The sequence below is a fragment of the Musa acuminata genome, chromosome BXJ3-8, assembly GCF_036884655.1.
Source record: "Musa acuminata AAA Group cultivar baxijiao chromosome BXJ3-8, Cavendish_Baxijiao_AAA, whole genome shotgun sequence".
NCBI classification, from domain to species: Eukaryota; Viridiplantae; Streptophyta; class Magnoliopsida; order Zingiberales; family Musaceae; genus Musa; species Musa acuminata.
In genome coordinates, this window is record NC_088356.1 from 6,040,303 (window position 1) to 6,101,250 (window position 60,948).

A 60,948-nucleotide genomic window follows, 5' to 3' on the forward strand; every position below is an offset into this window, starting at 1 on the left:
GTGAAATGAAAGAAGCTATTAGCTACTCAGAAGTGTGTTTTCTGAGGGAAATACATGGCATTGTTCATTGGAATCATCTGACTTATTTAATTTATTAATTTATTTGATGTAAAATTTCTTTGATCTCTGAAGGACACTTTCCTTAGTTTTTCTGAAATCAATCAGTAGAAATTAATAATATGTTGCTGAACTAACACTGCTTGAATTGTTAATGATCAAAGAGTTTGATGCCCAAAAATATTGTCAAATTTCCAATTCGGTTTATGTTAGAACAGTAGTTTGTTTTCTGTCTTCAATTTGATACATCTGGTAGTGACTGTTCATTGTTTTCAGAAGAATGTAATGCATCAACATGATGATTTTGTGTCTCAGTTGGACAACACTATGATGAACACCAGTAGAATTAGAAAGAGAGGCTAATGATATGATGCACACAAATAGATCACTTTACAAAAAAACATGTTCAGAATTTTCATCATTAATAATCCTCTTGATCTGTGCTGGGTAATGCATTGCTGATTCTCACATGGCAACTGGTAATGCATCAAAATAATAATAATGTTGGCATTAAAGTGGCTTGCTCAAGAAACAAAATCTGAAATCAAAGTCTTCTTTTTCTTGGTGTCTCAGAGTATCTTTTTAACCTGTTTTATGCAACATACTCTCCAGCCAGACACTGTTGATCGTACTTTTGATGTCTACCTTTTATCTATCACTTTGCATCAAAAGCAAACATTGTTACAGAGTGATCACTGAACTGAGTTGCAATCTTCAGTGGAAGATGATAAGCACCTTCCAATTAAAGGTTGAGTGAGTTGATAGAAGTCTTACAGAAGAGACTTAAAGGTCTCTGATAGAGTGCTTGTGGGGCTTGAGGGAACTGGTCTCTCGAACTAATCCACAGATGCAAAAAGAAAAAGGTGGACACTAGTAAAGATTGCAGAGAATGCTAGTGAAAGGAGATGAATTAGGATATTTTCCAATTCATATTCTCGGGTTTCGACTGTCCTGCAGTATGCATTTTTCTTTTTCATTCTCACCAATTTTTGATAAAAATGTAGTTTGGAACTTAAACCAATCTATGTCCATGGTTCAATAATATCAGATTTCTTCATTCAAGCAAGTGCATGCATTTTTTTCAAAGCAATGAATTCTCTGAGCCAGCACAATAGAAGCAAGTCTATGTTTTTGCTGATTACTTGACTATGAACACTGCATTGTCTCATTCAAGCAAATTCTGAAAACACAAGAAACAGAAGCAAAAAAATGCATCTCAGCTTCATTGAGTTGGAGGCATTAGCTGATTCCAAATACCCCCAGTTTCAGTACTCCCAGACCAATCCAATTGACACAGCAGAAGTGGAGATCTGTCTCATGATCATGTTGCTATCTAAGAATTCTTAGAAGCAAAGAATAGACTCTAGATTTTTGTGTTGGCCTAATAGATCAACTTTAAGTCCTCTTTACCTGTTCTTGAGATGGCTTCTTTTTCATCTATTTATGCTTTAGCAAGTCCTTGCAGCTGAGTGAACAGAATCTTATGATCCACTGCTAGAGAAGTGCTGGACAAAAACCCATTTCTTCATCAGCATTTGAACCACTGTCTTACTGTATAGCAGTGGCTTATATAAATGTATCAGAAGGCTTACTAAATGGCAGACACTCAAACTCTTGCAGAAACAGCAGTAGGATAAGTTCATTTATGGAGTTCAAATGGAAACTATATATTGTTCTGAAAAGATGCAGTATAATTCCAGAATCAGTTCCAATGGAGAATGATCAATGATCAATATATACAGTCTTAGTATTTCTAGAAACAGAGAGATATTTTTCAAGAAGCACTAAGCTAAGCAATGTCAGTTAGGTTAATATTCAGCATTATTAGCACAGAATGAACCAAATGCTGTAAGCATATGATAGGCTCTCTTAATGATTCCACTTCTTTGTCTCCCAGTGTCTTTACACTGCCAGTTCTGTGGCATTCCATCAACAAGTTGATGCATGGAAATATAAATCCATGCTAAGCTTGAAAACAATATGTTTTTTATAATTTTGTTTATTTGTGTTAAAAAATATGTACAAATATAAAATGCTTAAAATGACAAAATTAACAAATATTTTTAAAGAAATAATTGTTGTTGTCATCATGGTTTATACTCTCAATAGTATCGAACGATTTCGGTATGATGCACCTGCATAATCAATTCAATCAAAGATGATTTGTTATCCTTATCATCGTAAAATAATGAAAAATCTAACTCGATCAGACTTGATCTTTCTTGATTAATTCTAGCCAATTTAATGATCTTAATTGAAGAAAAAGAAAAAGGAAGGAATACAAGAAGGAAAAAAAAGAATAAGTAAGCTAAATTGAAAGAAAGAAGAAAGAAATTTTGTGTCTGTGATGAGCAAACAGAAAAAAAAAAGAAGATAGGTTTTATTTTTTTAAATTTTATTTCTCTTATAACCATCATATTAATCTTTTACATTAATCATCACTACAATATCTATTGATATATATCCTCATGAACTCATAAAAACTTTATAATCTCCAAAAGTATTTGATAAAACCAAAACAATTAATGGCATCCTTGTAATGATTCTTCAGTTTAAACTTCAATATCATAGGAAAATATGGACCTTTTTTTAGATTGCTAAACTCACCAATTTAAGCCATAAGTATTCAACCCCATGAGATGAGCTTGATTTCCAAGCTCTGCATGGCACAACAAGAGCTAAATTGTATGCAAGTGGACTGCCTTGTAATCCAAACTTAGACGTGAAGGAAATGCAAGTACGTGATGAGAATATTAAAGAGGGAAAAAATAATGTAGAGACAGCAAAGAAGCTGGTCCACGTAAGTGCAAGTTGCACCAGAAACTTTGTGGTTTGAGCTTAGATTATGATCTTAATTTAGTGCTTTGGTTCGAGGCAGAAGATGATGGAGAAGAGATTGCTGCATTCTGCAGGTGTTAAGGGGAACAAAGACCCTGAGGTGAGATAATGGTGCACGAAGCTCGAGAGGTGGGCTGTGCTCGGTGGAAATGTTGATGTGGACTGAATGAAATAATGTTCAGAAGTCATATGCTTCAGAAAAGGTTCCACCAATGGCTTGGATTAGCCATCTGAGAATTTTCTTGGGAGCTGACAAATGCCAATGGCGATGGAGCAGTCGGCAGTGTCCTTTTGTTGTGATTGGGAGGAGGAAAGATCTTTGGAGTTGTCCAATCACAGTGGGCTTCACATGCACTAACACTCTCAAAAGCTTCTGATCCTTGGCCTCACCTGGGGCATGAGACTACAGCAGCCACACACACCTCTCTCTCTCTCTCTTACACACACAGGCAACAATCTCAAAAGCTTCTCATCTTTTGGCTTAGCTGGGATGATGCTAGAACAGATACACCTGTGTGGGAGAGAGATATATATATATATAGGACAAGAAGCTCAAAATCTTCTTATCTTTGAGCTTAGTTGGGACAGAGACTAGACCAGATATTCTCTCTCTCTCTCTCTCTCTCTCTCTCTCTCTATCTATCTATCTATCTATGTGTGAAAGCAACATTAACGTCAATATCTTCTCATCTTAGGGCTTAGCTGGCACAAGACACTAATGTAGATAAATATCTCCCTCTCTCTTTTTCTCACTGTATGTGTATGTGAGTATGAAAGCAACAATCTCAATAGCTTCTTATCTTTGGGCTTATCCAAGACAAGAGGTTAAAGCACACATACACCTCTCTCTCTCTCTCTCTCTCTCTGTATGTGTGTAGAAGCAACAATCTCAAGGGCTTCTTATCTTTGACCAAAGCAGACATCTCTCTCTATGTGATCACATTGGATCATCCAAACTCTTGTCAATTGAGAAGGCTGTCCTGTGCAAGTTTTGGAGCAAATGCTCACTCATCATGGCCAGCTAGTGCATGTTTTTAGGTGGGTCTCATACAATACACTACAGCAAGGACATGGCCATAATTTAGCTAACCACCCCCCTTGTCTCTCTCTCTCTCTCTCTCTCTCTCTCTCTCTCTCTCTTAGTCATGCATTTGAAGTATATACTTGTCTGCATTCATTTTGTCGTTCCACTGATTAACTGAGTTCATATGTGAGCGCTCTACTGACCTAATTCACTGCAGCCATGGACATCACCGACCCCTTCAAATCAAGTACAGGTGTCGCTGCCATGATAACGCTGTGGCAGTATCTATCCATCTAGACGATAAGGAAGACGAATGCACAGGCATTCAGAGATCGCCACATAGCCGTCGTAGCTCTATTCTCAGAATGGCCAAGTTTAGGTCAATTACACAGCATTAATTACCAGCTCCAGGTGTCATATATACAAAGGTTAGAGATGAGCGAGGTTGCGTACCCTCTTGGGCTCATCCTATTTCCATGCAAGGTTGGGAATCCCATGCAACATGGATTCTCGTGATCGTGACGTGAAATGTCATGCAGCATGGAGTTGATTAATGATCATGGAAGGAATCACAATCTCTCAGTTAAAGTTCCATGGCAGAAAGTGTAGTGCAGATTTCATGCTCTTTTACTCTGCGTTGAGCAAAATCTACTCTCTCAGGAATTATTCCATTCATTGCGTCCAATTTTATAGCATGCATGCAAGGAAAATAAATCCTTATGCAACTATTTGAGATTATGGTGTCTCAATCAATTGGTAAAGAAAATATAATTTATCTTACGATAAATAATCAAAATCTTTATCAATCAAACTAGCTCACACCTTCGAATGTGATATTAAATTTATATTGGATTAGCGGGACACTAAATTTTCTAATATGTAATTATTTTAGAGTCAAAATAAATCATTATTAGAATTATTTTTTAAAACTAAAGATATTTATTTAATTATTTTGATAGTTATAAAAAATATCCTAAGGAAGCGATACGATAATATTTTTTCAATATGATTTTTTTTTTGTAAATAAGGTCCTAAATAACCTTGATTTATGCATATGCTTAAAACAATAATTTCTCTTCTTTTATCTTTATTTCTCAATTATATTTTTAAATTATTTTCTATTACTCGATTCTTCGTTGAAAAAGACTATCTAAGATTGATTAACCCCATACATAAAAATAAGATTTTGCTTTCCACTAATTAAGTGTCTATGATTTCTTTTTCAATTTTATATTTTAAAATTATTAATTTAACATATTTATTAGTTAGTTAATCGAAATCCTTCTTTTAAAAAGATAGGGTGATGAACAAAAAGAGAGAAGCACAATTTTTTGTTTTGATCAATCAAGTCATGCTATGATGAGTTTGGAGTAGAAGTATAGTAAATCAAATTGTACTTTTGCAGATTAAACTAATAAAAAGTACTCATCATATGTATAACATATGTTTAAAGGTAGCTAAGGACTGAGCAAGTCATGATAATACATACTATCTTTTACATGAACTTCCACTAACTATGCTTTCTCACACATCCTTACTGAGTTACACATATCAACAACATCTCTCTAGACTTACAAATCTTCTACCCATATCCTTAATTCCACATCACTGTAGCAATGTTAAAGGCTATAATGTGGATGCTGAAATAGACAAGAAAAAGATCTAAGTTCATGCAGCTTATGCCACAAATCAGACATTTTGTGTGTGTCAATTCCATTCCTGTCTTAATCAAACCCCATAAAGAGCTAACAGCTTCCTCTACATGATAAGGGAGGAACTTTTGACTATGCCACACGAGGCATGTACTGCGAGGAGCGTGAACCCACGCATGCCATTTGCCGATCAGGTGGGGCCCGGCTGATGGCCAATCGTTTCGGGACGGGTAGAAAGATCGTGTAGGCGAATGTTTACATCTCTTTCCCGTTTGTTCTCCCTCATATAATTCTTCTATTCACCAATGATGATGGTGGCGAATAAAGAAGAAAATAGATAGTTTATGTACATTTTTAAATATTTAGATTCACATATTACATATTTATTTTCTTACATTTATTTGTATAATTTTTTACTGTTGATGACAAAATTATATATTCATGTGTTTGAATGTAAATAATATTACTAAAGCAAACATTAATATTTGATTATTTACAATTTTTTTATAAGTTTATTATTTTCGGGTTGATTTTAGTCCATACTGAATTTGTTTGACTAATATCGAACCCTATAAAATTGTATCAAGATGTTTTGTTTCATTATATCCCGTTGATATCTAAATAAGATAAGAGAGCTAAACTTTTACAATCGATCTCGGTTATCGGGAGGGTGACATGTCTCTCTCCGACCTAATCATGATCGTACTATACTAAATCTGAAATACAATAATATTCGACCAATTCAATCTTGTGATGAGATGTCACTCAAGCATTAGCCACATAAAAAATTTTAACCACGTGACATTGAGGTGTCGATGAGGTTGTGTTATCGGTTACGCGATGTTAAGGAATCGAGTAATAAAATAAAATAAATTTATATTAAGTCCTAAATTTATCATGCACGGCCAAAGCAAAATGAAAATAACAAATCAAAGATGAGAGGCTGATCGATGAGAGGTCATCAATGCCTCAACATCAATGAGGGCGCTGCAGTCGTTGAACTCGGACATCTTAACTGCTACTCGCATCACCTGCGACTTCTCGAATCACGTCGTCAACTTCTATAGTCCCTTAAAGTGGAGCTGTCTGTTTACTGCCGGATTGCCCACCAACAATTCATCAGCTTCACTCTTGAGATGTGTCCTTCAGTGGGTGAGTGTGGTTTATTAGCTCAATTGATCAGAGCGTAACGTTAATAAAAAGCTGTTAATCAGTAAAAATTCTGATAGAATATCTTAAAATTCTGACTTCGAATTCCCTTTCATTATTATTATTATTATTATTATTATTATTATTATTATTATTTTATATATATACATGCGAATGGCATGATGAATCGTACATGTAGGGCTGGATTCGTAGCTTGGCGCATGTTCCTTGCGGTGGGAGCACATCCGCACCGTTAAGTAGTTTGCTTTGAGATTCACGTGAGGGCCGGATGTGGCGGGACACGGCAATGGCCACCCCCGCATGTTGGTGTGTGCCATGTTTAGGCTGGCCATACATTATTAATGTATGCGCGTCGTCCTCCAACAGCCCACGTGGACGGTCGTCCTCTTCGCTCCCCAAACAAGGAAAACACCGCGAACGATCACCTCCTCTCCGCCCATCTCGTCCATCCGTTCCTTCGCCCGCAACAGTCACAATAAGAAGGCGGCCAACAACGAGACGCACCGGAGACTGCTCCTCCTCCTTACCCAGTGCAGTCCTTCTACGGTGGGCGTAGGAGAGAGGTGATCGACGGTGGGCCCCCGTCGACCCCACCACCTCTCCTCGTCCCCCACCCTTCAATTATTGCTCCCTTCCCCCCCTCCCCCTCCCCTTCTCTGATCCTCCTCCTGCTGCTGCTGCTGCTCTTCCTCCTCCTCCTCCTCTTCCTCCTCAGATCTCCCCACCCCCTCTCTCTTCTCTTCTCCTCTCCCCCCCACCCCCTTTCCTTCCTTTTGCTGCCACCAACTGTGTGTCTGTGTCTCTGTCTCTGCCAAGCCTCCACATCCCCTGTTCCCTTTTTTTTTCTGTTCCCCCTTTACTCCTCTCTTCCTCTCCCAAATCTGAGAAGCGAAAGGTAACCTAAACAAGTGACTCGTGGATCGGAATCCCAAATTTAGACTGCTGGTACAATTAGCACCCCCTTTCGCGTCGGACTCGTCTGCAATATGAGCTGCGGCCACCACACCCGCCGCTTCCTCGTCCTCTTCATCTTGTTCGTCGTCGTTGCGGTGGCGGCGAGCGGGGACGGGAGCGCGTACGAGGTGCTGCGGTCGCACGGGCTGCCCATCGGGTTGCTGCCCAAGGGGGTGCGGGAGTTTTACGTGGACGGGGAGGGGCGGTTCGAGGCGCGGCTGGACGCGCCGTGCACGGCCAAGTTCGAGAGCGAGGTGCGCTACAACGCCAGCGTGGCGGGCACCATCTCGCCCGGCCAGATCGACGGCCTCTCCGGCATCGCTGCCCAGGACCTCTTCCTCTGGTTCCCCGTCCGCGCCATCCGCCTCGACGACCAGGCCTCCGGCATCATCCACTTCGATGTTGGCGTCGTCGACAAGCGCTTCCCCCTCTCCCTCTTCGAGTATCCGCCCGACTGCACCCCCGTCGCGTCGTCCTCTCGCCCTCTCCGCGAGGGCTCTCGCCTAGCTTCCCTCGTCGCCGAGGTCCCTTTCCACCTCCCCTTCCATCTTCTCCCCTCGTAAACATCTTTTTTATTCGATCCATCTTGGCATTTCGTCTAACAACACCCATGCACGCTTCCTTTTGATCGGCAGAGCCAATCCGGCGAGCTCCGCTACCAACTCGATGCTCGAGACGCCGCCATCTGAAACGAGCTCCGCCGTCCTTGTTATTAAAGGTCCTATATAGCTTGGCTTTGGCTTGCTTTGCTTATGTGTGTGCTTCTTGTGTGTCCCGTCATGCTCTACTTTCATTCAAGCTGAAAGACCGCTTTTTTTGATTGAATGATGATGGAGTCACCACCCCAGAATGTGCAAGCAATTCGGTGTAGATCGGATGAGAGAGCATCCGAAGTTGGTAAAAGGATCGAGGGCGATTCTTTTTCCAACTACTGAATCATAATCCTAATGTTCATATCATCAATTACTAGTGATCATATCATCCGTTTGCCGGTAGAAGGCCACATGTATGCAGTGGAGAGTCTGGGACTTGATCCACTGCAAATGTCTTTCTTTGTTGTATTTGTGAGCGAGTAATGCATCGAGTCTTTCTGTATATGCGGGAACCATTTGTCTGTATGTAATCTCTAGGCAATTTGTTGGATCTGAGTAATACATACATACATACATATATATATATATATATATTATATAATCTTGATTGCAAAGATGGACAACTCTATTTAGTTTTCTTCCCTTAAATCAGATGTATTTTCAGACTTAGTGTCAACCTGATGGAAATGTTCATGGTGTGAATCGAGGATGATGAATGATAGTTATGCTTGTTCCGAGTCTAAAATGGTATCCTAGAGATGGAGGTCCTGTGGATTTGCTCGTCGACATGAAGTTTTCTAAGATTTAAAGCGATCTTAGACAATTATGAACAGGCAATATTGTTGAGGTATGTCACCAGTCTTCAGCTTCTTTAACATCTTTTGCAATGCTCAACTGACTGGAAATTGTTCAGGTGTGTCACCATAGTTCAGCTGATCCAAGTTTACTGTTTGTATAGGCAACAAAAAATTACAGACTTGTTAGGTTTCGGGGATAAGGAGAGATGAACAAGTTGTCTGTGTAGCAGGGAAAGCAGAAATAGTCATACTTTCTGGTGGATGGATGGAGCTTTGTTTGAATGGTCTTGTCTAATTGTTGGCATGTGAATCTTGGGGTCTAAGTGCTTATGGCATGTAGCTTTTTTGATGGTATATTTCAGGAGGTCTGCAAAAGAATCTGAAGAGCAGCCCAAGCAGTACGAGCAAAAGCATTCAGAGGTGGGCTCCAGACTTTGGTTTAGTAGCTTGTTGTCGTCCATTTCATCCAACAGGCAATCCAGACTAACCTGTGGTGGTCTTGTAGATTTGCTGGCAGATATCAAGTTCTCCAAGAATTAGGACCATGTTTGGCAATGCTGAACTGACAGGATTTGTTGAGGTATGTTTCCAGGTTTCCACTTCTCAAAAACTTTCGGCTATGCTGAACCGTCTTAAAATCGTGCAGGTTCATAACCAGATTTGCAGCTAATATTATTCTCAGGACCGCGCCATGAATGCTTATATGGACAACAAAAGGACATACTTTCTTCTGAGCTTTCAGGAATAATGTGAGGTGACAAAAATATTTATGTATCAGGACAAGCAGAATTGCCATACTTTATGGTGAATTGGACAGAGGTAGGTCAATCTTGGAACCCAAGTGCATATGGCATGTAGCTCTGATGGCAGGAGTCCTGAAAGGGAAATTGGAAGATCAAATGTGGGCTCCAAACTTGGTTTAGTTACCTTGCCCCTGTTGATATATCTCCAGTGAAAACAACAGTAATTAGTTGTCTGCACCTAAATGCTTCAAATTTTGTTGGAAAAGAACTTTGCCAGGTGACCACTAATTGAAGTGTTGAACTTTGGGTTTGAGCTACAAGCTTGCCCCAAAACAAGCAGCTCAAATGTCACATCTGCTTTAACTTTTGTTGATTGGATGCTGGAATTCACGTGTGCACAGAAATAATGCATCCCTTTTGGAGCTCTAGGATCTGTCCTTGGGCAATGGAATTGTATCTTGAGATGTTCTGAAAGCTCCGAGCTGGGCATATCAGACGAGTAATCCTACAACTGGGTTAAAAGCTTGAGCAGCTGGTGATATTAAGATGGATTAACACTGAAGTGGTGGTGTTGTGATACTTGTGCTGCTCGAGATGTTTCTTATGGGTTGATTGGCATTACCTAACATTAATTTATGACTACCTGCTGTTGCCATGGCTGTGCAGACAAGGCTAAAACATTCTTGAACACAGTTACCTTGGTTCATACTCTTGGGTAACCAGGCATTCTTGGACTGACATGGTGGTTTCAGAACTGGGAAAAATGATGCTACTGTAGAGAGGACTTGAAGAACAGCTGTTCCATGTGCAAGGATTGGGCAGTGAGAGTGATTTCTCTGGAAGATGCACTCAATTCCAAACTATCATCCAAAAAGCAACTTGTTGCCAGCCAATCAATGTCTTGCATTAGTTAGATCTTGTACTCTAATTTGACTGGGGACCAATCCTAAAGTGCCTCATGTTCTGTAGTAGAGATGTGGGACCAACTCATCATATAGGTTTAGCATCTCCAGAACAAGTGAATAAACTGTCCTTACAAGTGCAGGGAAAACTGGATTAAGGTATACACCAAAATCACATCACAGTATGTATGGGGAAACCATGTTGAGGAATTCAAAGGTGAGCCTTGGGATGTCATGACATGACATGATTGTTCCTTTGCCACTTCAATGATCATTATTTACAAGCATAACTCTGATTACATGATTAATCCTCTTTAATATGGTGTTGGTGAGGATTTCCAACAACTCTTTTTTCCTTTTTGTTATTTGGACAAAGGACAGTAAATTTGTACTTAATGATTAAAAGAATGGATGTGGACATCAAGTAAAGGAGACTCCAACATCCATGACAGCTTCTTCAGTCTTCTTATGCTTTGGACCGAGGGAACGTAACTATTAATGGCAAATGATTAAACGCAACATGTGTGGCAGCATCCAAGTCATTTAATGCCTGTTTATAGTCTTCTGCCCAATGAATAACACACGTGGGAAGTCTTCACCTTTGCCAAATATCTCAGCCTTCCTTACACATCTAATTATAGATTATTTTCTGTAATTAATTATTTTTAATATTTTGATTCTTATATTTTTTAATTATTATATTGAGATTCATATATTTAGAAAAATAAAATATTAAGATCAAGAAAGAGAGGGGTTATTTTTATAAATATAAAAATTTTAATATAATTTTTAAAAATATAAAGATTGAAATATTAAAGATAATTAATTACAGGAGATAATTTATAATTAAATATCTTTTTAGTGAGCATAGTAATGTTAATCCAAAGCAGCTTTGGCAAGCATGAGCTGCCAAAAAATGGCGAATTAGCGGCTAAGTCAATCGATCAAAAGAATCTGATTATAATTTGGAACAACGACAGAAATAATGATTCGAGTTATGTGATGAATGCGAAATCCAGAAACAGCAGCTGCAACAGCAAGAAAGAACCAAAGGCTTCAGGAACAATATACAGATGCTGCTGCTTTCTTTCTGTGCTGGTCAACCTCTTGTTTTGTGTTTCTCCATGGCTTCTGTTAATTTTCTCCCTCTTCATCTCTGTTCGGTGATTCGTTCACAAGAACATGACACTGTGGTCTCTTGGAAATCATCTCATACATTTCGAATTACTTTATCCCTCGCTCCATCTCATCTCTCATGCTTTTTTTCTTCTTCGGGAAACCAGCGTTGAAATTATATTGTATTAACTTTATAATTATCATTGACTATAGAGTTTCGATTGACAAAAGGAATAGTCGTACCATTTGACTTACTATTGTGTTTCGAGATTGATCATCTTGGGACCTCGATCACTATTATCTATATCATGGGTAGCCAATCATGCACATGAGATTTTTGGTTTAAATAAAACATATCCAATGTTTTAGATATTTTTTATTGTAAGTGAATAAATCATGTACAAGAGAGACTTTGGAAAGTGTCGACCACATCAATCGAAGGTTTCATTTTTTTTTTTATCTCGGGTCGATGCATCATCATTATATCAAATGCATCATCATTATGCAAAAGAATACTTTATGTTACATTATATACTTTGGGGATTTTTTTTTTTCTTCTTACGCCTCGGTATCCTATGCAAGAGAGACACTTTAGCTTTTGGATGCATCATACGTATAAGAGACTATGGCTTAATCGGCCACATCAATCTATGGGGATTCATATGAATAATTAGGTTTTGGCGATAATCATGTTAGGCTTAAGCACAAATTTAGCTTATGTGGATAATTCAATCGGCTCACCTTAATATCGTCACAAGTCTCATATGTCTAACACCTTTGTGAGGGTGGTTCAAATCGATACTCCTTGACATCCTTATATGCCTCGTCTATTCAATATTCATACGTAGATGGTTTAAATCAGTACACCCTATCACTCTTTGTTAGGATCGTAAACACACTAAGAGGGTAGGGGTGTGTGAATTAGTGCTATCGAAATAAAATTTTGATTTAAAATTTTCGATTGATAAAACTCTTATCGGAAATGTGTTTAACTAATGAGACCAAGAGTGGATGATCCTCTATCGACATAATAGTCTTTGTAAGGTTGACTACTATTTCCGATGACCGGATGTGCTAGATCTGGAACCTTCAGACCTATAAGTCTGGTATCAAAGAGTAGAGTACTCGTATAGGATATCCTTGGTGTCTCAAGTCTAAGGACTAGATACACCACTGAGACTACAGAATCATTGTCTAACAATAAGACATCATTAACCATCCAGCATTATGTGAGCCGATCAATCAGTGAACTCATTCTCCAATAAGCATTTGCACTATATCTCTAGTGTCATAACATGAGCAGCTATGAGACCAGTCACCTCCATCATATGTACGAATATATAATATACTAGTCTATCCGGTTATTTCGATGTCCCTCCTGAGCAAACTGAGATTATTTAAGATTTGTGTTTAAAGACGAATTAGTCTCATTATCGTGATCTCATCATGATTCAATTTTCATTGTACAAATCTATGAATATCATAATATATTCATGAAATAGGTAATATAAAGTGATAAAATGTCAAATAATATAATAAGCAGGAAGAATATATATCATGTCATACTTGTCATCATTCAAGTGATTGGTTTGCATGACACCTATAACCAACATGGCATGTGTACTTAATAAAGTATAAGTATGAGACATTCGAGAAATTTAGAGAGTATAAGAATAAAGTAGAGAACCATATTGGAAAGAGTATTAATACTCTTCAATCCGATCGAGGAGGTGAGTACTTGAGTGCAGAGTTCACATAGTTCCTCGAGGACCATGAGATTCTATCCCAATGGACACCTCCTTATACGCTTCAGCTCAATGGTTTATCTAAAAGGAAGAATCACACATTATTAGACATGATGCGGTTCATGATGAGTTTCACCGACTTACCCATCTTATTTTGGGGATATGTCATAGATATCGCAGCTTACCTTCTTAACAGAGTTTCAATTAAATTTATAGTATCTACACCATATGAGACATGGAAAGGGAAGAAGCTCAATTTTAAGATTGTTATAATTTGGGGCTGCCTTGCCCACATTAAAAGACATAATCCCCATAAGTTAAAATTTAGGACGAAGCAATGAAAGTTTATGGGATACCCCTAGGAAACTTGTAGGTATTATTTCTATTATCCCGAGGACCAAAAGGTCTTTGTAGCTAAGAGAACAACGTTCATTCAGAATGAACACATTCTCGACAGAGATAGTGGAAGCATGATAAAGTTGAGCGAGGTTGGAGAACCTAACTCAAGTACCACTCTATAGCCTGAGTTTGTTCAAGTACCTAACACACATGTTCCGACTTTACGTAAATTCGATAGAGTATCCCATCCTCCTGAGAGATATGTAAGACATATTAGAGGAGAGGATGTTGAAGATATTGATCCTCAGACCTACGAGGAGGCTATTATAAGTATAGACTTCAGGAAGTTGTAAAAAGCCATGAATTCTGAGATTGATTCAATGTACTTAAACAAGGTTTGAAATTTAGTTGAGACACCTGAATGTATTATACCCATTGGCTACAAGTGGATCTTCAAGAAGAAGATTAAAGTAGATGAAAGGGTGAAGACCTATAAAGCAAGGCTAGTGGCTTATCGTCGAAAATAAGGTGTTGATTATGACAAAACCTTCTCACTAGTAGCCATGCTAAAATCCATCCGAATACTATTGACTATTATAGTACACTATTATTATGGTATATAACAAATAGATGTGAAAACTGTATTCCTCAATGGTAATCTCGATGAAGAGCTATATATGATACAACTTGAGTGATTTCTATCCAAGGACAATCTAGATAAAGTGTGTAGGTTGCTTAGATCCATCCGTAGACTAAAGCAAGTTTTCCAAAGTTGAAATATAAGATTTGATGAGACGATTAGATTTTATAACTTCATTAAGAACAAATATGAGCCTTGTGTATACAGGAAGGTAAGTAGGAGCACTATCACCTTCTTGGTGTTATATGTAGATGATATCCTGATCATTGGTAATAATGTATAAATGCTCTCCATGGTAAAAGCTTGATTATCTATACATTTCTTAATGAAGGACTTTGGGGAAGCATCCTATATCTTGAGAATTCGGATCTATAGAGATAGATCAAAAGGATTCTTGACTTATCCCACTCTAAGTATATAGACACTATTGTTAAAATATTTGACATGAAAAATTCCAAGAGAGATCTTATACCGATGAGACATGAGATATTGCTTTCTAGGAGTATTTCTCCAAAAACTCCTGAAAAAAGGACGAACATGGATAGGATACCTTATGCCTCAACAATAGGATTTATCATGTATGTCATAATACATACCAGGCCTAATATAGCGCATGCTCTGAGTGTCACGAGCATATATCATATGGATCCAGGCTTAGAGCATTGAAAAGTAATAAAGTATATTCTTAAGTACTTGAGAAGGACTAAGGATCTTTTACTGATATATGAAGGTAGTAGCCTCAGGGTTGAGGTCTCCACGAACTCAAGTTTTCAATCTGACGTCGATGACAGCAAGTCTAATTTAGGGTATGTGTTCACCATGAATGGAGGAGTAGTATGCTGGAAGATACTGCTATTAACTCGACCACAAATCTGGGAGAGGGTCAGCAATAGAGGCAACAAATGAGAGAGTCTGAATGAAAAAGTTAATTGCAGATCTAGGAGTTATGCCGAGCAGCGATGAGTCAATTCCCTTATATTACGACAATAATAGGGTGATTACTCAAGCGAAGGAACTCAGGTCTCATCAAAAGTCTAAGCACGTTTTAAGGAGGTTGGACCTGATCAGAGAGATTATTGCTCGAGGAGATGTAGTAGTGGAAAGAGTTTCATCCGAAGATAACATCGTAGATCCACTGATAAAGCCACTGTCTCAGATTGTCTTTGAGTGTCACAAGAGTCTAATGGGGATTAGACGCATAGGTGATTGACTTTAGGTTAAGTGGGAGGTTGCTAGTCCTAGGTGCCCTACAAGCCGATCACGCGAGTGATGACACATGTGACATAACACACTATTTTTCTTATTATGTTTTGATATTTTATTACTTTATATTGCTTGTAACATGAATATATCATGATGCTCATTGATCTGTGCAATGAGAATCAGATCGTGATGAGATCACGATAATTAGATCGATTCACCTTTAAACACAGACCCTAAATAATCCCGGTCATAGGTTACTTAAGAGGGATAACGAAATAACTGGATAAACTAGTATACTGTATACCCATCCATATGATGGAGGCAGCTAGTCTCATAGCTGCTTGTGTGGGGACACTAGGAATACAATGCATGTGCTCATTGAAGAATGAGTTCATTGATTAATCCACTCACGAAATGCTAGATGGTTGATGATACCTTATTGTCAGACATTGATTCTGTCATCCTAGTGGTATATCTAGTTCTTAAACTTAAGACATTAAGGATGTCTTGTATGAATACTCAACTCTTTGACATTGGACTTATAGGCTTGAAAGTTCAAGTTCTAGCACAGTCGATCATCGGGAGTGGCAGCCAACCTTACGAGGGCTATTGAGTGTTGATAGAAGATCATTCGCTCTCGGTGTCATGAGAGGAATATCTCATGTATTATTGCTTAGACAAATCCCTGACCAAGGTCATTCAGATTGAGAGAGAAAGAGTTTTCCGAGAGAATCTAATTAGAGCGAGACTCGAGTAGAAACCATATGAGCTTAATAACATCATGCCCGGTATACGGTCTTTGAGATATTAGATGGATAAGGGACTATAGATACATAGTAACTAAGGATAGACATATCCAATGGATTGGTTTCCTTTGTATCGTCCGGGGACTACGGCGTAGTGGCATAGTACGTCCATAGTTGATAAGTCGAATGAATGATTATGTAGATAATAATTCATTGAGCTAGAAGGAGTTCTGATAGGTATGACTCACAGCCAACTTGATATTGGGCCTAGAGAGTTACACACATATGATAGGTGTTGCGACGAATATAGTTCAGATATGAGATATTTGTTAGAGCCCATATCTTATTGGATATCAATAAGCTCCTAAATTGTTGGATTCTATGTATGAGATCTAATAAAAGCCAATAAGAGATTATTGTGTATAGACTCACTAATCTAAGAGTCTTGGGTAGTTGGATGGAGATCTAGTACCTAATATTGTAGGATCCATTATGGGTAAGTTAACAAGGGATCTCTATAAATAGGAGGAAACTAAAAGGCCATGCGCCAGGTTCTTTTGGTTTTCACATCCTATTCTCCTCTCTCCTCTCTCCCTCTCCTTAACCTGCAGCCCCTATTTGGGGTGTGTGGACAGTAAAAAGGGGCAGCTCCCTTTTGATTGTGTGGTGTGCGCAACAAGAAGGATTGTGTCGTGATGAGAGTATTCGTAGCCCATGGAATGTGGATCACCACTAGAGAGGATGATAGTTAACATCTTCATTCTTTCCCAAAGATCTGGTAGTTTTAAGGGATATACGATCTCCTTAGGTAACATATCTTTCTTATACGTACACTTTTCGGTTTCGCGGGTTTTTGCGCATCAACTTTTGTATGATGATGAAACATTCTTTTCTGTAAATTTTTTTGGGATTTTTATTTTCTATTCTTCTACTGCGAATGTGATATCGCCCTAGATTTCCCAATAATATGTGTTCCCCTTATGCGAGTAGTTTAATTCAACATGCCTCAATGCCCTTGTGCATTGCAAGTGTTTGACTCTCATTAGACGACTATCCAAATCAATGCATTGATTTGGAATCTTGATTTAAACTGCTCATGTAGAAGATGTCAAAAGTATTAGAGACACAAGGGTCTTAGAGTGTATCAACTTGAACCACCTATGTATAAGTGTTGAATTGATGGATGGTTGGGGAATATCTATTTGAACAACGTTTATATACCAACATTATCACACATCTCATTGGTTTGACTCCCCCTATAAGTTTGCACGAATAGCCTAAAGTCAACATTCATCAATGCCCTCACACAACTCATGCGTCCTTACCCAAGTTTGCCCGAATAGCCTCATGCGCCTGATGCATTCGACACCACCTGTGAAGACGGTTCAAGTTGATACGCCTTGATACTTTTGTTTGACTCATTCATCTTACTCCCCCTACATTAGCAGTTCAGGTTGGTAGTCCTCAATGCCCCTTAAGTTGGCATAACCCAACATGTTCAACACCCCTTATGCAAGTGGTTTCAATCGACACACCTCAACACCCTCGAATCTCATGGGTTTGATTCCTCTTTCATGGATAATTTAAGTCGACAGGCTCTGATATTGATAATATCTCGTACATCCAAAACACCCATGTGAGCAGTTCAAATTGTCATACTTCAACACTCTCATGCGTCTCATTAGTTCGACACTGCCTATAAAGGCAATTAAAGTTGGCACAACCCATGTCTTTGTCTATCTCATATGTTCAACTCCTCTTACAAGGTGATAGTCGATACTTTGATGCCTTCTCGCATATCATGCATGCGACACACCCAGTGGCTCAAGTCATTTCGCTAGACTCTCTCTTGCTTTTCGTGCATGCAACACCCCTTGTGTAGGCCATTTAAGTCGGCTTGACCCAATGTCCTTGCGAGTCTCATGTGTCTGATACCACTCATATGGGTGGTTGAAGTTGACTTTCTTGACACCATTGAGCATCTCGTGCATGTGACCTATGCAAATGGTCCAAGTCAACGCTAGTTGACACCCCCGCATGTCATATATGCGAAACCTCCCATGCGAGCAATTTAAGTCGGCTTACTTTGATGCTCTTATGTGTTTTATGGATCGACACCCCCTACATGGGCTATTCAAATCAGTAGGCCTTTATGCGCTTCTTCAACTCATGTATCCAACTCCTTTACGCTTGCGGTTTAAGTAGGTATTTATAGGTGCCCTCGAGGGTCTCATATCTCTAGCTCTCACTATGTAGGAGGTACAAATCGTCGTGTCCTCACGCTCTCACATCTCATGCGTCAAACTCTCCTTACACGGGGATTCAAGTTAGCATACCAACACCCTCGTACACGAAGTGTTTCCAAGCTCCCCACGCTCTCAGATCTCATGCGTCAAACTCTCCTTGAATACACTCTCGTGCTGTCATGTTGTATGGTGCATTGGAATACACTCTTACGTCCCCATGACTCTCAGATACGTATAGTGTGATCGAGATGGTAATCGTTGAAGATTAGAGTAAGATCACAAAGCAATTCAAATGGAGTTTAGTTAATATGCACGCATGATCTCACTATTATCAACAAATTACTGAGTAAGCCAAATGGGATGTGATCTCACAGAGTTGTTGTTGTTGTCCTAAGACCATGAAAAATTACTTAAAATGGGCACGTCAAGAGACGGTGGAGGGGAAATCATTTACCCCCCTAGATTTATTGGCCTACCATCAACGGAAACATATCCATGATCTAAAACCTATAACACACCCAAATTGTGAACCCACTTTGCCCACAAGGAAACCCAAAAGCCAACTTCACACGGTATTCTTTGACTCAACATGCAATTGGGTATAAAATTGTCACAGCATTCTTTCTAATATCCTTGACAAGAGACAGAAAAGCAAAGTACAATCAACAGTCTCCTCCAAAAGGTCCCATAGGACAGCAAACTGTGGAGAAACGATAACACCCCAACCAGGCTCATCTTTTGTAAGTGCATCATGGCATACAAGAAAACCTGGAAAAGAAAATCACATGAGGGTGATATTTAAATACGCAATCGGATATGAGAAAGAGGAGAGAAATGAGATGGTGTGAAATAAAAGACGACGATGAAGAAAAAGAGATGATGATGATGATAATGTACCTGGCCAAGACTGCTGCTCAAACATATGATGGCCATCAGAAGTTGAAGCCAGATCTTAAGTTCAAATTGTCGTGAGAAGATAAAAGTGTTACTCTTTCAAGTCCATTCATGAGGCAACCACATAACACAACATACTTTACAAATCATGTAAAAGATGACTCCTATCTGCAGGAAAGCACCACTTGAGAAGAGGAGGGGCACTAAACAAAATAATATTGGTGACCAATTAGTTACCTGTTGAATAATTATAGCTTACATAGAGGTGGATGATAGAGCTTTTGGTTTGAGATTAAGTAAGAAACTGCAATAAAAGAAGTAGAGTTGAATAATACTTGCAGCAATCATACAGGCACATAATACAAAACTCTACAGGCAGTTAGGAAAGTATGATGTTACTTAACTGGTGAATCATATTTTACTAACGTAACTAAATCAGACTCGCAATGCCCAGCTTATACAACAAACACTACAGGAGGTTGAAACTTCAACCAGAGAAAGATATATTATGAGAGCAAAAGTTGAAGGAAGCCTGGAAGTAACAAAAGGATTGATGTATAAAAGACCAGCAACTAAAATACAGAATACATATCTAAAATTCACTATTCCACCAACTCTGGCATCCTTCCACACGTCAAACACATTAGATGCATGTTGATACAGAAAGAAGACAAAAGCCACAGTAAAATTATTATTCTAGTAATGCATGCATGAATTTGAAGCACCAAAGTAGGAAACGGAGAGAGAAGTTTGGTAAATTGCATCATTGGATACAACACGAGGAAGTGAAAGTAAATTAATGCAGTTCAGTATTATTTCAGCCTGGGTTGGATCTAAACACAAATCTATTTTGTCAAAATACATTTAGGTCTAGCTTCTCCATTTCTGGAAACTATTTTTTTTAGGTTTTCGATAGAAAATTCAGCAGCCATTGGCAAGAAATAAAAGGCAGCCACAATATCTCTACAGGGAAGGTGTGCAACTGCAACTACAAACTGTAACAAAGGATCAGAATTGGACTCTGATTATATTAAAAGGACAGCATTAATTTATTTCCATGCTGGTAGACTAAGTTCTGCAGTCACATCCTTCAAGCAGCAGCTTAAACATTATTTCCATCTTAATCAGTTCTGATTAAGGTTGGAGCTCACCACTAAATGGGTCAATCCTACATTAAAAAAAAAAGACTTGTCAAATACTGCTGATATAATGGACCAAAACAAAGACCAGCAATCACCCTGATGGCGATAAACCCATAATAAGCTGCATCATTAAACATGTAAACAATCACACCTCTACACAAAATCTCCCATTGCATGAATTTATATAAACTTCTAAATATACATGCATTTTTGTGTAACATATATACATGTATATTAATAATTTTTTAAGTACATAAACATGCATGTAATGCAGCAGGAATGGCTTCAATATTCTACTGTAGTTTAGGTACCTACCATGCAGGACATCTCAGTGATTCATAGTGAAAATCATGATAACTCATGGGTCCCAAAGTGCCTATAAATAAAATCTTAAATGTCCAAGAATTTTCTCCAATCTACCAACCAATCATTAGAAAAAGAAATTTCTTAAACAATGCAGAAGGCTTCACTTAGATTGATAGTTGAGAATTATCTACCACCTCAGCAACAGTGATGTCTTGATGAACACAATGAAAAGGAGAAGATGAAAAGAGGCGGTCAGAGAAAGCCTTGAGGCCTAAAGTATTATGCAAGAGTCCAAGACGAGAAGAGTAGCATTAATTTATAGGACATAGACCATAACCAATCACTACTTGATGGTTACATCTGCTAGACACAAGATGCATTGTTAAGTTCCACCTAATACAAACAGGATAAAATTACAACTTCATTTTTGAAGATACAATAGCCTCAACATTGAACCCCAAGTAATATAACAATATACCCTACAAGCAGGTGGCATTTTGAGATAATATTGGAATAAGCATAAATTAGACTAAATTTGGCTTTATCATAAAAACCTATAATAGCTATTTCCTGAATCTTTATGGTAAGACACAGCACAAACAACGAGTCTTGCTGCACCAAGTTAGAGAAAACCTATCATAAGGTAATTCATACACCATCATTTAATTTTGTGCCCAATCTTAATACAAAGTTGGTCTCGTGTTTTAAAATTCTACCTGTACCAGTTGGTATAGGCTGGTCAAATACCCAATTATGGCATGAACCACACAATTTCACCCAATTAGATCCGGTATGAGCAGTCCTGTCAGGTAAATTCAAACATACTAGACTTCAGGCAGTAAATAGTTACCAATCTGTACTGGACAGTAGGGAGGCATTGGCTAGTCCAAAAGTATACCGAGACATAGACCAATACCAGCCAAGAGCAAGCCTGGATACACGGTCACACACTGGTACCACACCGAACTCGTCGCTGACTGTTATCGGTAGCCAATTGAGATTTCAGTCCATGGTCCTATCCGGCATTAAGTAGTTTAGATACCCAAAATTTGAAACCAAGCTATGGTCAAGAATAAAATCTCAACCATGAAAATCGAGAGTTGATGACAACAAATGCTTTAGCCACAAAGGCCTATACACAACCATTATTTGTATATCGAAACAATCATATGCATAGTTACCTTATATTTCAGATCTAGTTAATTATTTAGAAGAATAAGAAAATATGAGTCAATTTAGTATAGAACGAGAGTTGATTTTTGTATAACAAGATAGGTATGTTAATATCAAATTAACTGGAAAACAGCACAAGCACACAAAAAAAAAACAATTTATGGAACCAGCAATGAGCACAACAATGTTCTGGGTTAAATCTAGTAGGGATAAATCAACTGAATTTTAGCCATCTTGTTCTGAAACAAAAATAGTTATGCATATCAGTCAAAACAATTGGAACTGAAGATTCAATAGGAAATAATAAATAACTGAAAAAACTGAGATAAAGCAAAAAAGAACTAAGGTTAGGGCTAGATGTCTTATTCATAAGTATTCTAATTCCATCCAGCCCTTCGCCACATCTAGCATGACCTGTGCAGACAAAGCCATTGATGGAAATTATATCTTTAAGTACAACATAGAAAGAAAATGTCATTGAAATTTAAAATAACATGTTTTTAACAAAGGAATAAGTAGAGCATACCTTTCTTGATTTAAAGTAGCAAGATAAGAAATATAAACTTTAAGTTGACCAAATGTGCTTCCTGTCTTCTCAACCTCCAACAACCTAAAACTAAAAGTTTTAGATCTCATAATGTAATGGCGCATACTATCAAAAGCAAAAAAGAGAGAAACAGATGTTACAATTATCCAACAATTCCTCTAAAGCTTGTCATCAGACCAGTTGCATCAGAATTTCTCATCTTATACTTATTATATAGCATTGGTTTCAGACAAAGAAGTAAAGTATTGTCAACAGCAACCAATAATTCAGAAGCAAGCAATCGCTCATTCCACACGATGACACAATAATTGATGTACTAAGTGTGAATTATCTAGTTTTCAAATACAGGTTTCCTACAAAGAAATATTACCTGGAAAAATGAGAGATCACAGAAGCAAATTGCTAATTAACTAACAAAATTGAGTGAAACAGATCGTCACAGCATATAACAAAGTAACATTTACTATTTGCAAATGTCATATGTAGGTTTAATTTATTATGCATATCGGGCGAGCAGTACCTCTATTGAAATCAATATGCTCAATTCTGAAAATGCATATAAGCAACTAAACTTCTGTGATTTTCTGAGAAGCATTTTCTGTCAACTGCATCTCCTTTCATCATAGCTTCTTTATTCAGACACTGCACTGCCGTTCCAACACAATTACATCATCAACCAATATTGAAGTACAAATTGACATAAGAAGAAAGTAGTAGATAATGAAAACCTCGCAAACACAATTAACAAAAGTAAGGTTCAAAATACCCATAAAAAACAAAGTTATCCATGAATAACTGTTAAGAGCTGTAGCCAACATACAGGGTACAGTGTACAGAAGCAGTTCCCTCAAGATGATAAAGATGGAAGGTCTCGTAATGACACATAATCACAAGACACATTAAAGCTATGTACACAGTTGACAAACTTCAAGAGATAAAAAAAGAGTAACAGCCAACTCCAAAGTTGTACAGACGGCAAGTAATTTCACATGCCGGTTAGGTAAATATAGTCCAAAGTCATATATATACTTCATGCACAAGCTGCATATTTTTGGTTCTTAGTTGAGCTGATGAAAGGTGCAAAGCAATTAAAAATTACTCTTCATCGTGATCTTTCACAACATATATACACATATATTAATACACCTGCACTAGAACATATATTTACATAACATCAAACACTGTCCATAAGGTGACAATTTTATGCTAAAAGCATTATTCTTCTACAAAGTCTAGTGCTCTAATAATCTGATTATCATCTTTATAAACTATTTGCTATTGAAATGCCTTTTCTTTTTTTCCCACTTCTCAACTGATAACATGTCAAATCCTCTACTGCAACTTTGTTAGCTCCATCCAGTGTTAGTCAAACTCCTACACCATCTCCTATGTACTAATTTATAAATGCATAAAATTTCCAGATATTTCTATTCTTTTTGGTAGGACTTTCCAGAGAAATAAGTCATACTAAAAAGTAATGCTTGCATGTTGTATACATTAATTGGATATACAAAAGCTCTGACCAACGCCCACCTAGAACCAAGTACTATAAGCAATTCATACAAATTAAAGATCATCAATAGCAGCTCTTGGGGAACATGTGATCCTTGAAATTGACACATAATTTACAAACCTAGTTCAGTCACAATGCAATTTGTTCCCTGTAGTGAATCAAGATTCATTAAATTGGAAAGGATGCAAAGTACATGCAAGAGCATCAGTGCAGCAGAGTAGAAAAATTTTTCCAGTTGTAAAGCAACATCAGCGTTAGTATCACATCATAAGAACACGAAGGTAACATGTTTTATCTTGCTTACAATTATTAGTAATAAACTCATCAGAAGCATACAAAACCCATTCTTTTCCTAGTCTTAAAGCATCATGCAGTCAATTACCTTTTCACAAGAAAGATATTGATTACTCAATACTGGAAGCAACAATGTCCAACCGCATCAACCAGTCAACTCTTGCAAACACAGTATGAACCATTAGAAGTAATTACACTAAGGCATAGCCAACATTCAATTAATGCTTGGTATTAAATCCAGTCTTTTGGAGCACTGTTTACAATGTGCCAATTAGAAATTTGTTACATATACAAGCTTCAGGGGGAATTGATCATGCTAATATAAAAGTTTGATATCCCACACCTTAAAGGATGTGCTTTATAATTACTGCTGCTGAAGAAAAGGAAAAGCCCTGCAAGAGTTCTTGTTTTGGTCATAAAAAGAAAGATAATATCCTTTATGACCCTCCAACACCATCAATGGTGCCTGCTTAACAAGATTGTCAATTCTTTCCTGAGATAACGAAGTTGTGCATCATCACCAGCAATATATGTCTCGCCTATGAAATTAGTGAACAAGAATTCCTAACTAAATGAGCAGGCAGAACTCACAGCCAAGACCCCAAAAGTTTTCTGTACATGTCCTCTAGCCAAAGAGGCTAGAAAGACCTAGTTCTTCTTGTTGCACTTCCTTCAACATTTGCTCTGCAAGTGGATCAGGGCTCCTCATTATTCTTCGTTGACGTCTGTATACCAAATCAGTCAAGGATCATGAATTTGTCACACATAAAAGAAGGAAGCACATGTTTCAGCTGGAGCTTGTCAATTGAACAGAATTAGGCACCTGTCTTGTGCATGTTGAGCAGGGAAAGTAGGCATAAAATCCTTTGACTTGGGCAGAGGAACCTCATGGAACCAGCGATGGTTAAGGGCAGCCTCCGCTGTTATTCGCTACATCCAAAATAAGCCCCCAAACATTTAGGAGAACTAACAGGTGAGGACTATGATTAGTATGAAACACTTTTCACTATTTCAATACTTACCTTCTCAGGGTCATATGTGAGAAGTTTGTTTAGTAAGTCAAACCCAGCCTCAGACAGGGTTGGACGGCCAGAAAAAGACGTGGGAGGAAACTTTTCTCGTAGCTTATTATACCTGTAAGAAAAAAGTAACTCATCAAATGACAAAAAAATAAAAAAGACTTCACCCAAGCCAAGTGCTAGTGCCACCAAAGCAAGCCACAAAGCTTAGGTATGAGCATCGATAGCTCAAGGATTGGAAAAGGGTGGCACTAATAAGAATTCTGGAGAATAACTAAAGAATATAAATGCATGCAATGACCAAACAAGAACATGCAGCAGTAAAGACTTGGACTTACGGCTGCTTGGCAAATTTAACTTTAACGCCAGGTAGTTTAGCAAATCCAGGCCATATCTTCTCATTGGGGGTACCAAGTGTCCTAAATATCTGCAAGAAAGATTGTTATATCAAAGCAGATAAACAGCATTAGAGTAAGGATAGTAATGAAACTGATGTATTACAAAGAAAAACCTTGTCAAGTTGATCGAACTCAGTTTTTCCACTGAATAATGGTTCTTTTGCTAGAAGCTCAGCCATTATGCATCCTAAGGACCACATGTCTATAGAAGTTGTATACTCCTTAGCTCCTAGCAGAAGTTCTGGTGCCCTATCATAACAAAAGCAAAATTAGAAAGCTAAGGTGAGAAAACTAACTGAATTTAGAATTAATTATAGTTGATTGTGTCATCATATGATGACATATTATAAAATTATTCCCTCACCAACATCCCGAAAAAAAACAAGCAGAAGCAGAAGAAAAAGAATGTGAAAGTGTACCAATATAGTACCACATACCTGTACCATAATGTCACAACCAAGTGAGTGTAAGGCTTCAATGGGCTGCCATATTGGCGAGACAAACCAAAATCACATATTTTCAACTCTCCACGATTATTTAGAAGAATATTAGATGTCTTCAAATCCCTAGAGGAAGGTGAAAACATCCAACAGATAAGAATATCTAAATAAAAATAGAACTCAATACATGATAAAGCTAAAAAAACGGAGAGTACCTATGGAGAACCCAGTTATCATGAAGGTACTTGACACCTGAAAAAAGCTGCAACATTAAGCATTTTACCTCGCTCTGGCTAAAGGGCTGTTTCATAGTCTCCATCAACCCTTTTAAATCATGTTCCATATATTCCATAACCATAAAAATACTATCAAGGCTGCTACCAATGACAACTTCCTTAACATCTACAATTGAAGGATGATGAAAAGATAACAAAATATTTATCTCTCTAAGGGATGTCAGTGGAAAACCCTCCCTCTCCTTCTCCATTTTAACTTTTTTAAGTGCCACTATCTCCCTGCTCTTTTTATCCTTTGCTCTGTACACAACACCATAGGTGCCTTCATCTATTTTGTTCAGCCTCTCAAACTCATCCACGCTTCGACATCCTTGCAACATGTTTATACATCTTTGAGGTGGCTGTGCTGGCCCCAGCATCTTGGCCTCATCATCTTTGCCCTCGGAGTCGGTATTAGAGAGTTGATCACTTGTGTCTGTATCATACTCATCGCCATCAACATCCATATAATCATTTCTGCCATTCCCAAGCTCCCAGTCAGCATTTCCATACTTTCCCTCTGAATCAGATAGCTTACATGGAGACCCACCTGAGTTTACTCTCACAATAACCTCGCCTAGCTCAGGAGTTGGCGTCTTTTTCTGCATTTGTTGCCTTCCCAAATCAGATAAAGGTGTGGCCTTCCTCCTTTTGGGCACAAGATCATCCTCAAAAGGTTTATCTTCATCGTCATTAAGAACACTGTTTCCATCTGCCCATCTGGAGAAAGAAATACTCCGAGCTGGTGCAAGTTCCTCTTCGTAGTCATCTACTAACCGGGCCTCCTGATCAGGATCCACCAACTGTTCTTGTGGTGAGTCTGCAGGGACGTCTACATCTATATCTACAGGTGACATATTCACAGCACATGGTAGAACAACCTCGATGGAATGTGGTGGTACAAAACCCTCAGGCAGAGGAGGTGGCGGAGGCAGGTTAACTTGCTCAAACTTGTTGCACTTGTTTCCGAAAGTAGCAACAGCAGATTTCTTATCGTCATCCCTATCCCAAATGATTGGAGAAAACTTCCTTTTCCTAATAGACATGGAAGAATCACCATTCTCCTTATCCTGAGTCCCATTCTCCCTAATTTTTGATATGGGTGCTTCAGCATCATCTGATCCACTCCCACTGGACAACTCCCCAGCCTCACGGTCAACATCTCTCCCAGAAAGGTGATTGATTTTCTGACTATGACTGCTTCCGCCGCTCAAATTGTTCAACGGGGAGCTGTAGGAGCCATTCACCGCACCCATCTCCCTGATGTCTTTTTGCCTGACACTAATCCTATCACGCACATCTCGGCTATGGTCCCCATTACGACCTCCATCACGGAGACCATCCCGATAATAATCCTTCCTCCTGGAGACCTCAACATCTGTTTCCCGGTCCTGCAATCTATTATCTCGGTAACCACCATGTCGACCGGCCGCCATAACACAAGAACCACCTATAGAGGGGACTGGGGTGGGTTGACCAAAACAAACCCTAGAAATCAAGAAAGGGGCGAAAGAAAAGACAACCCTAAGGGGCAAAGGCCTGAATTCACTTGATGAGGATGATATAAAACCCCTTATAAATCGCAGAACGGGAAAGTTCAGATGGAAATCGAATCCATAACACGAGGCGAATTCCTAAGGAATCAACGAATCTAACACCCAGAAAGCGCGGAAAAGAGTCCGATCGGGATGGAACCAATCAACAATCTAGAGAGGAGGAAGTAAGAGGAGTGGGAAAACAGCGTGGAAACTGACCTACAGAGCAGACCGAGGAGAATTCCCCGAGCGCCGATGGCCGAGAGCAAAAGGTTCTCGACAGACAATCGAGGCGAGGGTATGCTTCTTTAATTAATTATATATATATATGTATATATTAAATAATATATAAAATAAGATTGATTTAGTTTATTCTTTTATTTCATCAAAACCTAAAAAAGGATTATGATGTTAAAAATTTAAGAATAGTCGTAAGAATATTCGGGATATTATATTTTTATTCTATTTAAATAATGGTTAATATTAATAATTAAAATTATATTTTGGATGGATGTCGACACAAACGAATCAAGCAGACAGAGCCCACATGACTGCTCGAGGCCAAGCTAGTTCGGGTCGGGTCAGGTCGGGTTCGAGTTAAATGGTGCGGCTTTGTCGCAATTTCGCGGTTAGGTTCGATCGAACCGTGGTTTAATATCACCCACTTTATTCGTGGACCGTGAGCGGCCGCGGTGTGCGTCTGCGGACTCCGCCGGCTGTTCAGCTCTTTCCGTCTCTCCGGTCAACTTCGCATTCGATTCTCTTTCGGACATCAGAGAGAGAGAGAGGGAGAGAGAGAGAGAGAGAGAGAGAGGGAGACCTTTACTTCGTTAACGTTGGAGTTTCACCATGAGATCGGTGGCTACCGGACTTATCCTCAAGAGAAAGCTTGCGGATTTCTTCTACACGTGTTCCCGCAGAAGAGTCCTTGGCCGCTTCTCCTCGTCCTCGTTCGGCACCGTCGATCCAAGGAAGAGTAACGGCAGGGGAGGAGGGGAAAAGGAGGTGCCCCACTTGCCAGTCCTGATCGTCGGCGCTGGCCCCGTCGGGCTCATCCTCTCCATCCTTCTCACCAAATTGGGTGCGCGCATCTTCTTCTCCCCCATTATTTTTTGGCTTTCCCTTGCTGGATTTTGGAAGTGAATGCAATCGAGGAAAGGGAGTGGAGCGATCCTTGCTTTCTCTTCTCCCCCTTTAGGTTCTTATAGGAAGCACGGGATTTTGGTTGCGTCGATATCATTGTATGCTTAGGCTTGCTGAACTGGAAAGACTTTTTCCCTGTCTTAATATGCTCTTAGAGGTCTTGATGATGGTTTCTTTTGATGCATTGAAGTACTTTCTAATCAATGAGAACCAAGTTTAATCAATGAGAACCAAGTTTAATCAAGCTACAAAGCACATTCATGGAGGAGGCATAATGGATGATCTTGGTGGCTGGTTGATTTATACTTGTGAGAGCAAGGAATTATTGAATATGTTGATCAAATGTTGCTCTTAGCAAGAAGATGTTGCAATCTGAATATTGTCTTTTGATTGGATTAAGGTGTTTTTGATAAAAATGGCCATTAAACATACCTTAGATACATCGTAATGCTTAGAGTAGTGCATGTTTTTCAGTGCTATTTTAAGTTAAATAATTTGTTTCAGTTTGTAGGAATGATCACCCAACCTTATTATGTGAATTGGTGAAGGTCAATCAAAAAAAGATTTAGACTGAAATAAAGAGTCAGCTTGTTGTTTCTAATTTAGGACAGGATGTTGCACATAATTGAATTGAGAAGGATGGTTCTGTATGCAAACTATGATTCGGGTGGTAGTTCCATAATTGGATTGAGAGGTTTGAAGACTAGGCTGACAAAGTCTTGGGTGAGAGTTCCTGAGCTAGAGATCAAGCTCTAGGAGTATAAAGGATTCAGGTACTCTCTCCAAGCATATCCCTAATTTTGTGAAGCATTTATGTTAACTTCTTTTCTAATAAATATGCTAGGAATTCTGATTAATTGCCTGGCGTCATTTGTCATGTTCTATAATGTTGTAAAACTTTGTGCCAAGTCACAAATGATATTATGTGTTTATAATATTCTATCTTTACCTCACTTGTATCATATTTATTTATTTTTATTATTAAGATTTGATGCATTGGTTCATTCTATGAGTGTCCCAAGCTATAATGGTATCTTGTCATTGTCAATTATTTAAAGCATTTAACACAGGCTCAAATAGGTTTCTTTTCAGCTTTATTACGAAGTCCAAGACGTAAGTGTTAGCAAAGTATGCCATAGTTCCTTTTCTCTTTCAAATGATGCTGTAGAAAAATATATAGTTATTTGCTCTATATTTTTGTTATTCTCTAACATGCATTTTTACATGATGGCACATTTAAAGTAATGACGCTATTTTTCGATGCACATGGACAGTAAGATTCCTCTTGGGTCTTAAAGTGTTAATAACTAACTCAGGATAACTACTCAGATAAGTACACCTTGCACTAAGTAAAAAGCAATACACTAGCGGTTATTAAGTGTCACTCACTAAAGCATGTTAATTTGAACCATGGGAGGTGCTCATCCAACTGCTTGACACAATCAACCTCTTCCTTGCTGCTTTCAATTTTCAATTATTGGTGGTATTACCAGTATTATTGTTGAAAAAGGAAAACACAAGAAAAAGATGATGAACACCTCATTGTTGATCACTCATGCATTCAATAATAAATATTTCTGATCAATTCATGAAGATGATCCTTTATGAACTTCTGTTGATGGAGAAGTTTCTTTTTTGTAGCATGAATATATTTTGTTTAATTGGAATATATTTGGTACATTCATGGTTTACAATTTTGGGTACCGACATTTTGATATAAGGTATGTCTGCATACCAATTAGCACAAATGAGGAGAAGAAGGAGAGCCAGAAAAGGAGGAGGAGAGGAGATACCCTGGGTAGTAGCACTGGCTAGCAGTGGACGATGGTGGCCATCAGTGGGATCGAGAGTCGATCTTTTTCCCAATTTGGCAAGAGCGAGAGATTATATTATTAAAAACTCTATAGCTGTCAGATTAAAAAAGAACGCCAAATCCGCATGGGCTTACTCTCCTGTTCACACTTGGATACTAGGCAATAACACTGAACCAGATGCAAACCTCCCAAAATGGCTTGGTTTACATCCCAGTTCTCCATTGAACCAGTTTTTACCATCAGGTGCATGCCAGTCCAGGCAGTTTTTAAATCATGGATACATTTACATATTCGCACCGTGCATGAAAAGTTAGGGCCATTGTAGTTGCATATACATGAACACTACTAAAGCTTCTGAGTATGCCTAACGCCTTTTGCGTATTTTTAACATTTATTGTAATAGATGTTGACCTTGTGTATTGATTATTTAAATTATGGTATTTTGTGATCTGTAAGTTATTTTTGTTGCCTCATTATTTTTGTGTGGAGATAATATATATGGGTTTTTCCCACCATTTCGTAGGTGTCAAATGCTCAGTTTTGGAGAAAAGTGTGGTTTTTTCTCGACATCCACAAGCCCACTTCATTAACAATCGGACCATGGAGGTTTCTGCTTTTGTCATTTTCTAAAATTAATATTCAGATTGAAGTTACATGATTAACATTTATTTGTGGTTATTTTATTTTAAATAGTCTACTGGAAGGTAAAAGCAATTTGAATGCTAATGGAATTAGGATCTGTTCTTTGGCTATTTAGTGTACTCACACACCATTTCTTAGTGACATCCCTTGTAAGAGAATATTGTCATATCAAGATTTTTATATGCTATCTTGGCAATGTTGTAATTGAAGCATCCTATAGCTATTCCGCAAACTAGATGGTCTGGCAGAGGAAATCCAGAGTTTGGAACCACCAGTGGACTTGTGGAGAAGGTTCATATACTGCACTTCTTTGTCTGGTCCAGTTTTTGGATCTGTGGATCACATGAAGCCTCAAGGTTTGTTTTGAATTTACCATATATTCCAACCAAATGCCTGTATCCCTTTTATGGATTATGGTTGGCTAAAATATTTTTTTTGTTTGTTATATTCCTTACAGACTTTGATAAGACTGTCAGCCCCATTTCTGTTGCACACTTCTCACAGTACAAACTGATGAATTTGCTACTTCAAAGGCTTGAAAAGCTTGGCTTTTCTGTTTGCTCTCCCAGTGAAATTGAAGGCTCGATATGGGATAGGAAAATTTTAATGGGCCACGAATGCATTTCTATCCACCCTACAAATGAAGGTTTAAAAGTAGGAACTTCCTATCTAAAGGAAGGGAAGATGGAAGAGCGAGAATTTCATTGCTCCATCCTAGTTGGGTCTGATGGGGCAAGAAGTACAGTTCGAAAGCTGGTTAATATAGATATGAAAGGTGAACGTAACTTGCAGAGACTTGTCAGTGTGCATTTCCTAAGCAAAGATCTTGGCCAGTACCTGCTACATGAAAGACCTGGAATGCTCTTCTTTATTTTTAATCCAGATGCTATTGGCGTTCTTGTCGCACATGATCTGGACCAAGGGGAGTTTGTGCTGCAGGTAGAGCAGTTGATGCTGAAAGTGGATCTTAAAACTTTGATTTGACATTTGATTGTGGAAAGTTCCTAGATGTATACTGACCTAATATGCATCACTTGCATGGAAGTCAGCTATTCAATATTTTTCTGTTTGTGACAAAGGTCTAACTTCTTTTCTTGCACCTTTTAGATACCATATTATTCTCCTCAGCAAAAAATTGAGGATTTTAGCTTCAAGGTAATCTATAGGTGATTTTCCATCTTACTTTTGTTCTAGTTTCTTCCTTTCATATATTTGATGCATGTACTGTCTTTGGCCATCAATTACTATCGTTGCCATAATTTATTGGCTTTATGCAATATTGAAACTTTGGTCTCTTTTTGTGCCTGCTCAGTCATATTTGTACTCTTTTGCTGCTTCATCGATTTGGAGACATGTATTGTCTTTCGTTAATTCTCTAAGAAAATATTAAATTTGATATAGAGTTCATCAATCAAGAAGGATGTTTTTCCAACATAATGAGGGTGCATTGCCTGTGCACGTGCTAGGATGAATGAGCAGGCACTTTGAAACTTCCTATTTCTCACCTAGGTCACTATAGGTCTCTATCATTATGGATATAAAAAATAAGTAAAAAATATTATATTGATGATCCTGATTTTAGTAGAACTCGAATGATAGGAATTGACATCTGCATGTAAATATTCAATATTTGATTGATAAACAATTAATGTTCAGAGCAAAATTTTGTATCTGGCTCTATCATTTGCCACAAGCTTATGCAATGCATTATGAATAAAATCGCTTGGCAGTTATAAACTTTTTTCTATCTGAATTGTTCTTATTTATATTACTATATTTTTATTAGTATTCTGCATCTTTAGCCTGCTAGTAGACTTTCTTTCGGCAAGTTTCATTAAGTATTAACCTTGGTCATACTGACCTATGGCTCCTTGTTCTCTCTATGCTTCACTGGATGTTTTTCCTTAACAATTTACAAGTTTGATTACTGATATAGCTATTTCTTGTGAGAATGCCTATGAGAATAAGTGATGCAGAAATTATCATGTCTCCAGGCCCTCTTTTTCCCTTGTGCATGCAATTATCCTTTAGAATGTGTAATAGTCATATCATATTTTGAATTTGAAAATATTATTTGCTATCTTTCTCAGGATACGTTTAATCTAATCCAGGTATGTGAGCAAATTATTCTCAAGTTGGTTGGGTGGAAGCTTGTCGATGTGCAAGTATTGGACATAAAACCATGGGTCATGCATGCAGAAGTTGCTGAGAAGTATGTTTCACACAATAACCGAGTAATACTTGTTGGTGATGCTGCTCACCGATTCCCACCTGCCGGTGGTTTTGGTAAGTACTTTTAAATTTTAAGTTTATTAAATAGGAAGTGTGTTTTAATCAGGGTTAGAATGTTGAAGTTTCCCATTTTTTAGCCCAAATCTGTCAAGAAGAAAAGGCAAAGAAAATCATTTAAGGTGATTTAGATTCTCTTACTGTTCCCCATCTGAATTATAGATAACAGAACTTATAGTGCCATGTCTATATATATCAGGCATGATATAGAGTAGTGATATATTCAGTTTTTATATGAACAAAAGACTTTCTTTAACTCTGTTGAGCCTTGTTATTACCTTCTTTCTTGTTCTCTACTGGCTTTCATCTTATTTCTGATCTGTTTTTTCCTATCCATAACTTCTTCCTGCCAACATTACCTGATCACTTAATTTGTATCATTTTGGGCACATTAATTTTAGTATATGACGGTGATTTCAATAGGCGCTCGAACGAGGCGAGGCGAGGCCCGAGCGCCTCACTTCATTTCCAGGCGTCGCGCTTCAAAGAGGCATCACTTGGGCGCTCACCCGAGCCCAGGCATCGGGCGCTTCGGGCGAGCATTCGGGTTAAACCAACGTTTTAGGCTTGATTTGATCTTCGGTGCTTTAGTTGGTTCAATCGAACCAACTAAAGCACCGATATCAACCTTCCTCTCACGACTTCCCAACCCTAACCCTGCTCGCTGCTCTCGCTCCCGCTGCCACTATCGTCGCTCCCGCTTCCGCTCTTGTTGTCGCTGCTCATTGCTACTGCTACCGCTGTCGTTGCCACTGTCGCCGCCCCCGCTGCCGCTACCACTATCGTCGCTCGTCACTCCCGCTCCCGCTTCCGCTGCCACTGCTCTTAGTTAGCAGCCTCGATCTTCCTCTTACTCATACTCTTCTCACTTTGATAGTATATTATTAACAGTATGCTGCTAATTGTATACTAGTAATAGCATTTTTATTTATTAGATTAATATTATATTATTTTTTATTTATTTGAAATTATTGTTATCGTTTTAAATTTTAAGACTTTTTGTTAATGTGATATTGTGATTTTAAAATATTTTCATAATTTAATATCATATTTTTATTTAAATAATTATATTTATTAATTATATTATATATTTTTATATTTTAGTGCCTCGCTTCGCTCCGGCAAGCGCCTAGCGCCTCGGGCGTTTTTAGGCCTTGGCCCCTTACGCTTTTTAAATCACTGGTATCTGCTAAGGTGGTGCCACCATGTCCTAGCCAGTTGTATGAAAACCTCAAAGGGTGTCACAAGACACTAGAGTGCCACTATGACAGATTGGAGAAATCCTAATTTGAGTAGAAGCAGTGCAAACATGAGGACAACATTACTGTAAACCACAGATTAAGTGCAGGTGAAAACTTTAGATTATTGAGATGGAATTAGGCAAAGATACAAGTCACTGTAGATCTTATTAAAATTAAAGAAAGAACAAAGGAATTTAAAAGAAATTATAAGATGCGAAAGGATTTGGATCAAGAACAAGTAGATGTAGATGCAATTTAAATAAATTAATAATCAACAGAAATGCTATGACATCAACAGTGAGCATGATTAAGGCTCTTCAACTATCAGATTTGGAGTGTGAAGCTGAATCTAAATGGTGTTTACAAATGACAATTTCAAGATTCAAACTTCAACTGAAGATCAAACAAGCAAAAAAGTTGAGATCAAGGTGAAGATTGAACTTGAAACCTAGGTCATTGTTGGAGAAGCTTCCTTATCCATCGATCAAATCCTTTGCACTTGTTCTTTGATGCATATCAGATCCATCTATTGGAGCTGATACGGATCTCAAACTCAATGATAGTACAAAGTCTCAAATAAATGCAGTCTCGTGATTGACCATGCTGGCTGATCGAGTCATGCGAGGGGATTGGGCATTGGGCTATATCAAATTGTGGAGCCAACCACCGTAATTTAGGATGTGGGTGTTATCCTGTGCAGCAGAAGCAAATTTTGCTTCTTGATTTGAAGTCAAATCTAGTTAGTTTAGTTAGGATTTAATTAGGTAGGATTGGGTCGATAAGTTTATTGAATCATTTTCTGTTCTCTTAGGAATTTGGGGTATATTTTCAGTAGTACTTTGATGAGGTTGATTAGACAGATAATTGATCTGTTTTAGTGGTGATAGAATGTTAAGTTTCCTTATTTTTTGTATTCTGCAATAGTTAGAGGAAAGGAATAACCAAGACCAGCAGATCAAAAAGAAATTTAATGATTTATTAAGAAAACATTATAACCCAGTACATCATAAGAGTCTCCTAGAATCTTATTTATACTAACAAAAGGATTTTCTTGGAAGAGAAAAAGAAGACAATAAATATTTCATTCAGCTAATTTTGTTAATCTTTTTCTTCTTTTCCCAGGTATAATCTTCAATGTTGTGACACATCAAGGTTGATTTGATGTTCCATTGTTGCTATACTGGGTTATAATGTAATGTTCTATAAATGAAACTTTGGATTTCTTTATGGCCTGACAGTCATGGTTATACCTTTCGAGGTTTCAAAAACCAGTACTGGATGTGTACCAGAGAAGTACAAGGAGATAGCTTCTTGCACCCCAGGGGAGATGGGAGATTCTGGATGCATACTTCACCAAATTTAAACTAATTAAATTGGTGTTTCTCTATCACTCTTTCTCAGTGGGAGAGGTAGTATATAGGACGTTGTCAGCTGTTGACAGCTAACAACTCCCATCAACAACTGAAACACAAATGTTTCAGCAGTTTTATATTTTAAGTTTTTAACAGCTAAAAGACAGATAATTTCAGTTGTTTTCAGCTACCAAACCAAAAATAAATAAATAGAAAATATCATAGTATAAGATTAGAATCCTTGCTTAATTAAAGTAGAGCCTTTACTAATTTGATTTTCCTGCCAAAATTACTAATAAATCAAAGAATGAAAATCTTGAAAAGAAAATAGGAATTTATGACTCAATCAACTAGACCACAGCCATAATATTAACTCAACTTAAACCCAAACAAACAAATAGACGTAATTTAACCATGACTGGACTCAAGATATTCAAACTCAAACTTGATTGTCATCAAGTAATAATTTTTTTTATCTATGTTTAAATTCATTACTATGTTTTGCTCTCAAAGTCAGTTTGCCCCTCGATGAATATGGTATTGATTAATCTTGCAGGGATGAATACTGGTATTCAGGATGCCCATAATTTAGCATGGAAAATCAGCTCCATGTTAAGTGGAATTGCTTCACCTTCTATCATACAAACTTATGAAATGGAGCGTAGGCCGGTAAAACTCCTGTTACTTGTTTTTTTTCTTCTTTCTAATCTTCCTGTTTATTTTAATGTGGAAAAGTATGTGAGATCAATCTTTTGGATGTTTCAGATTGCCATTTATAATACATTGCTGAGTGTTGAAAACTTCAGGGCAGCCATGTCTGTTCCCGCCGCTCTTGGCCTTGACCCAGCTATTGCAAACTCAGGTAAAAATATTACATATCCATGCAATTTGATCTGGCACGTCTGTCCATAATGCAGTTCCTTCAATATAGGTACTTAGCATTTGATATGTCCACTTCCTTTTCTGATTTGTAATAGCTATAACATCTCATGTTGCAGTACATCGAGTGATAAATAGCAGCCTTTGTTCCATTCTTCCTCCAAGCTTGCAAAAGTTTGCCTTGGAAGGGATTTTTTCTATAGGTCGTGCCCAGCTCTCAGAGCTTATTTTGAATGAGAATAATCCACTTGGGTCCTTGCGATTATCTAGACTTAAGAAAATATTTGATGAGGGAAAAAGCCTTCAACTCCAGTTTCCAGCAGAAGATCTTGGGTTTTGGTGAGTAACAGTTATGCTTAACCTTGGGCTTACATTCCATTTAGTTATTATCTGTTAATCACATTTGGACTTTTTTTCTTGTCCATAATGGTCTTTTGCCTGATGTGCAGTTGAATAAATGAGTATTGCCAGGTGGGAATTATAAAGTTTTCCTCCACATGCAAATTAGTTGTGCAGAAGTGGGGGAACTTTAGAACCTTGGCTGTCTTCTTTTGCTTGGATTGATGTTACAAAAAAAAATGATATATACCTTATTCATCTTCTAGTGATTTTTCACAGGTAGTTGTCCACTTCCACAACTGCCATCATAGCTAAGCTGATCCATATATCTTGTAGTTATAAAGAAGGAGCTCTAGTTGCTGAATGTGGTGAAAAGATATGGGAATCAGAAGCATCTAGTGTTCATAAACGAGATTTAAGGCCATATATCCCTTGTGCCAAACCAGGATGCCGCTTACCACATATGCTAATCAATGCACTTAAAGAATCTTCTGCTAAGGTTTGTCCATATCTTTGGCCATTTGAAATTTGTGATGCGATCATTCCTGTATTTTTTTATCTAATTACATGAATATCTTGATAGGCTTCTTTCTCTACCTTGGATCTGATATCTGGAGATAAAATTGAGTTCCTTCTCATTATTGCACCAATCAAAGGGTCATACAGACTTGCACGTGCCTCTATGATGGTGGCCAAAGAATTCGATGTGCCCCTAAAAGTATGTATTATTTGGCCCAAAGGTTCGTCTGATAAGAATGTAAAGAGCAGCGAGAAGGAATTAGAGCCTTGGAAGAACTTCATAGATGTTGAGGAAGCTGTTAAGCCAACTTCGAAGTCATGGTGGGAGTTGTGTCAAATGTCATCCAATGAAGTCATTTTGGTGAGACCTGATGAGCACATTGCATGGAGGACAGAATCTAATGGCATAGCCGATGATTTATTGGAGTTGAAAAGAGTGTTCTCTCTGATGTTAGGGCACCGTAAGTTCCTCTTATAAGAAGATGCTTGTGGTGCTTCTCACACCATGGTGGTGATGCATCATCAGAAGGTTCATCCAAGAACCTGTTCTTGCTTTGCCTGACGACGGCAACTGTTATAGTTGAAAGCTGGTCTTGGCTTCCCAGAAGAAATATTTGTCAAAATCGACAGTTTGCATATGCTTTTTAGCAGCAAATAGTTTCTGGTTGCTTTCTGGACGATGATACCGGGGGCAGTCCCAAGAGACCTTTCATCTTGGCAGGTTTTATTCTTTAACCCAGTATGTTCGATTAATTGTTATATCAAGGTTTTATTAAAATGAATAATTGATCGCAGGATCTTTTGCATTTTGATTGATGTGACTAATAGGTGACAAATGCAAAAGTTTTTTTTTTTTTGATCATTTTACTCTTGAGTTTTTATGAAATGGCATCCCCTAATTAGTTTTTATCTAAGAGTTTTTCTTCTGTCAATTTAATGAAAATACCCCTGCATCTTTCCTTAATTATCCCGATTGTCGTTATTTTTGTCATCGTGACTTTGTCATTGTCGTCCCTTACTCCCATTGCAAGCAGCGGGCTCGTTGGGACAAGCCCACTCGTGTTCTCAATGATGCTGACACCGTTGGCACCTTATACGACAAGGGTGGCATGGTTGTTTCAATGGCTCATAAGTATGTGGTATTATCTGCGGTTGTCCTCTCCCTCAACAACGTCACCTCTGCAAAGGCATAGGCGGTCACCCTTGTCGTATGCTTCCATTTTACTTGTCTATTCTTATCGTAACTTACGAGGAAGGCAATTGATAGGAAAGAATGAATAGTTTATGAAGAGAGGAGACGAGAGAAGAGGAGGAGATGACGAGTGGCATCACTTACGGTGAGAGCAAGGGATGGTGAAGGTAATGGAAGGCAAATGATAATTTCTTTACATTAATGAAAAATGAATATATTAGGAGGGGCGTCATTTGGTAAAAACTTAACGTTTAAGGTTTTATTGAAGTAAAATATTGACTTTTAAATATTGTCTGAAATACCAATTAGGGAGGGCATTATTTGATTAAAAACCCAATAATAAGGGTTTTTGGTAAAATATTATCTTTCAAAATGTTGTACGAAATGGATTTACTAATTTTTGTGTTTGATTTGTTCTATTAATACTTTGGTCCAAAATGCATGCCAAATTTGCTTGTTACTTGTAAATTTTACACTTGATAAAAATGTTTACTAGTCTAATATTTTATAAAAAAAGTATATCAAAGATTTTGAACCATCAACTTAATATTGTCATCAAATTAATATTTTAGGAGTCTTTATTAATAATTTTATTTCATCAATTAAAATTTATTTCCTAACTTGAATATTCATAATAATTTAATTTAATTTTGCATACTTCGTTATAGGTCCTTCCTCATCCTTATATAAATCGGAATGAACTCCTCTCTTTTCGTCTAAATCTTGAGAGGAGTTCAACCATATGGAAGGATTAGTGAAGATCATAGACTCTCGGTAAGTTTTTCACATTTCCTTTTAATATAAATTTTAAAATATTAGATTGATATGTTAATTGTTTAAATTCTCCATGTTTTTTTTATGACAATCAATTTTAGATTTTCAATGTAAGAGAAAAAAATATGTGAGTTATCCATCCAACTCTCTTCTAAAGAACCTATGCTTTTGGTTCTATGCGAGCTTCAAATTTTCTAAGCTAATTTTTTTTATTAATGTTTATCCTATTGAACTCAATCAATAATCGATTCCTATATTTCGTCTTAAACCTCAAAATATGAGAACATTTATTTTCGATAGGTGGGCGATACTGATAAGGCGATTTCCTACCGACTTTTTTTAATAGGTTTTATCTTATGTCAAGAAATTTACTCATAGTTTCTGCCTTAGTTATGTATATCTTCGTAGATAGAGTATATGTCATTGCATCGGTGAATATAAGTCTCATATCCGAAACAATCTCATTGGCTCGAGTATACATCTTAGTCTTAGTCGTTGAACTCGGAAATAATCTATAATATTCAACATCTTTGCATCTACAGGATGTTAAAGACTCATTTGTTCATCAAGCGCTTAAGAAGTGTCTTGCATTGTTTCATCAACTGAAAAGGAAAGAATATTAGTCATCGAATTCATGCACTTCAAATTAGAGCAGAAGAGTCCTCTGACATGTCAAGTGCATAAAGACGACAACTCATAGTCTTTGTTGATGAAACAGTATGAGACTCTTCTCAAGCCTTTGATGAACCATAATTATATATGAGTGTTTAACAGCTTGTTGATCCAATGAAGTTGAATATTTCAGATTATCTCGAAGTGATTAATATCCACTGGACTTTTGAGGACTGTAGATTTAGTTTTACATGAGAGGTTGACATTTACCAATGCGAAGGCATGTAATGGCGTCCACACCATGGCAGAAGCTAGCAGCATCTTCTCTGAAGCAAGATGAAAAGCTATTGAAGACAAATTGGTTGTTGTTGATGTTGCTGTAGCCAAAAGAGAACAAATCAGAACTCCAAAGTGAACTCTGCAATCAAACAAGAGACCATTTGCAGAGGTTGTAAAGCCCGTATCTAACAGTTGAGGAATCAAAACAAATTAAGAATAAATCTATAATCTCATTAATAAATACTTAATCCGTAAAAGATTCTTTCCTTTTATAAACGAGAGTATTATTATCATGAGGTCCTTTCTTTTATAGACGATAACAGAGAGTTTAAGATGATAATTAGAAGAATTCATTTTTGTCCGGATCACATCGTAAAGAATTTTACTATAATTAATTTTTTTTATTGATCGATAATCATAATCTAATCAGATTTATAATATATCTTATATAATTAAATATGATTATATAATCTAATACAATGCATACCAAATAAATATTAATCACAATAAGTAATACACAATGGATATCCTTCCTTTCTCTTCTTATATTTTACATATCGCTATAAGCGATGAATCAAGAAAATTAAGAATAAATCTATAATCTCAATAATAAGTGTTTCATCTCTAAGATATTCATTTGTTTTATAGGCAAGAGTCTCTAGGAGATTCTCTCCTTTTATAGACGAGAGCAGAGGTTCTAACATGATAATTAGAAAAAATCCATTTCTATTTATATCGTAAAGAATCCTACGAATTTTTATTTTATTGATCGATAATCATAATCCAATCAAATTTATAATATATCCTATCTAATTAAATAGGATTATATAATCTAACACAATGCATATCACAATTAGTGATACTCTACTATTTAAACTAAAGAAGTTTTAGATGATTATATCTCAGTGGCTACACATTTGCCTTTTTTTTCTGCATATTATAAATGAACCAGGGGTTAGCAATTTCATCAATGCATCCTTGCACTGGTTGACTTCTCGATTTAGCTAGGCTACGATCAATTCTATCCTTGGAACTTCGATCTAGGGTTTTTCTATTGTTGATGAATTAAGATACTCTCATGTAGATTTGATGAATTAATTTGATATAATGAAGTATCATCATATCCAATCAATATAATTAAGATACTTTCATTGTTGCATAGGTGGTCTCCGTTATTCTTTAGGGTCTTTCAATGTATTAAGTCAACTTAGTCTCTTTTTCATTTGAGCATTTTGAAGCCCTTTATAGGTTTTACGATTGTAATGATGTTGAGCCCAACATCATAAAGTATAAAGATATATTTCATAGTCTTTCCTTGTAGACAACAATCAAAGATAAACTATTTGAGACTATCTTTTCTCGATTGTCCACGTGAATAAAAAGTCAACAAGGGATATTAGGATAATTACATACTATCTCCTTCAAGATTAATTATAAAAGCTAACCCTCGTCGTTATATCAGATGACTCTCTTCCGAAAAGAAAACTCTCGTCTAATATAGATCTCGATCACTAACTTGAGCATAGGAAGAATTATACGAGAAAAATTCTCCGGGAGACTGATACATGAGCTATCGGGAGACATAACATTTCTCAATCGGGTTGGGTCGGACAGGAGGGCCTTCGGATCCGATAGCGGCATCTTAACAGTTCGATCCAATCGGGTCGGATTAGCTGGCCTTTGGATCCGATAGCGGCATTTCATCGAAAGGGAAACTATGGAGTCGATCTTGACCGTTCGATCTAGATGACCGAAAAGAATCTAACGGTCAGGATTGTGAAATGGGGTCTGTAAGAAACGGGGTGTTAATAAACCACGCCCTCATCACTCGGAGCCGAAGCGGTCTCTCTCCGCGTTCGTTTCTTTTCCGTTCCGAGTCTCGAAGAAGTGGGGAGGAGCAGCGAGGCGGCGGCGGCGGCAAAGGCGAGAGCGGAGGAGAGACGGGTTTGCGCTGTCGGGGCTCCTTTTGGCGGCGCGACGCTGGCTTGCGATCCACGTTTCGTCTCGGTACTTGGAAGCATTCTTCGCGTTCTTTTCTCGCGGATTGTCGGCCCCCGCCGCCTCCATTCTCTTGCCCCGTCTTGCGCCGTATTGGTGTATGGTTTTGGAGGGAGGTGGGATTTTGGGAACTGGGGCTGGAGTTTTTGTGGCATTTCGGAGCTTTTTGGCGTGGATGCTATCATAGGGAGCTGCGGAAGGGCTGCAGAAGAGCTAGGGTTTGGGGTTTTGATTCCCTGAAGGGTGGGGCGGAGGTGGTTTCCCCTTGTTCTCCATTTGATTTTGGACATCGAATTGTGGCGGTGGCAATCTGGTGGAAGCTAGGGTTTTGTTGCAGAGATCTCAGGGCAGTTCTCAATCTGCTCAAGCTACGCAATATTGGGCATCAGATATTCTTGTGACTTCCAGAATAAATTTTATCTTGAATTCTCTTCTCTTTATTGTAGGTGGGCTTAAAACTGTGGGCTTTTGGAGTTGTGGTACGCGATACCACCTAATTAATTACTGTACTTGAATGTGTGAAATGTTATCGCTATCCGAAATCTGAATACGTTGCTATCAAGAATCACGTACTTAAATAAGTTTTCCACTTAAGTTGCTGTACCGAGGTTATCTTGTTGGTCTCTGAGAATTGGTTCTGTGACAAGAGTACAATTGTGAGTTTGATCCATTATATCCGTCTGCAGTGCTGAAGGAGAACTCTTGGAATATATTTATATGCAGTGATGGGGAAAGCACAAAAGCTCTCAAAGGGACCTGGTTTTGTTCCAGGCTACCAGCATGTAGTGGAGACTACGGCTGAGTCAGAAGGGTTTGGGAGCTGTGGTCGTGCTGACTCAGAGGACTCTTCTGCTCCTAAGAGGAAGTGCATAAGCTTGAATGTGGACAGGTGTGGCAAATTTGATGTCCCGTTTGAACTGTTTTCACTTTCGAAGATGTCCAAGTGTGAGAAGGAGGAGTTGGAGACGAGATTTAAGAGAGACCTTGATCAGGTCCGAATGTTTCAGAAGAAAATGTTTTCTAGGATTACAACAAGTGCCGATGGGGTTGCTTTATCATCTTCCAGTGATGGGTATGTAAAGAAACAATATGCCATGGGCCAGAATGGTTCCAATTTTAAGTGCATGAACAATGGAAATCTTGAGATGTCAAAGAGGGCACCGGATCCAGATAGACTTGGTAATTCATATTCTTTGTTGATGAAACAGTGTGAAACTCTTCTAAAGCGCTTGATGAACCATCAATATGGATGGGTGTTCAACACTCCTGTTGATCCAGTGAAGTTGAATATCCCAGATTACTTCCAAGTTATTAAATATCCAATGGATTTTGGAACCATCAAGACTAGGATACAACTAGGCAGATACTCTAACCCATGTGATTTTGTTTCAGATGTGAGGCTGACATTTACAAATGCAAAGACATATAATCCACCTAAGAATGATGTACACATTATGGCAGATGCTATGAGTAAGTTCTTTGAAACAAGATGGAAACCTATTGAAAAGAAATTGGTTGCTGCAAATGCTGCTGTCAAAAGAGAAGCTGAAACACCGAAGCCAATTTTGCAACCAAACAAGAGGAAAACACCTTTTAACCATGATATCATTTTACCAGAGGTTGTGAGGTTGAAAATGACAGTTGAGGAGAAAGAGAGCCTAAGTAGGCGCCTGGAATCTCTAGGAGACATGCCTGAACATGTAATTGATTTCTTGAGAAGGAACATTGCGGCAAGCCAAACTAGTGCAGATGAGGTAGAGATTGATCTTCATGCAATGAGCGATGATCTACTGTTTGAATTAAGGAAGCTTTTGGATGATTATATGGTTAGGGAACAGTTAAAGGATCAAACGAAATCAGAGCCTTGTGAAATTGAGGTGGGCATTGAATTACTGGGTACGTGGTTATATACTAACATATTCATCTATGTTCATGATTACACATTTTCTTTTTTCTGCAGATTATAAACGAATCAGGGCTTAGCAATTCATCAATGCATCCTTGCAAAGGTTAACTTCTCTATTTAGTTAGATTATGAGCTTCTCTATTTTTGAAACTTTAATCTAATGGTTCTCTTGTTGCTGATATTTTTGCAGGCAATGAACCAATTGAGGAGGATGTTGATATTGTTGGCAATGATCCACCTGTTTCTAGATACCCCCCTGTGGTGATAGAAAAAGATACTATGCTAAGAAGTGGAAAGCGTTGTCGTTCAAGTAGCTCAAGTAGTGATTCTGGTTCATCATCTAGCGGTCGGTTCATGTTTCTGATCTCGCTTTGTCTTTGTTCTTATCAGTACTTTGTGCTCATGAGGTCAAAATATGTTTGTTTTTGTATGTTACTTGTTGATTCATAAACTAAGTGTTGTTCATGTGCTGTTTCTTGAACTCACTACATGTTCATACCAAGTCCTGATTCACTTTGTTGATGCTCCGAAAATGATGGATGATTTCATCGTGGCTCATACTTTCATGGTAGCTTGGGAAACCACCTATTGAAGCATATCATGTGTACAGCTCAGACTCTTGACCTTTCCCCTTTTTTTTAACTCGACTTCTTATTTGGATGAATGGAAAGAGATTAGAGGACTAAACAGAACCATCAAATTATTTTACTGTGCAATTTGGGTTTAGTGATGAGAAAACTAGCAATATGAAAACAAAGAACAGGGAGAAACACACCATTGCCTATGCTGAAGGTTACCAAAAGTTCTACCAAACTTTACAAATGGTGCATGATTTTAGCAATATATTATAATGGCATAACTATCAAACCATCCAGACTTGTTATGAGTAAGTATAAAATCAAACAATGTGAAGAATGGAGTTATTATGTGACTTAAATTTATAGACTGCTTTGTTATCTGAAGAATAAAAAATCAAGGGGAGAATTTCCTCTTCATTGGAAGTATCTTGACCAAACAAGATTTAGGGGGATTTTCCTTAAAACCTTAAGCCCTCAAGTTATGCAGACTTCCTCTTTGGGATTGGTGGGTAAAAAAGGATGCCTCTCTCTTTTGTCTTATTTTTTTCATCCCGTTTTTCCTCTTTGTCTCATTCTGATGCAACCTGTCAGTCCATATCAAACCATGCAATAATTGATGGAGACTAGATGATTTTAGCTGATGTCTGAAGTGGATTGGCTGTTTCAGCTGGAGATGGGCTAATTCCAATCTTTATCACTTTGTTTTGGAAAGGAAATATCAGTGAAACTGGATAGGACTGTACAGAGTTTAAGAAACTGACAGGAAGCTCTGTGTCTTCATTACTGATAGGGAGTAAAACACCCTTATTGTTGAACTCTAAAATTACTGTAACCCTAACATTTCACCATCCACCATTGTAACAAGGGGAAGAAACTAGGATGGAGAATAACTATTTAACTCTTTTGAAAATAATGATGCTATCTTAGGGGAGGAAGACATCATGATGGAATTTGAAATTAACCTCAATATGAAATTTTATTTATTTTTGCACTATGCAATTCTTCAGTATTGTGAGACTCATCATAATATCAGGTAGATAAGTTTTGGATCAAGATTGTATGAGATATATAATAGCTTTTTGTATGATATGATTATATTATTTTCTGAAATATATATCTCATGGTTGATCTTTTGTAAGTTATATCCTTTTTTATTGTTATCTTTTGTATAAGTTTTTTATCTTTCAAAACTTTAGTTTCCTTTTTCAGTAGAATCTTTAAACATATAATATATTTATTTTCACAAATATTTAATATTTTTATTTTTTGTGATCTTTATGTTTTATTTTAAGTTATGTTTATTGGGAGCCCCTCGAGTTGGTCTGACATTCCTAGTTAATCTTGATTCCAATACTGTTGTTACAAACTACCTGAAGAATAAGAGGGGGTGAAGAAGAATAGTACCTCCCAGATCCTATATGAATGGGTCACTTTGCAACCCTTTGCTGTAGCTCTACAACTCATAGCTACTCTGACTTGCGACTCTCAGTTTATACACTTGAGTCTTATCTCATTGTCATTGCCACTCATGAATTGCCATCACCGTGCCATGCACACACACACATGAGGATTTTCCAGTACACAAGTTTTAGGGGAAAACTTAATCTCATGCTTTATGGGATTTAAGTAGATTAATAGGTATGAAAGTACCATCTTGGAGACTATAGCATGAAAGTGAAGAAAAAAAGGAATATGAGAAGAGAAGATTAAGAAATGGAAAGAAAAATTCGAAGGAGAAGGTGACGAAACAAACATTTAAATACTTGTCAAATTTTAAGTGATTTATGCTGATCTAAAATTTAATTTGTATCTCTAAGATAATTTTGAGATAATTATATTTATCTTATGATTTTAAAGGTTAAAATATTTAAAAGCTTTATATTTGATTAGTATAAATCATTTTGAAATTTTTATTCAGTTTCTGGTTGCTTTCCATTATCTATTCCTTGTAAAATATTGATTCCATCCAATGGCATAAGTTAGATTTGTTAGAGGCCTTGCAAATAGTGTATTATTGTAGTCTTTTAATTCCTTGCAGATTCAGATTCTGGTAGTTCCTCAGAAAGCGAGTCAGACATTAAAGTTGCTAGTCCCATGAAGGATATGAAGGTATTTGAGATCCATCATGACTTTGTAAATTAAAAAAAGGAACGGTATTTTGTTTTTACTAACATTTGAAAATCTACTATGAGTTTTTTTTTTTTTGCAGTCATTGCATTTAGAAACTTTATTTACTGCAATTGTTGTCCATGCAGAAAAATATGCTAGCTGGTCAAGCTTTGGATCAAGAAAGAAGTGATTTATCAAATCCACATGATGAAAACAGTGAGTTATAATTGTTTGCGTTTTATAGTTCTACTATAGTATGATTTGTGAAGCCTGCAATGACTCGTGAAGCAAGAAATTAGATACAGTTCTTATATTTAGGTCCTATGTTGTTGCCTGAAGGCATGTACCGTTGACTGCATGCAGGAACTTCAGATGAGACAAATCAAGAAGAACATGTTGCTCAGCCAAAATCTGAATCTGTTGATATAGAACGAAACAGGGAGGGTAAGTAATTGCATTTCATGCATCATGAACTAAAAGGTGTTAAGAATATGGATATAATATGCATGAATAAGCTTAACTTTTGACACAGACCTTTTACGTGATAATGCTCCATCTGAAAGGCGCTTCTCTCCTGAAAAGCTCTATCGAGCAGCTCTACTGAGAAGTCGCTTTGCTGACACAATTCTCAAAGCTCGTGAGAAGACTCTAGATCAGGTTGAGATACTAATGAGGATGATGGATACAGAACTATATTTTTGTTGTGTTCTTATATTTTCACTCTGTGGTGCTTTTGTACATGACTTCCCATTTTATATTTTGGGTTAGGGTGAAAAGAGAGATCCAGAGAAGCTTCGACGTGAGAGGGAGAACCTTGAGAGGCGGAAAAGAGAAGGTACCATGCAAGTTCCAAGGACTGCTTGTTATGCTTGTTTTGCCTCTCATTTCTGAACACTTTTGTCTTACCTTGAGATCAGAGAAAGCTAGGCTGCAAGCAGAAGCTAAAGCTGCTGAAGAGGCTCAACGTCTAGCTGAAGCAGAAGCTGCAGCGCAGGCTGCAGCAGAAGCTAAGCGCAAAAGGGAACTTGAAAGGGAAGCAGCACGTCAAGCCTTGTTACAGGCAAGTATATCGTTAGGCATTTGGTTGCTCGTCTATCCTTGAGTCTGATGAGGGGCAACCTTGAGCATGTAATGCAGATGGAGAAAACTGTGGAGATCAATGAAAGCACTCTTTTTCTAAAAGATCTGGACATGCTTAGAACTGTTCCAGGTGAACACTTACCTAATTCAATTGGTGAGACGAGCCCAGATCACTCGCCAGAGGGCATCAGTGGTTTTGAACTTGGCGGAAGCAACCCTTTGGAGCAGCTTGGTTTGTATATGAAGGTTGAGGTTGATGATGATGAGGATGAAGATGTTGAGCCAAATGGTGCTACCCCTAATGATGCCGAGGAAGGAGAAATTGATTGATGGTTTTCTACTCTGGTTACTCTGCTATACCAATCCACTAACATATTGGAGTTAGTTTTGCTATCGCAGTGACACAATGGTGAATTAGGTGTGTGCTCATCTGAATGTGATGCCTTCAGTTTCTTCAGGTATGAAGATTGAGCAATATGAAGATCGTGAATGTTGTATGAAGAATATGGTACAGAGTGATTATAGATAGCCCTTCTTTTGAGTTACCGCTTGTGATGGAGTGGTACCTCCAGGATAATGGACAAGACTGTCACTGGTGATGGTTTGGGCAATATGGAAATCATCACTAGCCATAACTTCATTTGTTGGTGAAGATGACATTTTGACAGGAAAAGAAGGATTTGCTATTGCATGCATCATATGAAATTAATTTGAAGCTAGGTGGGGTTTGTAGATCTTTGTTCGATATTACAATTTTGCTTGTCCCCCCCAAAACTGTACAAAGACAAATCAAATAGTCAGAAAAAAAAAAGAACTTTTTCAAAAAATATTCATTCTATTCAAAATATACTTTGTGGGATTCTCTGTCGGACCACATACTTCAATCAAAGGCCTTTTTATATATATTTCATGTAAATTTTGCAAGTATTATGTGTTTGTTTGGGCATTCAATTTGTATTCTTAACCTTGCTTTTGATGCTTGATGATGATTTCATTGTTCCTAAAGAGGTTGTGGAATCCCTCTATCAGTATCAAAGTTAATATGGATGGGTTTGATGGAGGTAGACTAATTCTAAGAATGGCCAATGAATGATATGAGTATATGCATATGAGATTTTTGAGGGTCCGACAATGAAAAAAAATATATAATTATTTTTTTATAGATCTTAATGATGATAAAAGATCTATATAATCGATCCTTTCGTAATTTACTACTTTGGATTTTCTCTGAAAAAATCTAATAGGAATTGACTCTTCTTTTCTCTCCAAAATACTGTGTTTGGTTGAACAGTGAAGATTTCTGAGGATGAAAAGTTAGAATCTGGAGATTTTGCAGACTAGGATTTATCATTCGAGCAGTATCTAAGGTAATGAGTTTGAATGATCATCGAAAACATTCAACATATTCGACAAGCACTCAACATTATGCATGAAATCCATGTACGATTCTCACTCCATAATTTTGAAGCAGCGCAGGAAATACGTATCAGTAGCGACAGAGGAACGAAAACAACAGCAATTTGGTACGGCGATCAAACTCCGCACCCCACACGTTTCCGAATATATCAAACGACCACACCATTGCCCAAAGAATTCCGTGCTTTGAACAGCAAACATGTTTGTTCCTCCGCTTTTGGCTTCGTCCCCTGCGGCGTAGCCTATGAAAAGAAACGGTAGCTGCTCGCTTGGAGAATGATCGACCTTAGCCCGCCGATTGGCGACAGAACCATCAACAGCACTCCGAGGACGATACAGATCTAAAAAAAAGAAGCGAGAAGAAGATCAAAACCATAGTCGACAACATCTCCATACTAACTCTGTCTGTTCTTCGCTCGCTCACCCAGTTGATGATCCAAGATGCGCTGAACCTTCTGGGCTTGTAGATGGCGAGCCACATGATGCAAGGAAGCTGTGCAAGTTTCAGACATGTTAACCTACTACGACTGACAAATGCTGCGAACCAAATCTATGGTATGATGCTCACGAAGTATGTGGTTGGGGCGAACGCAAAACCTCCGAAGAATCCAAGCAGTCCGCCGAAGAAGGGGAAGGTTATACCGATAAACATCGTTAATGCTGCAGATTGGCAAACGTTACGCAAAGCAATGAAATCATCGAAGATATAGACTCAAACAAAGACGATTACCAACGTAAACTGATCGCGCGATCAAACGAAGAGTTAGTCCCGGCGGGAAATGAAGCTTCTTGACGAGCACCGTCTCGATCATATCAAAGACGGGCATCGCGTAGATCTGCACGAGAGTGAATCCGAATGCTTATGCTTGGGTTGATGATGCTTTAGAGCTTTGGATTCCTAGCGTTTTGTCACCTGGTAGCTGCCGATGACGTGAACGACGACGAACATGTTGGCCAAGGCGATCAACCAACGGGGCTTCTCCAGGGTGATGAGGATGTTGTCGTCGACGGCGTTGCCGAAAGCCCAGTAGCCGATCAGAGCGACGGGGAAGTAGCAGATGGCGACGATGATGTAGGCGACGACGACGCCCTTCCACATCGGCTTCTTCGATGGCTCCTCGGGCGTGGACGGGATGGTGGCTTGGATCTCCAGGACGACGTTGTGGCCCGCGTAGGCGAAGGCGACGTCCCCCAAAGCGTTGAAGAAGTTGAAGACGGCACCGGTGGTGGTCGATGCCGGGTTGCTGTAGTCCACGTGCTCTTGCTTCCCTTTGTGCAGGGGAGTCGCCCAGGCGATGGTGGAGTAGCTGCAGAGCAGAGAGGGCGGTCAGAGCTCGATCGATGGGAGTCAGCAGCCGCAGCGAAGGGCGCGTACCTGAGGGACATGACGGCGGCGGCCAAGGAGACGCCGGAGATGGAGTTGAAGTTGGGGAGCTGGGAGAGGACGAAGTGGACGGAGGCGAAGATCATGATGAAGTAGGTGAGCTTGATGGATTTGCAGTCAGGGCAGACGACGTCATGGAACTTCTTGAGCGACTTGCCGCCGGTGACCATGTACACGATGTTGACGCCGACCTCCACCACCAGCTGCTGCGGCACCACGATCCACAGCCCGAGCTTGTCCCCGAAGGCGTGCTGCCCGAGCTCGTGGTACCGATCGAAGCGCTTGCCGGGCACCATCTCATGCATCTCCACCATCTGCCACAGCGTGTACAGGGTGATGATCCATGACAGGACGAGCACCACGATTCCCGGACCCCTGCGCACATCCAGTCGTCACAGTGTCTGCTTCCATTTGATCTACAGAAAGAAGAAGGACCTATAGCTTCGGGCTTACCATCCGAGGTGAGACATGGCGTAGGGTAAGCTAAGAACACCAGCTCCAACCATGGCAGTGACATTGTGGAAGGCGGAGTACCACCACTTGGCATTCCTCGATGATGTGATGGGAAGCCAGTCGTCGATGGCCTTATCCTTGTCAGTCTGCATAATCCATTGGGCCAAAGTCGAGAGAAGGCAGAACACAAGAAGTTTTCTGCTTGATTTTTTGCTGAAGGAGAAGAAAGCTGATCCAACATACCTTGTTGTCGTTGCTGCTGCTCTGATTGGTCATGGCTTCACCTCTGGCAGGCAAATTGGAGCTTGGTGGTGAGTTCTAAGAAGAAGAAGAAGAAGAAGAAGAAGACAGAGATGTAGCCTGCTGTCAAGAGCCTAAAATATCCACATAGAGAGAGAGAGAGAGAGGGAGAGAGAGAATATTAACACCATTAATGAGGAGATCCTCTCCATAAAAACCGTTCTTTTGATATGCAATTCAACAGGAAACAAAAGAACGCTTAAGGAAGAGAAGCAGAGCTGTCAGAACACGTTAAGTTGAATGGGCATTGTTGCTGGAATTAGGGAACGTTATTTTTAGGAAGCCATAAAGATGGCGATGAGCGGTTGCATTGCCAATGGTGGATGGGTGATTGAATGGTGTGATGAAAACAGGAGATTTCATTTCTTCAAGGCAAGGCATGATTGAGATGTAATGAATCCCAAAGAATCTTTTATGGGTTATGGAATCGAATTAATAAGGCCAACTTAGTCCCACTAATTAAGGAGTGAGGGAGCTCATAAGATAGTCGTGCATCTCTTATTCTCATATGTGCTTTTTAGAGCTTTGTGATTCCGAAAGGACAAAATGGTTCGATCATATTGGCGTCTACCGTGGGGCTCGAGCGGCCCAAACCCCGCTTGAGCCCTTGGCTTCCAACTAGGGGGATCATCTGATAGGGCCAACTTAGTCTGACATCGATTGAAGAGTTTTGTGGTAAAAAGAGAAACATTCCTTTTGTAGTTGAAGAAGATGGAATACAAATCTCTATGGTATAGTAATGGTTAATACTGAATTTAATGAGTGAGTAAATAATTATTATCTATCATAGGAGGTAATTCACAAAACATTTAAGATGTATATATATTGCATATTCATAAATATTATGATATTTAAATCATCTTGTTACTATTCAACCATTTAATAATTATTTAGATAAGATAAGATTATATATATATATATATATATATATAGGATTTTCATGAATAGTATGGTATTTAAAACATCATCCCATGTTTGATGTTTATTATTATTATTAAATATGTGAGTTTGTGAAGAAGCATTATATATCAAGGGTTTTCATATGATAAAACATAAGTTTGTCAAAAAAACATGAAATATATCTTTGTTATTGTTTACTTTTTTTTACTAAAATTAATACATCACATATTAATAAAATAAAATTGATACTTAAATTTTTATTAAGTGTTTGGGACATAACTAGAAGGTCAAATGTCACAAACCATTGCATGAGTATATGATATTTTGGAAAAAAAAATATTTAAAAATTAAAAAAATAACACATTATGCATGATTTAAATAATTCTTGAAAATATCAAAAAAATTAAAATAAAAAATACACTAACATATATCTATATGGATCTAATTGAAAGATATCATAAAACTTTATGTTCTATTATGCGATGTACTATTTTTTTATTTAGGCCAAAAATAGTTTATCGTATTTTAGTGAAACTTTTTTCATGGCCAAATTTTTATCAGGTGTTTAAGATTTAATTATAATGTCAAATATAAAAAAATGCATACATGCATAATATTTTTGAAAAATAAAAAAAATAAAAAATAGAAAATGGCACACTGTGGAGGACCTAAATAATTATGAAAAATATAAAAAAAAATTCTAAAATATAAAATGCTTTTCTAATATTGGATCTAATTCAAAGGTATCGTAAAAATTTGGTGGCATTTTGATAAGTCATGCTATGCAATATACTATTTTTGGATTTGGGCTAAAAATGATATATCGCATATTGTTATTGCCAAATTTTTATCAGGTGTTTAGGATTTTAAAAAATATTTATAAATTATAAAATGACATGAATAAATTTAAAAATAAAAAAAAATTCTAAAATAGAAAAACACTGACATATGTTCATCCAAATCTCATTAAATAGCATCCAAAAACTTTCACAGTTCTTTGACAAGTCCTACTATGCCATAATATTTTTAGATTTTGGTCAAAAATATTACATCACATATTAGTAAATCTTTTTGATGGCCAAAATTTTACCATATGTTTGAGACCTAATTAGAAAATCAAATGTCAAAAAAACTTGCATGAGTACATAATATTTTTGTAGAAATTTGAAAAAAACACTTTGGCAAATGGAAAATAACACAATGTGCATAAGGTGAATAATTCTAAAAAATATCAAACGCTCAAACTTTGAGAGGTATTTTAGATAATTTCTTAAATTAAACGTATTGTTTGACAAAAAAACCAAAAAAGAGGGTATCTTTTGGTAAATACTCAAAATATGAGGATTTTCTAGGAAAGTCACCCATATATATATATATATATATATATATATATATATATATATATATATATATAAGAGTTGATGAGTCAATCAATTTGAACTCTTTAAGTAATTTAAGTCAATAATTCATCACCAAGTCCAATAATAACCTCATGACTTTGCTGGTCTTCAAAGCAATTGACTTTGGTGGTATTGTCAACCCTCATGTGGTTAGATGACTGGGTCTACTTATCAATCAAGCCACAGTCCCTCTCATTCAAGTAGGAAGTCATGGTGATCACTGTTAGATCTCCCCAGGAACTCCATCACCAACCTTGAGAAAGCTGATGATTCATCTCTCATAAGTTTCTGAGGGGAACTGAACTCCACTATCTTCCCTGCACCCACCAGAAGCATTACCCACAGAATCCAATGAGTACCTAAGAGACTTGTCTTTGTACCTTCATCAAGCACCAGGACGAGATCACTGTCGATGACGGTGGGTATTCGGTGTGCCACTGTGATGACAGTGCAGTCACCGGTCTCCTCTCTTATGGTCTTCTGCGCAAAGTTATCTGTTGCGGTGTCTACCGAAGCTGTGGCCTCATCCAGCACCAGTATCCTCCTCCTCTTCAGCAACACTCGCGCCAGGCAAACCAGCTGCCTCTGCCCTACACTCCAGTTCTCCCCATCTTCTGCAACTGGAAATCGAAGAAACCAGACCTCAAATTTGTACTCTGTTTTCTGCTGCTGCTAAAGACTCGAACCTACCTGGTGCATCGAGCAGCCTCTGGTCTTGTTTCACCACCTCTCCAAGCTGGCATTTGTAGAGTGCCTGTAGGATAAACTTCAGTCAACTCCATGGAGAGTAGCAGAGCAAAAGATCGCGTCTCTTTACCTCCCAGATTTCCAGGTCGGAATGCTGCTGCAGGGGATCCAAGTTTGTCCTCACTGTTCCTTGGAAAAGTGTTGGATCTTGTGGTATTATGCTCAGTTTGGATCTCAAGTCATGCAGTCCGATCCGACTAATATCTACGCCATCGATCACGATCTTCCCCAGTGATGGTTCTACCACTCTGAACAGAGATTGGATGAGTGTGGACTTGCCACTTCCTGTCCTGCCCACAACTCCAACCCTCTTCCCTCCAGGGAAGCTGCAGCTGACACCCTTCAAGATCATGGGAAGAGCAGGGCCGTATCGGACATGGAGATTGTGGAGCTCGATGGTTCCAGACGTAGGCCAACCTTGTTCTGGTCTGCAATCCTCGATCACCAGGGGTGCCTCGCTGGGTATGCCTGAGAACCGCAGAATCCTCTCCACCGAGATCATCTTGTTCTCTACGTTGCAGAGGTTCCATATAACCCACGCCTGCAGCACACTTAGGTTCAATCCGTACGTCGCGGCTAGTCCCGCAAGGCCTGGAACAGAATCTCAAGTCAGCCATGATGGCATCCACCATTGCGATCGAAATGATCGACAAGAGCTTACTTGGATCGATGGCATTCCTCGGCACGGAGACTAGGATGGTTAACATGGCAAAGAACTTGAGGTTGAAGAGGAAGTTGATTCGAACCGACAGCCACTCCATGGTTGCAGAGTTGTGGAAGGTGATTCGGGAGTAGTCATCGATCAAGGAGAGGTTCTTCTTGGAGAAGCGCCTCTGCTGGTTGAAGCAGCGGATGGTGATGGCTCCCGCAAGTGATTCCGAGAAATGGTGGAGGATGGGAGCTTTTCGGATTCCCACCATTCTTGCTAGTTCTCTTGCAGAACTGACGTAGTAATTCTGCAGAAACCAAACAGCTTTTGTGGATGTTGACGCTACGAGATTCACAAGAACTTTGTTTGGCCTACCTGATACCAGACGGAGACTGCAACTGTGACGATGAAGAGGATGAACACTGGCCAGGCCACTTGAGACATGAGAACAATGATACACAGGAGCTGAACAAGTGCAAAAGCCAATCCTGCTAATCTGTATGGAATGTCTGTGTCCACAATGCTTTGGTCTGTTGATGACTGCAAAAAGAACAATTGTCGGATCGAAACTGCTGAGCTTTTATACGAACTAAGGTGAAGAACTGACCCTGTTGAGGATTCTACTGGAAGGTGTTGAGTCGAAAAACGACATTGGTGCTCTCGTAATGCTTGTCACCATTCCAAGAAAAAGCTTTTGAGCTGTTTTGATCGCGATCGTCGTGAGCAAAACCGCTCTTCCCAATACGAACACTGAGCTACTGGCAGATAGTAGGATGAAAACTCCAATCAAATTCTCTCGGCTGACTCGATCCTCCTTCTCGGTTGCCCAGGCAATCCAGTAGTTGCTGCTCATCTGGAGACCCTGGAAGAGAACTTGGCAGAGCAGTAGCACCGGAACAAGAGCTCCTTTGTAGGCTGAAGTCACAAAGGTGTGGTAGACATGCCATTTCACCTGTCCGGATTCCCTTTCTTCTTCGCATGATCTCTCTGACAGTTCGGAGATTCCGATTCGATCATAGTGTTCTAGTTCTCTAAGATCCTTTTGCTTCATCCTGTGTCGTGTGCTCATCGATAAATCCTTCTCTTTTGACGGATTGACTTGGCATAAAGACTGATCATATGCAGCCATTTGCTGCACAAGCTCCCCACTAGTGTCCTCCATCAGTTCTTCGTACTTGCCAGATTGAACCACCTTTCCATCTCTCATTACCTGAAAATTTTGGTAAGATTTTTGTCTACAGACATGAGATCAGTAGGCAATCTTTTCTGCTCTATGCTCTGTTCTACACATCCTGATAAGAAGCAAATGCTTCACAAGTAAACTGAAATGAGTATTGGAGATATTGAAGTTTACCAGAATAAGATCTGCTGCATGTAAGAATTCCAGTTGATGAGTGCAATAAATGACAGTCTTACAGGACAACAGGTTCATCAAACATTCCTGCACACATGAAATCAAAGCAGCCATGATTGACACTGTCTGCAAACAAAGGTAAATGTAGTGCTTATACCTTGAAGAGGTGTGTGCCAGTGTGTGCATCAACAGCACTGAAAGGATCATCCAAGAGATAGATGTCTGAATTGTTGTAGATGGCTCTGGCCAGCTGAATCCTCTGCTTCTGCCCTCCGCTCAGATTCATACCCCTCTCTCCTACCACAGTCAGGTCCTTGTCACCCCACATTCCGATGTCTCTGTCCAAAGCACAAGCCTCCACCACTTCCTGATACCATCTCCTATCCATCGCCTTCCCAAACAATACATTCTCCTGGACTGTCCCAGTTTGGATCCAAGCGCTCTGTGGAACGTAGGCTGTTGCACCGAGAACAGTCATCCGCCCGCCGCTACTTCTCGGAACCTCCCCCATGATGCTGCAAAGGAAACTGGATTTGCCTGATCCGACAGTCCCGCACACCGCCACCTTTTCTCCTCTCATGATCCGAATCTTGTTCTCGATCTTGAGCGTCGGCTTCTTCAGGCTCGAGTCAGCTTCCCAGCTGTACACACCAGGCGTGATTTCCACAGCCATGTCCGAGGCCTGTGTGCTGCGGCTCGGACTCAACTGCTTCTGCTCCTCTTCTTTCATCAAGCTATGGATTCTGTCGATCGATACCTTTGTTTGTGTGATCATGGCGACCAGTTCCGGGAGGTTGTAGATGGGCTCCTGTAGGATTCTGAACGTGGCCAGGGCGGAGAGAACTGCGCCGGCAGTCAGTGGCGTGCCCATGAGGATGCAGACGCCGAAGGAGATGACTGAAACCAAGATCGGGGATGCCCAGAACAGGAAGGCGATGGCAGAGCATGTGTAGAGATATCTCCTGAGCCAGCTCCTCTCCACGTCTCTGAGTTGGAGCAGCTTGTTCAAGTAGGCTGTTTCCCAGGAATGAAGCTTCAGAATCCTCATGCATTTCAGCGTCTCTGCGGTGGCTTTGATCCTCGCGTCCTTCGCTTCCATGATCTTGGAGTGGAGCCGCTCTTGCGAGTTCGCCAGCGGTGTGTTGCTCACCATCACCAGGGCTGTGGCGGCGAGCGCCGCGAAGGAGGCTGGTGCGCCGAGGTTTCTGTGAAGGATGAGCAGAGCCAAGGAGACTTGGACCGGCAGCAGCCAAATGCCGTGCACGTACCAAAAGAAGTCACCGATTCTTTCCACGTCCACGTCGAGGAAGTTGATGAGCTTGCCTGTGCTGCTGCCTGAGTGCTGGATCGCAAGACACTTCTCGTAGATGGCAGCCATGAGAGCTGCTCGAACTCGGATGCCAATTCGACGTGCACCGAAGTACCACTGACGTTGGGTCAGTGACTCCACCGTCTTCGCGACGAAGAACAGAGAAGCCAGTACGTACCCGTAGTAGCGTCCATGACCGGAATCCTTCCCGGAGACGAATTCCACGAAGTTGGTGATCAGGAAAGGACCGAGGTAGGAAGACAAGGTGTTGAGGCCTGCGTCATCTTCTAGACCGTCAGACACATGGTTTGGATTTGGAACAGAGAGAATGTTATCACAAAGCACACCTGCAAACACCGCATTCAAGGCTAATGACCTCCAAACAGCACGAATAATGGCTCTGGGAAGCGAAGCTGATTCAAGCTTTTGTTGGCGAAGCGATTCTTGCAGCAGGCAGAGGGAGGTTTCGGCGGTCTCGGATCGAGGAACGCCGGGAATGTGCCGGAGCTCGAGCCTCTCTGCTCGGCCGTTTGCGAAGACTGGATTCAACCACCGAAAGGTGAGGCGGCTCCAGAACCCAGCTATGGAGAAGTAATCTCCACTGAGGCAGTCGTCTTCTTGGGGCAGCAGAGACTGTTCCAGTTCAGGATTAGGCTTGGAGGAACTCATGAAAGGGGCGCTGAAGCAGAGGAGAAGAGATAGACGAAAGGAAGAGGCAACTCGACAAGGTCTGCAGCTGGAAGTATAGAAGACAATGGGTACTCCGTTCAAATGGATAGGGAGATCGGAGGAGATGGACATCGCATCTAGTAATGTCGAGAACACCGACCAGAAAACAAGAACGATGGGACAGCTGTAGTGTCTACTCACTGCGCTTGCAGTGAAACAGGTAAAGGATGGAGATCCAGAGGTGACAGGTAAACGCCGTCGACAACGTGTCTTGACTCGCAGGCTGGTGCATGAACGTGAAGCACGTGCCACATGAGCAGCAGCCAAGGTCAAAATACAGTCAAAGAAAAGTCTCGCTTGATGACTCGGTAGAGAACGAAGATGAGGAAGCTTCGCGAGACATGTCGGTACGTCCGTGGAGCCGCCATGGGCGTCGCCTCGTGGTTGCTGTCTCAAGAACACGAGCTCGAGACGAAACTAGGAAGACTAGTAATGCAACTTTAATAGTAGATTTATAATATTATAATATTATAATATATTTTATAATTATAAAATATTATAATTAAAATATTATAGTAGATTTAATTAAAATATTTTTAATTAAAAAATTAAAAATATTAAATATATATATATATATATATTTATTTTTAAAACTTTAATAGTAGATTTATAATTATAATGGGAAAAAGCTGATATAAAGAAATAAAATTATAAAATTATTAATCCAACTAAATACCCCCATTTGAAAAAAAATATATATATATAAATATTTTATTCAACTAAAATATCACTCTCAAACTAAGGGTTCCTCTCGTAAACTATTTTTAACATGTTTAAAATCAAAATTATTGATTTTATTTTTTAAAAATAAAAAACTAGAATCGAATCGGTCAACGGATGAACCATCAAACCGTTTTCATTTCGATTTGAACCGAGTCATAATCTAAACTAGATAGGAGTATATCTTTCACAACTCATGCTCAAAACCATGTGATTGATCAATGGTTCTTGCAAAGAGCACTAGCAAATTGATAGTGGATTGATTATAAGTCATACTCAAATTAGAATTTAACAGCAAGAAAAATCATAGGGGTATAAGATTCAAGAATGTCACAATCAAAATTTGCATAAACAAGGGCTAAAAATAAATACAAAAAACATACACTTCTCAAAGGACTTCTTGCAGCAGCTATCTAAGATAAGATAGCTCAAAATACAAGAGAATTAAAGTTATGTTGTAAACATCCATTATGCATGCTATATAATGGATTAGTAAGAGTTATAGATGCATATAAGTAATTATTTTAGGCTTCAAATTAG

The 60,948-nt window shown here is 38.7% G+C and overlaps 7 protein-coding genes across 20 annotated transcripts in view; 4 read left to right on the top strand and 3 right to left on the bottom strand.

Moving 5' to 3' along the window:
* LOC103993480 (uncharacterized) overlaps positions 1-34 on the top strand; it is an 838-nt gene extending 804 nt beyond the window's left edge. The window contains exon 4 of the mRNA XM_009413567.3: positions 1-34. This exon is cut by the window's left edge and continues 170 nt beyond it. The gene's annotated coding sequence lies outside the window, so the exon portion shown is untranslated.
* Positions 35-7,439: 7,405 nt separating this feature from the next.
* On the top strand, positions 7,440-8,790 carry LOC135645451 (uncharacterized). Its single transcript, XM_065163835.1, has 2 exons — positions 7,440-8,219; positions 8,331-8,790. The coding sequence occupies exons 1-2, from the start codon at positions 7,728-7,730 to the stop codon at positions 8,382-8,384; spliced, it is 546 nt and encodes a 181-aa protein (XP_065019907.1). The 5' UTR covers positions 7,440-7,727; the 3' UTR covers positions 8,385-8,790.
* An 11,655-nt stretch (positions 8,791-20,445) lies between these two features.
* LOC103993477 (cyclin-dependent kinase G-2) lies at positions 20,446-28,594 on the bottom strand. Of its 9 annotated transcripts, none has more exons than XM_065164105.1 (11): positions 26,707-28,594; positions 26,489-26,617; positions 26,165-26,300; positions 25,992-26,080; positions 25,657-25,768; positions 25,458-25,564; positions 25,226-25,359; positions 24,723-25,127; positions 23,348-23,474; positions 22,807-22,890; positions 20,446-22,694 (listed from the first exon to the last, which is right to left on the bottom strand). In XM_065164105.1, exons 1-7 carry the CDS (start codon positions 28,200-28,202, stop codon positions 25,260-25,262), a joined length of 2,169 nt encoding a protein of 722 aa, XP_065020177.1. In that variant the 5' UTR covers positions 28,203-28,594; the 3' UTR covers positions 20,446-22,694; positions 22,807-22,890; positions 23,348-23,474; positions 24,723-25,127; positions 25,226-25,259. The 9 variants fall into 9 exon arrangements, with proteins under 9 accessions (XP_065020177.1, XP_065020179.1, XP_065020175.1 ...); XM_065164107.1 differs by having other exon boundaries at positions 23,348-23,469; positions 24,723-24,793; positions 24,978-25,359; XM_065164103.1 differs by having other exon boundaries at positions 24,723-24,793; positions 24,978-25,359.
* A 379-nt stretch (positions 28,595-28,973) lies between these two features.
* Positions 28,974-39,433, top strand: LOC135646107 (uncharacterized). Of its 5 annotated transcripts, none has more exons than XM_065165264.1 (11): positions 28,974-29,382; positions 31,782-31,864; positions 32,121-32,256; positions 32,358-32,839; positions 33,008-33,055; positions 33,991-34,186; positions 37,339-37,451; positions 37,548-37,644; positions 37,781-38,000; positions 38,337-38,499; positions 38,584-39,433. In XM_065165264.1, the coding sequence occupies exons 1-11, from the start codon at positions 29,151-29,153 to the stop codon at positions 38,995-38,997; spliced, it is 2,184 nt and encodes a 727-aa protein (XP_065021336.1). In that variant the 5' UTR covers positions 28,974-29,150; the 3' UTR covers positions 38,998-39,433. The 5 variants fall into 5 exon arrangements, with proteins under 5 accessions (XP_065021336.1, XP_065021337.1, XP_065021339.1 ...); XM_065165265.1 differs by having other exon boundaries at positions 28,975-29,382; positions 34,012-34,186; XM_065165267.1 differs by having other exon boundaries at positions 29,329-29,382; positions 32,111-32,256.
* A 3,795-nt stretch (positions 39,434-43,228) lies between these two features.
* LOC135646001 (transcription factor GTE10-like) lies at positions 43,229-49,950 on the top strand. The gene is made up of 10 exons (XM_065165034.1): positions 43,229-45,251; positions 45,335-45,383; positions 45,471-45,626; positions 47,897-47,967; positions 48,114-48,183; positions 48,331-48,411; positions 48,500-48,624; positions 48,736-48,802; positions 48,885-49,027; positions 49,105-49,950. Exons 1-10 carry the CDS (start codon positions 44,100-44,102, stop codon positions 49,375-49,377), a joined length of 2,187 nt encoding a protein of 728 aa, XP_065021106.1. The 5' UTR covers positions 43,229-44,099; the 3' UTR covers positions 49,378-49,950.
* A 527-nt stretch (positions 49,951-50,477) lies between these two features.
* On the bottom strand, positions 50,478-52,776 carry LOC135644910 (lysine histidine transporter 1-like). The gene is made up of 8 exons (XM_065162884.1): positions 52,544-52,776; positions 52,301-52,446; positions 51,839-52,222; positions 51,377-51,770; positions 51,194-51,299; positions 51,032-51,123; positions 50,888-50,956; positions 50,478-50,804 (listed from the first exon to the last, which is right to left on the bottom strand). The coding sequence occupies exons 1-8, from the start codon at positions 52,574-52,576 to the stop codon at positions 50,706-50,708; spliced, it is 1,323 nt and encodes a 440-aa protein (XP_065018956.1). The 5' UTR covers positions 52,577-52,776; the 3' UTR covers positions 50,478-50,705.
* Positions 52,777-54,958: 2,182 nt separating this feature from the next.
* On the bottom strand, positions 54,959-59,871 carry LOC103993474 (putative ABC transporter C family member 15). Of its 2 annotated transcripts, XM_018830639.2 has the most exons (10): positions 59,307-59,869; positions 57,808-59,234; positions 57,651-57,737; positions 56,904-57,506; positions 56,672-56,836; positions 56,309-56,603; positions 55,718-56,238; positions 55,591-55,654; positions 55,281-55,520; positions 54,959-55,217 (listed from the first exon to the last, which is right to left on the bottom strand). In XM_018830639.2, exons 1-10 carry the CDS (start codon positions 59,758-59,760, stop codon positions 55,093-55,095), a joined length of 3,981 nt encoding a protein of 1,326 aa, XP_018686184.2. In that variant the 5' UTR covers positions 59,761-59,869; the 3' UTR covers positions 54,959-55,092. The 2 variants fall into 2 exon arrangements, with proteins under 2 accessions (XP_018686184.2, XP_018686182.2); XM_018830637.2 differs by having other exon boundaries at positions 54,959-55,520; positions 59,307-59,871.
* Between the last annotated feature and the right edge of the window lie 1,077 nt (positions 59,872-60,948).

What these genes read in the sequence shown, in the direction of transcription:
- LOC135646107 (XM_065165264.1), top strand. Translation starts at nt 29,151, where the DNA reads ATGAGATCGGTGGCTACCGGACTTATCCTCAAGAGAAAGCTTGCGGAT. An exon ending in AAGGGGAGTTTGTGCTGCAG is followed by an intron (nt 32,840 to 33,007) that starts GTAGAGCAGTTG and finishes TGCACCTTTTAG; the next exon opens with ATACCATATTATTCTCCTCA. An exon ending in TTGAGGATTTTAGCTTCAAG is followed by an intron (nt 33,056 to 33,990) that starts GTAATCTATAGG and finishes TATCTTTCTCAG; the next exon opens with GATACGTTTAATCTAATCCA.
- LOC103993474 (XM_018830637.2), bottom strand. Translation starts at nt 59,760, where the DNA reads ATGTCCATCTCCTCCGATCTCCCTATCCATTTGAACGGAGTACCCATT. An exon ending in CTTGAATGCGGTGTTTGCAG is followed by an intron (nt 59,235 to 59,306) that starts GTGTGCTTTGTG and finishes AAGATGACGCAG; the next exon opens with GCCTCAACACCTTGTCTTCC. An exon ending in CCAGTAGAATCCTCAACAGG is followed by an intron (nt 56,837 to 56,903) that starts GTCAGTTCTTCA and finishes TTCTTTTTGCAG; the next exon opens with TCATCAACAGACCAAAGCAT.
- LOC135645451 (XM_065163835.1), top strand. Translation starts at nt 7,728, where the DNA reads ATGAGCTGCGGCCACCACACCCGCCGCTTCCTCGTCCTCTTCATCTTG. An exon ending in TAGCTTCCCTCGTCGCCGAG is followed by an intron (nt 8,220 to 8,330) that starts GTCCCTTTCCAC and finishes TTTGATCGGCAG; the next exon opens with AGCCAATCCGGCGAGCTCCG.
- LOC135646001 (XM_065165034.1), top strand. Translation starts at nt 44,100, where the DNA reads ATGGGGAAAGCACAAAAGCTCTCAAAGGGACCTGGTTTTGTTCCAGGC. An exon ending in CAGAGCCTTGTGAAATTGAG is followed by an intron (nt 45,252 to 45,334) that starts GTGGGCATTGAA and finishes TTTTTTCTGCAG; the next exon opens with ATTATAAACGAATCAGGGCT. An exon ending in CACGTCAAGCCTTGTTACAG is followed by an intron (nt 49,028 to 49,104) that starts GCAAGTATATCG and finishes CATGTAATGCAG; the next exon opens with ATGGAGAAAACTGTGGAGAT.
- LOC103993477 (XM_065164105.1), bottom strand. Translation starts at nt 28,202, where the DNA reads ATGGCGGCCGGTCGACATGGTGGTTACCGAGATAATAGATTGCAGGAC. An exon ending in GATAACTGGGTTCTCCATAG is followed by an intron (nt 26,618 to 26,706) that starts GTACTCTCCGTT and finishes ACCTTCCTCTAG; the next exon opens with GGATTTGAAGACATCTAATA. An exon ending in GTTGTGACATTATGGTACAG is followed by an intron (nt 26,301 to 26,488) that starts GTATGTGGTACT and finishes TTGTTATGATAG; the next exon opens with GGCACCAGAACTTCTGCTAG.
- LOC135644910 (XM_065162884.1), bottom strand. Translation starts at nt 52,576, where the DNA reads ATGACCAATCAGAGCAGCAGCAACGACAACAAG. An exon ending in GCAGCAGCAACGACAACAAG is followed by an intron (nt 52,447 to 52,543) that starts GTATGTTGGATC and finishes TGGATTATGCAG; the next exon opens with ACTGACAAGGATAAGGCCAT. An exon ending in ACGTCATCGGCAGCTACCAG is followed by an intron (nt 51,300 to 51,376) that starts GTGACAAAACGC and finishes ACTCTCGTGCAG; the next exon opens with ATCTACGCGATGCCCGTCTT.